A 72089-nucleotide genomic window follows, 5' to 3' on the forward strand; every position below is an offset into this window, starting at 1 on the left:
GACATTACTCACCGTGTTTTCTCCTTCTCTTGACTGGATGACAGTCCAAAGGTTGTGGTGAGTCAGGTAAGGAGAAATAATGCAGTGTGGAGTTTATGAATCTCACCTTGGACACAGGTAATTTCCAGGGAAATAGAGAACACATCAATGTACATATGTATACACACATATGTATGAATGTATATGTGTGTGTTTATACATATATGTGTAAGTATGTGTGTGTATATATATATAGAGAGAGAGAGAGAGAGAGAGAGAGTGAGTAAATATATAGGTATCTATAATAATAAAAGTATAATATGCTAATTAGACCAGATGTCCTTCCAGACGACCTTCTGGATGAAGCCGGGGCTGAGAATGAAGCCCAGGTCCCGGGTGCGAAAGGGAAGCTGGTACTGGCAGCCGGGGGAAGAAAGGCCTACTCTTGCACAAATTTTATGCATCGGGCCTCTAGTATGTGTGTGTGTGTGTGTGTGTGTGTGTGTGTGTGTGTGTGTGTGAGCAGGCTCTGGGAATTTAGGTAAATGAGAAAATGTTAGCTATCTTGAGGCATAATCAAATTTTCTTTTTTTTAAATAAAGTTTTTTTTCTTTTAATCTTGAAGAGTGTTCCTTAGGAAAGCTTCAAGGCAACATGGGTGGGTGCTGCAAAGCTAGGGTCTAATCAGAGAGGAGATGGAACTGCCTAGGTGGGGTGAGTTCACTGACAGCATGACCCCCCATGTGCACTGAAGTGCTGCTTGCAGAACAAGATTAGACACTAAGCTCGAATGGGAACACTCACATCTGGCCTCACAGGTCTAGGGGAGACATCACAGGATGTTGGGGACAGATCTCCCAGGTCACCTGGGTGACATTGGGAAAGTTAATCAAACGTTTTGGCTTCAATATTCTCATCTAATAAACAGGGGTGGGTTGGGGAAGTTATTAAGATCTTTCTGGATTTCAATTTCTGCAATTTAACTAACTTCAGTTTGGTTACCTAAAACCTCTTTCAAAGAAATATGTGCTTCATGGGACAGCTGAGGGAGGTTCAGGAAAAATGTAAAGAAATTTAAATTCTTCCTGGACACTTCAAAAATTAAACTTAATTTAAGCCAGGATATAAGTAACCATTGAAAAAAAATCTCACAAGCAAAAATTTGGTAACTTGTATACAATATAGATATTAGATTTAGAAATATTCTTCTTAAACAAAGGAAACCAGTGTATAGAGTGCCTTCTTTGCCTTAAAAAAAACAACACCACCAAGATTAGAGTAAGGGGCAATTAAACAAAATGTAAGATCTGATTTTATTGCTCAAATCCAAGTAAATTCCTTCTTGGTATGGATTCCTGGGCCCCAGCCTAGACTTACTGAATCAGATCCTCTTGGGTTGAGGCCTTGAAGTCTGCATTTCAGAGTTCTCGGGACAGTTCTGCTGTGTCATGCTCTGCGCTTGGAACGCCCCGCGGAGCAAAGATGTCTATGTGCTGTGCCTCTGATGAGCTAATTGCTGGCCTGGGAGCAGCACTTAGTGTTTTAATGAGCATCCTAGAGACGTGCGCGGGGCCAGCGGGGAAGATGGTGTTGATTCCAGGCACGTATGAATTCTATTTGCTTGCATTTGCTGTGTCTGTAAAATTCTAACTTTCCATTTTCAATACAGAGGGTTGTGGTGTTGACACCTCTCATGTCCACACCCCACCTGGCCTGATACCACATAGATCCTTTGGTTTGTATTTCTGAACAAAATGTCTGCCCTGAGCTCCATCGCTCTGGGCCTGGTGAGCTGAGTGAGGTCAGGACACTTGTTCTTAACCTACGTAGAGAGCAGGCCTGGAGCAAGCCCCAGGCAATAGGTCTCCGTTTCCATTCTAGTCTGGGCCTTCCATATCTAGAACTGAAGTGCTTTCTTGAGCAAAAGGAATCCAAAGACTCAAAAGGTTCAACATTAATGGTTCATACATTCCTGGATTATAGCCTTTTCACTCTTTTCACTGTCAATCTCCTCCCCCTTATGAAAGCCTCATTTTTGTCTGCTGCACTTGTCAGAAGGGGATATAAAAGAAAGAAGGGGATTCAGCTGTTTCTTCTATGCCAAGAAAGAGCACTAGCCTGCCTCCTTTCAGCTGTTTAGCATCTCAAACAAATTTCTTTCCATCTTCATTATTCAAGTCACTTAAATACTAATTTGGCTTCATGTTGCTGCTACTCAAATCATTATGGCCTCCTTGATAATTTTCAGGAATCCTGCCCTGAAGCATTTGGCAAAGAGTGACCAGAAAATTGGGTCCACTGATGAGGTGGTTCCTAGCTTGTGTTTCAGGCTCTTTGAGAAACAGAGATAGCCAGTTACCTTGTAGTGAGGATTACAGGAAGGAGGCATGTAGGAATAAGAAATGTCATGGGCATAGGAAAATGTTTAGGAACTAGGAAGTTATTGAGGATGCAATAGGCTTCAATGACAGGATTATTTTGTTGCTCTCTGGCATTCCAAGTCTATGAGTCTCATCTAGAGTTTTGTAATATCAAATATGATGACGCAGTTACTCTGTGTATGATTCAAGATCAAACTTCCCCAGAGAGCATCTGCCTAGGTTGGCTTTTGTGCTAGCTCACCTCAGTCTGCTACAATTGGGCTTCCTCTGAGTTAGGTGCCCACCTATGGTCCAGTCAGCTGTGGCCAGGGAGCACTGGATGGACGTGAGGGTGAGGAGTACTTCATATGAAACACAGCCACTGTCTTAGTTTGGGTTCCCTAGAAGCAGAACCTGAGGATTAGTGTGAAAGTGATTTATCAGAAAATTTTCCCTGGAAAACTAGGAGAGAAATGAAGTGGGATCTAGAAGGGAACTCGAGAGAAGCAGGAATATGCTAACAAGCAAACTCCCCAGGAAGGCAACTTGGGTTCAGTGCTATAGGAGGACCTCTGGAGAAGGGAAGGGTATGTCACACCTCAGAGTTGTCCCCATCAGGGCCAGGGAACTGGGGTATACACGCCCTGAACTCATTGGTATTTGGTTAAATGTTGGCCTGAAACACAAATTCCCAGACACTTCGAGCTTTCCTTACGTAGCGGCAGTGTCCTGTGGCATGTGAAGGCAGTGCTTCCTGGAGGTGTGCAGTCCGCTATTGGGAGGAAAAGCACGCTGGGAGTCTGAGCTGAAGAAGTGGTCCAAGGACCTGAGGGGTGTGGGTTGGGCGCTGACAGCACCTGCTTCAGCCACCTAAAAGAGTAGTTAGCAAGGCTTCCTTCACCAGGCGCTGAGGACGTGGCTGATGCCATAACTGAATAGCCTTATCTTCATTGCCTGCCAGTGACAACAACACATCGACTTGGAAACTTAAGCTCTGGTTGTAAACAGTGCAGTCAGTTACCTAGTACCTTTGTCTACAGTGTGGTATCTTTGGAAATGGCCAACTGAAGCTAGAATAAATCAAAGGCCAACACAAAGCAGGCTAAGTTAACACCAGCCAGTCTCAGCTATTTCCAAGTTATAAAGAAGAGAGAAACTATTTTAAACAATGTCAACAAAAATAAATTAACTTTCTTATTAAACCACTGAGAAATCTCATTTTAAATATCTTATAAAAATATAGCACATCTACCTATATTCAAGTCCATTTTTACTTCCACAGACTCTCAGCCCTTCAAAGAGCTACGTGATTTCCCTTGTAAGCTGTAAACCAAGCTTTCCCTGTCCTGGCTGGCTGTGCTGTTCCTTCCTGGAACTCCCAGGAGACTGGCTCCCTTTCTGTGGGCTCTTGCTGTGCTGGGACCAGCATCACAGGTGCATTGCCCGTCCCACCAGGGGATAATTTCTTTAAGGATGGGAACAGGGCCCCACTCACAGTGTTGTACACATTTAGCAGCTGGCTCTCAGGGAAAACATATATGTCTATGTTTACCAATATGATGTCACTGAACTTAAAGTTGGGAAGGCATGCCATCATGATGTAGTACTCCCACCTTAAATATGCAACATATGAAAATAAACTCAAGAGGATAAAAAAAAACAGTAGAATGTTGTAAAAAATTACAGAGTGATGATTTTGAGTACTTATTACCATTGTTTGAATACAATTTATTTAATTATACATTTATATAATTTATTTGCAATAGTGACTGGGTTTAACAACCAGCTTGCAGAATTCCTGCAAATGTAACAATGGGCTCTTGCAAACCACTAAAACTAGTTCTAGCACACCACTGCCAGTCACCTGTCAGTACTCACTGCCTTGTAAGCTGAGGGGTAAACAATGTTCAGTGATTACAAGAGTGATCTGAGTCTAGCACATGGAAATGCTGGTGCTCTGACTCTGACATGTTCTATTTCATTGATAAAATCCTAACATTCTCCCAGTGGTAGCTGAGCCTAGAAGCGATTTCTCTTAACAAATAAAGGTCCCATTGGCTTATTTGTATGAAATATCGTGTAACTCTGATAAAAATCAGCCTACTCAGATCCGTTAGTCTTTCTCTGCTTGTACCATTCACATTCCTTAACCTTTTGCACTCGGATGTCGAGTATGACTCGACACGGTTAACATCGAGATTAAAATTACTCTTTGAATGTATCAATAATTTGAAATATAAAAAAATACAAATAAATAAGTTTGTATGAAAAGAAACTCCAGTTTTTTATTCTACTGCCGCGCTTTGTAAAATCTGGGGTATTTAAAAAATGAAATCCCGAGTAGAATAAAGGAATCGAGAAAAAAGCAAGTGAGTGCAAAGGGTTAATAATGCATGGTCTGCAGAATCTTAGCAAGAATATCACAAAATGTCCTCAGATCCTAAAATGTCAGATCTTTTAAGTAGTCTTGATATATTCTCCTGTTTTTTATACATAGTATGAAGTATAATCCATTACTTGATACTATCCACAACCCAACATTTACCTTTGTATGACTATTAACAACATTAAACCAACCCTCTTGCCCCCGCCATGAGTATCCTATTTGTGTCTTTGTTTGTCTCTTCCTTTAGTGTCAGTATCTTTCTACAGCACTCAATATGAATCATTTTTTATTTTGGTAATGATTCATTGATGACATTGGACTGTCAATAAATACCAGAAACTTCTATAGAAACTTTATGATTAAATTCTAGAGGAGCCTTGGGTCATATAAGAAAAGCTTTGAGGTCATAAAGAGCAATTAATTGTCTAGCCATCTCAACTGCTGTGATGATTGCTGATTACTTACACCAAGCATGTCAAACTCAAAGGCTAACATGGGCCAAATAAACAAGGTTTAAGTTTATGTGGGCCGCAAAAAAAAAGAACTTCAATTTTCATAGAAATGTAGGTTCATTTCGATAGAGATATGCTGAATACAAAGGGCTGAAATAAATGAGTGCTCGTTAACATAAAAAATAGAACATTTTAATAAAAATTAATATTTTTTTTCTTGAACATTAACCCTTTGCACTCGCTTGCTTTTTTCTCGATTCCTTTATTCTACTCGGGATTTCATTTTTTAAATACCCCAGATTTTACAAAGCGCAGCAGTAGAATAAAAAACTGGAGTTTCTTTTCATACAAACTTATTTATTTGGATTTTTTTTATATTTCAAATTATTGATACATTCAAAGAGTAATTTTAATCTCTATCATTTTTCATGGTGTGATATTTTTTGAAACATTCACCCACATGAAGACTGGTTTACATTCTCATGTTTCGCAAATATAAATCGTCTCTCTTCTTCCTCCTTTGATTTTTCTGTTAGAACAAACAACACAATCTTTGTGTTTTTTGTTAGGGTGAGGTGTGATTATGTGGAGCTTTCCATCTAAACGTTGCTCTAAGTTAGTGGATAATAATCTACCCCTGAAAGTTAGTGTACCATCTCTGAATTCTCCAACAAGATCATGTACTAGTTTCCTAATCAATTTCACATGCGTTATCGGTTTTTCATTTTTTATTTTTTGGCATCAGTTGAGACGGCATTTACATTTTACTTGTCCTTTCATGCTAATGAAAACAAGAAAAGATACTGGAAAAATAGACAAAAATCCCCCTTCCCCCCCGCCCCCCCGCGGTGAAACTACGTGTCAAGTGTGGCTCGATATACGAGCTGCTACCGATGCCAACTGTGTCGAGTCACACTCGACATCCGAGTGCAAAAGGTTAACTTACCAGACACTGAATAACTGCACAAATTAATAAGCATCACACAAATAAACCTATTTTTCTTGTTCTCCGAAAGCAAAATATTTCCTGTTGCGCACACCAAACGAGTCAGTCTAAGACTAATGACGTGGCAATTGGCTGCTAAAATATTCACTGCTAGTATTAGTGGAGAGAAATGAGGCGCATAAGGCGTGTAAGGGAAATGAATGCAACACAGTTATAGTCATCAGTCATTAGCAAACATTGTAGTTCGTTATTAATAATTATGTATAACAGGATATTGTAAAAATTAAGTTACGAAATTTTTATTAAAATGTTTCTTACATACTGTTATATTGGTTGGGCTGCAAAAATATTCGTTGTGGGTCACGAGTTTGACATGCTTGACTTACACCATAATGCTCTTCACCTGATAACCCCAGTCTTGGTATTTTCCCCTTGAGTTTTATTTCTTTTGAGGAGAAAGAGAAACAATCCCCCTGCTAACCCCTGTAGAAGTAGGGGCCATCCTATTTACACGGGCTGAGTACTCTTAGCATTTCCAGAATTACTCACAATTGAGCATCCAAATTTTAATCTACTTTCTGGGAAGAACTTCATTGAAAAGTCTGATTTAATTTCTCCCCTACAGTCCAATGAAGCACCATTATCCCTATTTTAAGCAGAGACCCAATTGACCTGGGATGATTTGGGGATTTACCCAATATCATATCACCAGGAAGTGCCAGCAAGGGAAGTTGGTCCCTCTTTCTCCAAGAGCTAATATAGTTTTTCATTCATTTACTCAACAAACATGTGCTAGAGGTACACCATAGACCAAGCTTGATGGTAGGTGGTAAGATGAAAAGGAGAATGTACAAGTAGGATGTAGAACTGTGGATGGGGGGGAAAGACCATGGGCTTTGGGGTCAGACAGACTTAGGTTGTACTCCAGCTCTCTAACCTCCTAGCTAATGTTACCTTGGTCAAGTGACTCAACCTGTAAGTACCTGTAAAGGGGAATCATTTTATCAACCGTGTGGGGTTATTGTGAGAGTCATAGATGAGGTGTATGAAGCTGGGACGGAGCAAGTATTTAAAAATGGTTCCTGCTACTAAGGCTGGAATAACCTTGTCCTTGCTCTTGTAGGGCTCACAATCTATTGGGGGGTGGGGGACAACCTGTGAAAACATATGGCAATGAAGTAATGGCTCTGATGGAAAGAGAACAGGAGAGCACTGTGGAAGCCCATCCTTTCCCACTGATTAGGAGGCTACAAGCAAAAATGCAACCTTGAGGGTGTCTTTAGGCCTCTAGAATCACAGCTCCTGACCTGTTAAACAAGGGAGCTTTAACCCTTTGCACTCACTTGCTTTTTTCTCGATTCCTTTATTCTAATGCTAACCGTGTCGAGTCACACTCCACATCCAAGTGCAAAAGGTTAAGACAATAGCTCGCCTTGATGGAGTCTGTGCACTTTGGCTCTCTGGAGGTACTCCCACAAGGTGTGCCCTGCAATTTTAGGCTATAAATGTCTATTCAATTAAAAGACCTGACAGTGATACACACCCCAATAAACACGTAGCCTAGTAACAGAGCAAAACAACAGTGACAGTTATCACCTTCCGGTTATAAATGATAAAATTCTCAGCGAATGAATCACATATTCAATGAAGTTTCTGTACATCTGGTCTATTTGGATCCCATGCCCAGTTATATATTGACCTTGCTGTTTCCCAAAATACTGATTTCTAACACAGCCCTCAAGGAAAATGATATCATTGATATGGATGGTGCAAATTGAAATAAAATCTGTTTCTAAGTGATTTCCAACAATAATGACAAAGAATACATTTCAAGAACTCACATTATCCCCAAATTTAGACTGCAAAGATTTCTATTGCCTCTCTCACCTTGACAATGCAAATGTTTCCAATTTCCTTGTATAAATAGCCATAAAAATGAAATGATGGAATTAAGAGAATTTAGAAGAAACAAGCAGATGAGAGACAGTTGGTGATAAAAGCAACATTTTACATTTTCATTCCTAATCATTCCCACTCACACTCCTATATTCCTCTTTCACCTTTATGTCTCCTTTTCCCTTCTTCGTTTAGTTTTCCACGAGCCACCCTTTAACACACAATCCTCCCCTACCCCCCACATTCCTAGACAGGTTACTTAGAAGGGGAACCATCATCAAATCACAACTGAATTAGATTTTTTTAAAAAATATATTTTATTGATTTTTTACAGAGAGGAAGGGAGAGGGATAGAGAGCTAGAAACATCGATGAGAGAGAAACATCGATCAGCTGCCTCCTGCACACCCCCTACTGGGGATGTGCCCGCAACCAAGGTACATGCCCTTGACCGGAATCGAACCCGGGACCTTTCAGTCCGCAGGCCGACACTCTACCCACTGAGCCAAACCAGTTTCGGCAGATTTTTTAATTGAATACACAAATAAATCACTTATTTTGATATGGGTTTGGAGAATGTCTGCGATTAGCTAGACATGGATATCAATTTTTCTGTCTTTCACTGACACATATTTTAGGACACATTTTATTCTAAACCAGGGCTTTCCGAATGTGTTCAGTGTGAATGTTAACAAGTGTTCCAAGTTTTAAAAACTGAGGTTGAATCCTGTGGGAAAATGCAACTGGTACATTAAAGACTCAGAATTCTTGTGTTAAAGAAACCCATTGAACTTTGCACCAGGATCCACAAATGTATTTGATATAGAACTATTATTGTTTGATTGATTAGATATAGCCTCTTTAATGGCCCAGGGAATACATTTGGAAAAACACCCACCAAAGGCAGGCAGCGTTCTTTTTCCCGTGCTAAAGGGCCGAGGAGAGGGTTCTCTGACTCCCTCTCAGCCCCCAAGGGCTGCTGCTCTGTGTGGAAACAGGCTGAAGCCGGCTACTTGCTGACTTCCTCAGCCACACTCATGGTGACAAGCTTCCCACACATTTCTGCTCGGCCTTTTAAAATCTTGTAGACCATTAAAGGGTTTCACAGAGCTGAGCCACTGTCAGCCTTCTGAGCCCCTGCTCTGTGGTCCCATTGGACTTTGTGCTGAAAACAAACCTCTTCAAGGATGCCAGTCCCAGAACCTTGAGGAGGTTGTGCCTAAATTCTCTTGGACCAGCCATTGTACCTGCCCTGTGGGCCCCTCATCCTCCCTTCTTGAGGATGTCTAGACTATTTAGGCTGCCTTATCGAGGTGTTGTCCCCACGAAAGTTGACTTGAAAGGCTCCCAGCAGGGGACCTCTGCCCCAGTGCCAGCTTGCTCTGCTGCCACCAGGCTGAGATGAAGTAACTGAACAGGCCATCAGCGTGGACTGCCATGGAGTGGGCAGAAGGACCTTTCTCACGGGAGCATTGAGGAGGTGAAGGAGTCACGGATGTGAGGGTAGTGCCTGGCTCACGTTATCACTCTAAGCTCCTTCTTTGTGGTTGGTGGCATGTTTCTGAGTGATGACTTGTTTCCCTTTTATTTGCATAGCAAAGAGGTGAAAACCATAGCAGGTAAAGCCAGGCAGACCTGGTTCCAAACCTGGCTTTTCCTTTTGCTGTCTGTGAGGCCTTGGGCACACTCCCCGACCTCTCTCCAAACCTCTTTTACCTCATCTAGAACAATAATAGTCTGTCCCATACTGGGACTAGGAAGGATCAACTGGGTGATGTAGGTAAAGCCCTAGCATGATATATGGTGTATGGCACAGAGTTAATGAAATATTAGCTATGATTTGTATTATTGCAGTGCAATAGCGGTGTGTGTGTGTGTGTGTGTGTGTGTGTGTGTGTGTGTGTGTAGATACAAGGAGTTTACAGTCTATGAGTAATGCTAAAACATTAGTAAATAAATATAGCATCAAATAGATTATATGATACATGTGATACAAACTAACACAGGGAAGGAGAGATTCGCTTTGACAAGCAAAATCAGTAATGCTTTGGAAAAGCATTAGCCCTTGACATGAAAGAGTAAGTAGCATTTATACAGGCAAAGATGGGAGGGAGAGAACTATAGACTGAGAGATGAGTCTGAGCAAACCATAGATACAGAGAAATGACAGCACATTCTTGGGGCCACTGGGGGTTGGGGGTTGGACCCAAGCTCTGTGCCCCCATGTTTCTTATCCTGGAGTGAGTGGGAGGGCCAAAAAGCCAGACTGGGACACAGAGGGCCTTGGATGCCAACCTAAGGGGTTCAGACTTTGTTTTACAAACTCTGAGGAACCAGCAAAGGTTTGTGAGCAGGATAATCATGTGTTAAGTATATCTCTGGACCGTTTGCTTCCGAGTGAATGCAGATACCTTGTCTGGTTGGCATCAATTTGGTGGATTTTCCTGCTCTGCCCCTGGGGCCATGGCTCCCACTTCTGCTTTTGCTCTAGCACATGGTGGAGGACCACATGGAACAAGTACATAACAAACATACATGGAGTTACTGTCAGAACCTCTGTGTTTTATGAACATTGGAGCAACCATGTAAGTGCTTGGGGAGTTTCTCTCACCATTCACATCAGTTTGGAATCAGAAACCATCTGACTTTCAATCCTTCAGTAAAACCATGAGCTCAATTATGGGCGAGGTCTTTTGCCCCGTAGAAGTTGTTAGAGGCATGGATACATCCTTTCCAGTGCCAGGTAACTGCTGAGGACTCAATGGTGAGCGAGAGTCCTGGTTCCTCCCCTCCTGACAGTTATATTCTGGAAGGAAACTCAGATGTTAGTTAAATAATTGTACAAATGAACTAACAGAAAAGTGTGATAAATGCCATGAAGGAAAGGAGCTGGGGAGTATAGCAGGGTGATATAATTGAGCAGGGGGATTGCTTTTAGGACAGGGACATTTGAGGGGGAAAGGGGTCCAGGAAAAAGCATATGCCAAGGCCCTGAGGTAGGAAACAGCATGGCACACTGGAAAACCTGAGCAAAGGCCAGTGTGGCCAGCACACAGCGAGGGAGGAAGCGAGAGGTGTGGTCTGAGGTCAGGGGCAATAGGAAGGATGCAATCTCCCATGGTACTGGCCATAGTAAGGTGTGTAGGTTTTATGATAAATGCAAGGGGAAGCTGTGACATCATCTTACATTGAAAAAAAGTTCACTTTGGCTGGCATAGTGGGGCAAGATTAGAAACTAGAATCCCAGTTCTATAATTTCACCTGTTTATTTTTAATGCACAAATTGAATAAATTTGATATTCAATTAGAAATGATACTGGGCATTTTGATGTGTGCAAAAGCACAAATATTGTGTGTGTCATTTTCAAGGAGTTTGCAGAAAATTAAATCTATTTTAGACCAGATGCAGGCCTTTGGCTGGTAGTATTTACTGTGTCTATAGCCTACAGACATCAGCAAGGCCCATCTAGAATTCTAAAAATTAATGCAAAAGTCAACACTCTATGCATGAGGAAAAAGTAAAAATAAAAATAACTCGGGGTAAAATGATTTTTTGACCAGAAATAGAAAGAATTGCTCGTAAGAAACAAAGAAAAACAAAAGGGCAAGGTTGGCAGTGCCCTGGGCAGGGCCTGGGGTCAGGGTCTGGGGCTTGTCTTGCCCAGTGCTGTGGCCAGGCCAAGGAGTGGCTTCTGGTCAGCGGATGGTGTCTCCATTGTCAGAGGTGCCATGTTGCTTATGCAAACCCTTTGCAGGGTCATTTCAGCTTCTCTACTTCGGGTTTCTCTGGGTTCAGTTAGCTTGACTTAGCCTCTAACAAACCTGGAAAACACACAGAATTAAGTTTCTGGTTGGCAGAGCTGAGGCCCTCAGCCCGTAGTTACTTCCCTTGTGTCTGTTAGGGGGTGGCCAGACTGCCCCATCCTGGCAGCAAGTCCCCAGCATCAGCCTTCCGTGGGCCTTCACAGGACCTGCCAGGCACACCAAGAGGAACTAACTGAGGGCCTTGTCCTCTTTAGCAGTAAGTGGAGCACAGGACTCTGCTCCTCCCTCCTTCCGACTGTGCCTGGAAGGCTGCCTTGAATTGGACAGATCTGAGTTTTAGTACTAGCTCTGCCACTTAGTGCTTGGGTGACCTTGCCTAAGTCCATGGGCTTCTCTAAGCTTGAGTGTCCTCGATCAAATGTAAACTACACGCCTGTAAGGAGGTTGCAAGGATGACTAGTGATGGAAGACATGGCCCAGCGCCTCGCTGGAATAGAATGGACTAGTGTTTACAGAAATATTTGCTCAAGAGAGAGGGAAAGCCTCTAATCTTTTCCTTAGAGTGAGGAAGGAGGGGAGGAGCACCAGATAATGGCATCATGGGAGATCTGCCAGACAGAAGACAGGAGTAAATGTGGGGTCTTGTCAGCATCCTGCGCCTTAAATGGGCCACCAAGCTTGCGCAGCTAGAAGAGTCCGAATCAGGTACCAGAGAACAGGCATCACCAGCCATCTCTCTGGGGTTGTCCTTCACCCCTTTCACCTCCAGGTTAAGGCAGGGCTTCCCAGAGCCATGGTTACTAAGCGCGACAGCGTCCATGGTAACCTGTTACTCCAGCTTCTGTCGCCCGCCTCTCCACCCACTGGCCAATCGGCTCCTGGCGAGCCGACGGGGGCGGACGCTGACTGGTCCTTGGGCTCTGACGTCACGGCAAAGCGGTGCTAAGGCCGAGTCGGTGGGGTTTGCGCCTCCCAGGACCTTAGGTGGTGGGTCTGCGACCCTTCTCGCTCCCGCCCCTCACCTGGCACCTGCGACAGGTGAGTGGTCTCGCTGGCTCCTCGCTGGGGCGACCTCTCTAGAGGTCCCTTCCTCAAACAGGATTCTGACCTCAGAATCCGAGGCGAGGTCATGGAAACCCTGGAATTCCTACCCCCCTTCACTTCTCTACTCCCCCCGCCCCCCTTCCCCAAATAAAACCACACCCACCCACAGGCAGCCTATCCAGCCTCCACCCCCACGCCTTCCTGATCTAAGTTTCTGAGGCTTTTGAAGGATTGAGAAGTAAAGGCAGAACCCGGAGAAGGGGCATCCGAACCCCCGGCCCTCTGCTGACTCCTAAATTTTCTTACACCTCCTAGCAGTGCTGTGCGTTGTCACTGTGCTGTTTGTGTCCCCAGACACTGCTCCTTGTGCCTCCTGCTTCTTCAGCCGGGCGCAGCCAAGGGGAGGGCAGGACAGATTCGGCCCAGACTGGTGTCGCCTCCCGCGCTGCCACTTCTGTGGGGCTCTGGCTGGGAAGCTCTCACTTGTATTTCGAATTTAGACCAAGCCCCTTTATGTTTTTCCCCGGGATGCTTACCGTGTTCTGGACCAATAAGCATTGTCTACATGGGTAAAAGTACTCGCTTGGTCATTGTGAAAAAAGCAAGGGGATACTTTCACTAATAGGCAAAGTGTTTTGAAGTATCTGATAAAATATTCTTTGTCTGACCTAGAGTAAAATATTTCACAAAATAGAGTGTTCAAGCATCCATGTACCCATGCCTCGTTTAAAACAACAGCCATAAAACTGTTACTGGCACAGATGAGGCCTCGTATGTTCCCTTGGGAATCCTGTTCCCTCTCTCCTTTCCCACCTCTACCCCAGTACCAGCATTTAGTGTTTAAGTTTACATAGTGATATCAGGCTATACATGCTCTAAGTCATCCACGCTGTGAAAAGTTTTGTATGACTTTATCACATATTATGCATGCGTACCCCAGTCGATGGTCTTTTTCAGGTTGTTTCCTTTGAAAACTTTCTAGAAAGATATTCTTGTGCATTCTAATTGTGAACATACTTAAGTTTCTCTAGGTAGATGTCAGAACGTTGAATTGCAGCATCATAAGAAATGTGCTGTTTCAACTTTATGAGATACTGACATGTAGTTCTCTAATGTAGAGCAATTTACACTTCCAACATCAATAAAGGAGTCCTATCGGACTTTGAGGATTTTTTTTTTGCAAGGTGGGGGAGAGAAAGAGATTATTCAACTTTTTCTGCATTCTTATTTAATATATGCATAAAGATAAATTACTTAAACATTGAAGTCTGATAAAATGTCTTCTTCGGATTCTGGTACTTATTAATATATTGGGTCAGTGTTTTATTTCTGCTCCATTTTAAAACTGTGTGTATTCATGTATATGACCAAAAGAACCAAGCTTGTATGTGATCATTTCACGTTGTCACTCATCTGGGGCAGAGTGTGGGATGAGTCCTGGAAACCCTCTGCAGCTGGCCTGTCTTCTGCAGAAAATGATCTATAGATTGTTATACCTTAAAATATTTATGATGTCAAAGTACTGCCTAAATTTGCTAATGAAATCTGTTTAGCCAACTAGAGGCTACCTTTTGGATTGTAAATCAAGTTTTCTAGTACTTAAAATCTCTGTGTGATTGATTATATTTTACCATGTTAATATTTATGAGACTATTATAGTATTTTCTAGTGTGTAAATAATTATTGACCCCACATAAAATGAACACAGCCAAACATTGTATTTGACTTAGCAGCATATGTCTCATATCTTATGCTTTTGGTCATGACAAAAAGTGTAATTAAAAGAACAGTTGCATGATTTAGGGAATGGATTTTTCTGAAGCTATTTTCATTTATTCCCCCAAAGAATGTGTTCAGTTTACTTGGAAATATGAGATATCTATATATATAAAAGCCTAATATGCTAAGTGTTTGACTGTTCGACCGTTCAACCAGTCGCTATGATGCGCACTGACCACCAGGGGCAGACACTCCAACTGGTTGGTTAGCTTGCTGCTGTGGTCCAGCCGCTGGGGACTGGGCAAGACAGGCCAGACACACCCTGGAGCCCTCCCCATCCCCGATCCCCAATCATGCACCAGTGGGGTCCCTCTGCCTGGCCTTCACCCTCTTGCAATCTGGGACCTCTCAGAGGATGTCAGAGAGCCAGTTTCCACCCAATCCCTGCAGGCCAGGCTGAGAGACCCAACCAGTGCACAAACCCGTGCACTGGGCCTCTAGTTTATAATAACAGTTAATGATCTTAATATGTGTCACACTCTCCTAGGAAGTGACTGAGATAGAATTTAGAGAATAATTTAAACATTGGAAAAGGCAAAGTGTAAAAGTACACATAGGCTTTTAAAAACAGAGGTATTGTTTCTTCCTTAAAAGTACGGTAGAAATCATCAGTGAACTCATCCGGGCCTAAAGATTTCTTTGATGAAAGAATTTAAACTATAGATTCAATTCTTTAATTACTATGAAACTATTCAGGACATCTGTTTCTTCTTTAGTTTAAAAGTGTTTGTCTTGAAAGAAATTTGTCCATTTCATCTATGTTGTCAAATTTCTTGGCATAACGTTGTTAGTAATATTGCTTCATTAACTTTGTAATGTTTTCAGGGTCTATAGTAATATCTCCTCTTTTATTCCTTATATTAATAATTTGTCCTCTTTTGTGTCCTCTTTTTCTTTATCTTGATCAACCCAGAAATAGATTTATCAATTTTACTGTTAGGATTCTATTGCCCTCCCCCAATTTGCCCTTTATTGATTTTTCTTTCTTTATTATTTCCTTCCTTCTAGTTGAGATTTACTGTTTTCTTTTCTAGCTATTAAAAATGAAAGAATAGATTATTGTTTTTAGCTCATTCTTATTTTCTGATATAAGCATTTAAAGCTATGAACTTGCCTCTCAACACTATTTTAGCTGCATTTCACAATTTGATACGCTGTGTTTCCATTCTCATTCAGTTCAAAATATTTTCCAATTTCCCATGTGATTTATTCATTGGCCCAGAGGATATTGAAAAGTGTGTTGTTTAATTTCCTGCTATTTGAGGATTTTCCAAATACCTTACCATTACTGATTTCTAACAGTAATGGTCAGAGAAAATACTCTGCATGATTTCAATATTTTAAATTTATTTAGACTTGTTTTATGGTTCAGAATATCATCTACTTGGTGCATGTTCTTTGTGCAGTTGGAAATATTGTGTAAGACTATATCAAGAAATAGTCTTTAATTAATGTTAAAACTTCATAACCTGATGTTTTGGATGGTGTGTCCTATATATATAATAGATCCATTTAATTGTGGTGTTCAAATATCCTATCACCAACTCCTTTCTATTTGTTCTGCTACTGACAGATGAGTGTTGAACGATCCACCTAGGACTGTGGATTTGTCCCTCTTTAGTTCTGCTAGTTATGCTTCATGTGTTTAAAATTCTGATAACGGTTAAATAGACATTTAAGATAATTCATTTGTTATCTCCCTGATTAATTCACTTATCCTATTTCTCTCTTCATCTTTGATAATATTTCTTGTTCTAAAATCTACTTGGTTTGATAGTAATATAACCACTTCACTATTCTTTTTATTAGTGTTTACATAGCATATATTTTTCTATACTTTGGTTTTTAACTTATCTGTATTTTGTATTTTTCACTACACAGCATACAGTTTAATATTGCTTTTTAAAATTCAGTTTAAAAATCTTTGCCTTTTAATTTGATTGTTAAACGATTTATTGTAAATGTCAGTATCAATACAATTGGGTTCCTGTCTATCATCTTGCTGTTTGTTTTCTCTTTGTCTTATTTTTATCTCTCTTATCTTGAATTAATTATATGTCTTTTGTACGTCTTCCCTGTTTTCCCCTCCACTGTTGGCTTATTAGCGTTAACTCTGTTTTATTTTTTTCTTAGAGATTGCTCAAGGTCAGCAGTTCAAAAACATTTTGGTCTTAGAACCCCTTTATACTCAAATGACTTCATTCTGGACCTCAAAGAGCTTTAGTTTAAATGGATTATATCTCTTGATGTTTATTATATTAGACATTTAAAAATTAAAAACATTAATTCTTTAGAAAAATAACCATTAAAACCCATTGTACAGTAATATAAATTTCAGTTTTTTATTTAAAAATCTGTTTTCTGAAACAAAATAATTAGTGATAAGAGTGACATTATTTTACATTTTTGGCAAAGTTTTAAAATTTCTTAGTGGCTGGGTCCTGCACTCAGTCTGATGTGATGTATCACGTCACATCTGGAAAACTTGTAAATTTGTGAGAGAATGAGTGAAGAAGGCAAATGGTATCTAAGTGTTTACTATGCAAATACAGGGTGTCCCAAAAAATGTATACACACTTTAACAGCTGATAGCTCAATTGATGTTTTTTTTTTTGTTGTTTTTTTTTTCAGATTTAACTCATTAGAATTAAAGATGGCAGCCAAAGTCTGTCTAATTTTGGGGGGTACCCTGTAGTTTTGACCTTGTCATCCCTGAAGGTTTTAGACAAGCCCATAAATTCCTGGCTTACATCCTAAGAACTGTCATCCTAAAGCTTGTAATATGCATTTTTAACTTATTGCAGTATATACTTAAGTTCCACTGCTTCATTTAAGTTATAAAATAAGACCCTTACAATAATACATTCCACTTTAGCCCTCCCATCATTTGTGCTATTATTACCATATAATTTACTTCTAATTTCTAAATAGACTGTACAAAAAATTATTATTTTTTACTTTAAACAGCCATCTTTTATGGAAATTTAAAAGTTAAAAAAATTTATATTAGAACACATGCTTACCATTCCTGACACTTCATTTGTTTGTTTAGATCCAAATTTCCATCTGGTATAATTTCCTTTTGCCTGAAGAATTTCCTGTAACAATTCTTTTAGAGCAGTTTGGCTGCTGATGAATTCTCTTGGCTTTTGTTTTTATGAAAAAAAATTATTTCACCTTTATTTTTGAAGAATATTTTCACCAGATGCAGGATTCTAGACTTATACTTTCTTCCAGCTTTTAAAGATGTTTGATTGTCTCGCACAGTTTCTGACCAGAATTCTGCACTAATTCTTATTTTTGTTCCTTTGACTCTGATTTAAAGTTTTTCCCTTTGTTGTGGATTTTTAGCAATTTGGTTATGATGAGTTTTGAGGAGATATAGTGGTGGTGACAGTGCATGTGGGCATGCGCACACAGGTGTGTATTTATCTTCTTGAATTGTGTGGAGCTTCTTAGATCTAGGCATTTGTAGTTTTCGTTAAATTTGAGAAATATGCAGCCATTGTTTCAAAGATTTTGTTTTCCTCCCTTCTCTTTAAGACACTCCAAGTACATGCTGTTAGACCATTTGGACATTGTACCATAGATTGCTGAGGCTCTTTTTATTTTATTTTTTTAGTTTAAAAAGTCTTATTTGGCTTGGTTAGTTTGAAGCTCACTAATCTTTACTTCTCCTGTATCTAATATGCTGTCAATCCCACGTAGTGAAATTATGGTGTGGCACATCCAGAAGGAACTTGAGGTCCAACATGTAACTGACCAGTGGAGAAAGGGATTCTGCTAGGCTCTTTGTCATTCACAGATGTAGATGTCCACTTTTCTTTTTCCTGTTTTCCCCTGGAAACGTAACTTTCACTGGGTCTTATACCCGATTTCCCAATGATATCACCTATATCTCCATCACTCTCACTCGAATAAACAATTGTGCATCTTCGTTTTGCCTTTATGAATTCAATGTCACTGTCACTGTCAGTACCTTCAGCCAGATCTTTGGGCAAAGCAAGGGACTTTTTTCCTTTCTGTAGTTCCACTAGGACCAGCGATTTGTTCATCATCTCCACTCGCATCCTCGGAGAACTCACTTTCGTCACTATTACATTTTTCACTTTTTTCTTCATTTTCGAAGTAAAATTCATCATCGCTGCTTTCTATGTCTTTGGAAAACTTATCCATCCTGAGGAGGGGAAATTGACTCAGAACGTGAGACTGCTAGGGGGCAAACCAATCATCCAACTAAACCCTGTGTCATGACAACATGTGTGATATGCTAATAGAAACCTAAACAAACCTAGGAGATGAAAAGATAAGGCAGGTTCTTTCCCAAGGGAAGATGATGCAAGCTCAAAAAGGCATGATGCAATGACTCATGCCTTGGACCCTCCTACTCAAGATTGCTGCCTATGCAAAAGATAAGCTTAGGTGGTGGCATCAGTTGAGACGGCTTTTACATTTTACTTGTCCTTTCATGCTAATGAAAACAAGAAAAGTTACTGGAAAAATAGACAAAAATCCCCCTTCCCCCTGCGGTGAAACTACATGTCGAGTGTGGCTCGACATACGAGCTGCTACCGATGCTAACACTCGACATCTGAGTGCAAAAGGTTAAGTTTGCTAGAGTGAGTTTTCAATAGCTGCATTCTAGAGATAGTTCAGCCCCGACTCTAATGTGTGACCTCTCTGGGTCTCCATGGACTCTCCACTCTGACTGGTGCAAGTCTCTCCACTCTCTGTGGGCTCTAGAAATTGTTCAGCTGACAGTCTGCCATCCTTTCTCGCCAAGGTCTGTGGAATGTCCCTGATGTACTGGCAGCCTATCAAGCAGCCAAGACTCACTGCGTAGATTGGAGCTCTTCCTCTGCACAGCCTGCGTTATTCCAGGACCTGCTTCACAGCTTTGAGCTATTTCAGTGCCCCCAGTTCTGATCTGATCTCCTCAGCTCACGAATGCTGCCAGGCCCTGTGTTTCCTGTCAGAGGGCTTACCTTACCTGTTTCTCTTCTTTCAGGGATCAGAGTCCTGTTAGGATTTTTGTCCAATATTGGAAAACGATTTCATGTATTTTGTCTAGTTTTTATATGTAAGAGGCTAGGTCTAGTTTTTATTTCTCTATCCTGGTTGGAGACTGAGTCTATTTTGAGTTTTTGAGTATTTCTTAGGCAATGACACTCTCAATATGTTTTATCAATAATGACCCCAAATACAAGGCATTGCTACGCTGTTGTCTTTTGTTCAGTCTTCCTGAATGACATGCGAGATGGCTGGCTGAATCTTGAACTTCAGCGTGGCTGTGGATTGTTGTCTCCGTGTGAAACTTACTGCCATATATAAGGAGCTCTCCATCTGTGAGCTTTAAACAGCTGAGCTTTATGCTTCAGATTCCAGGTTCTAAATTATATCTCATCCCTAAGGAACCTCTGCATCTTCACATATCATCCCTTGGAGAAATGACCATGGGTCAATATTTGACAAAGATAGGTCCCTCAACATAATAGGTGTTGTGTAAATACATGTGGTAATCCTGCACTTGGAAACCCCTGGCCGAAGGATCAAATGAGACATTCTCTAATAGAGCCTTTACTGTTGAGAATTAAGAAAAGTCACGTGAAGCTTCTTGCTGAAAGAAAACTACTGGATTATTTCTAGATTTGACTTGGGGAAGGGGTTAGAACTAAGAACAGCCTAAGGTTTACTTTGAGGATGCTAAGGTCTCAAGTTACTTTGAATTTGTTGTTTCAAAAGGCAGTGTTTAAGTTTCATACTTAAGTGAAGAACTGCGAGTGATTATTAAGGTTTTATTTGACCATCATGCTCTAAGCATGGCCAGTATATGTGTGGGGGCTAAGGGAAGGAAGAATTGAGGGAAAGTCAGGGATCTAAGGTCAGGTGGGACCTGACAGTGGGCATCTATTTCATCACATGTGGTACAAGTGGATTTTTATCTGACCACAACTTTACAGATAGATTATTTTGTGGTTTGGATACCAAAGGCTTCAAGACATAGCTATTTGAAAAATTGAATGATTTTTATTCTGAGAAGGCTATGGAATTGAATCTGATTTGATTTTTCCTTTTCAGTAAATGGGTCCATAGACATTAACCCAAACAGAATGATATTTAGATGCTGAAAAATATGTCATAATCTATGATAACCTTCACTTTCTGGACTAAGGATGACCCAAATTTTCAGACAATAAAATACTTTCAACTGGTAAAAAAGATGAAGTAGATCTGTATGTTCTAGTGGGAGAAGTCTAAAACATAGATGCATGTTATAGAATAATACTTATAATGATTAAGATAATTTATGTATTAAAAATCTCTGTGCATATGAATAAATGGTGTATGTATGCAGGTTTAAAAACAATACATATGTTGTCATATGAAGAGGAAAAATCTTGAGAGATACAACTATTAATAAACTATCCATGGTGTCGACTTCTGAGTTCAGTTTTGGGAGGAGGATGGATATTTACCTTTTATTTTATATATTCCTCTGTATTAGGAATTTTAGAAGTTGGCATTTATTGAGCATTTACTATATGCCCAGAACTGTGCTAAGCATTCCACATACTTAGCATTGTCTTACTCAATCCTCAAACCTCAGTGGCTTCCCTAGAATGTTCATATTGTAAATGCTTACAGGTGCCGAGTTGTCAGGAAGGGGATCTAGCGTTTGCCTACCAAGCACATCATTGTAAACTAGATTGTGTGAGGGATGCTGCCAAGCAACACCTTGCTGCTAATACCCCTCATAACAATCCAAAGAAGTACTATTATTCCCAATTGAAAGATGATGCAACTGAGGCACAAAGAGGTTAAGTAATTTGCCCAATGTCACATGGCTCGTAAGTAGAAGAGCCAAGATTTGAACCCCTATCTGTTGAAATGTGTAGTTTAGGCTCTTAATTTGAATTTGTTGTAAGACAATATTCCTTCTTGTAACTTGAAAATATTTTAAAAATTCAAATAGCCAATCTAAAAATGTGATTTTTAATATATTTGGAGACAGAAATGAAAAAAATGTTGGAATATATTATCATTGGTAAAGGTGGGTATCAAAGTAAAACAAATATGTATTAGGAAGCACTGCTACTAATACTAAGTCAGATGTGGCCTTTTATTTGTAAATTTTCACCAAAGATTAAATTATGTGACTGTCTATTTTTACCTTTTCCCCCTTTTAAACAGGAGAGATTTACAAGTAGTGTTTGAGCATCATGGAGTTTTTAGGCTCAACTTTAACGGCAACTTATGCCCACCCTAGACCAACACCAACCAACTTTCTACCAGCCATCAGTACCGTGACATCAAGCTATAGGGACCGCTTCCCGCACTACAATTTGACCCATAGCTTGAGTCTTCCTTGGAGACCAAGCACATACTACAAAGTAGCTGCTGACTCACCAACCTTGGGCCCCTACTGCACCAGATCTCAGAAGGTGTCTGAGAGCACCATGCTCCCCTTTGTTTCCAATAGAACCACTCTCTTCACACGGTACACTCCTGATGATTGGTATAGGTCCAATTTAACCAACTATCAAGAATCCAACACTTCCCGACATAATTCAGAGAGTCTAAGAGTAGATACATCTCGCTTGATTCAAGACAAATATCAACAAACAAGAAAAACCCAGGCAGATTCCACTCAAAATTTGGGAGAACGAGTCAATGACATAGGATTTTGGAAATCTGAAATAATTCATGAGCTGGATTCAATGATTGGAGAGACAAATGAACTAACTGATGTTAAGAAAAAATTGGAGAGGGCTTTGATGGAGACAGAAGCCCCTCTTCAGGTAAATATAAGATCTTATGATTAATGACTCCGTTGTTACAATTATAATCCACTGGTTGAATTTCTGAGGTTATTTATTGGTTGAATTGTGTTTTATTTCACCTGTAGAAGTCAGCCCCTATCAATAAATTTGTAACTGATGCCAGTAATATTAAAACAATTGCTATTTTTACACATTATACACAATAATCATATAAGCAGAAAGAATTCTGAATGTAAAGCAAAGGAGGCTAATTAATGAGACACCTTGGAACACACAATATATTTAAAAGATGGGAAGATGAAATTTTCATCTTGGTCATCCTGGATTAATATAAACAACATTTGGGGGAAAAATACACCCATAAAACCAACTATTTGTTTAGTCTGGGTTGTGAAATGCCTGTGTATACAGTATAATTCCATTTCCTGGCACAAGGAATTGATCAAATGAGACCTTCTTTATATATATCTATAATAATAAAAGGGTAATATGCTAATTAAACCAGATGTCCTTCTGGATGTCATTCCAGACGTCCTTCCTGACAAAGCCAGGGCCAGAGGGAAGCCAGCCCAGGTCTTGGGTGCCTGTGGGTGGCCTGAGAGAAGCCAGCCCAAGTCCCGGGTGCTGGAGGGAAGCCGGTGCCAGCAGCCAGGGGACGGAAGGCCTACTCTTGCACGAATTTTCATGCATTGGGCCTCATATATATATATGATTTCAGAGAGAAAGGGAGAGGGAGAGATAGAAACATCAATGATGAGAGAGAATCATTGATCAGCTGCCTCCTTCACGCCCCCTACTGGGGATCAAGCCTGCAACCCAGGCATGTGCCCTGACCAGGAATTGAAGTGTGACCTTCTGGTTCACAGGTTGATGCTCAACCATGGAGCCACACCAGTCGGGCCAAACGAGATCTTCTTAGGAAATGGAATAGTTTGGTTGAATAGAGAAATGGGACTGAGGTTAAGCCAGTTGGGGGCATGGAGGCCACATTACAGTTGGTTACTGGCCTCTGACCAGGCTTCTGAGTGGATTCAAATTGCCTCCAACCTTCTGAGTGTGTGAGGGCCATCCAACCTCATTCTGTACACCATCACTGAAAGAAGACATTCTGTGTGTGTGTGTGTGTGTGTGTGTGTGAGCAAAGCTCATTCCATTTTTCTTCATATTTGTGTGACTTATTTGCCACATGATAAGCATTTGCCATAGTTTATTGTTACATCTGGAGTGGCTGATGTAACCACTACAGATGTAACAATCAAGTATCAAGGAGCTGATGTCTAGTGGGTTGAAGAATTTGTTGGAGACCCCTGCACACTGTTACTCTTTTTGTGCCCCCTCTCCATTAAAAACAAGCACATACAAATACATGCAACCCACCAGAAATTTTAAGAGAGGTTGATAGACACTACTGATGTCATTTAAAGTAACTCATCATGAATTGTTTTTTGGGGATTAGAAACCCTTTTGTACTTTCTCTGTGCTCCACTCAGTGTGAGGATTTCTGATCTATTCTATGCCCTACCACATCCAACCGCACTTACTTTAAATTATCCTGACAAGTGCTCCTTTCAGAGATGACTGCTTTCAATGAGATGGTTCTCACTTGAATTAATTTTTTTCTTCAATTTTTGTCCAGAAGTTTTTGATTATTTATTATCAACATAGTATCAGAAGGCCCTGATTAAAATTAGTTAGTCTTGTAAACTGATCCCACTCAAAAGAGAAAATATAGATTGCCAACTCATGGAAAAAATGTTAAAAATTCATAAAAATGCTAATTAAATCAATGAAGTAACCATCTTTGGCCTATAAAATTAACAAAAAATCGATAACACCTAGGATTGGCAAAGTTCAGAAAGTGGACACTTTCATATATTGCTGGTAGGACTGTGGAAAGAAGAAACTTCCTGGAAAATTATTTAGTAATACACATTAAAATAATCAGAGTTCCTGTCAACTCATTAATCATCTTCTAGCAAATGTAAATTGCACTATTAAAAAATTAAAGATTCACTCAAAGATTTTATTCAATGATATTATATCTGGACAAGGGGGCCATTGCAGGAATATTCCTGCAAGAACAGTGCTTCCGGCAAGCTTCCCTCCCACCACTGCTACCTCTCCCACCCCACCACCTCTCCCACTGCGGGGGGTGGGGTAGGGCGGGGCGGGCAGGGTGGCTGCTGCTCGCCCCGCCCGCCTGTCCCACCCCACCCACCGCCGCCTGTGCTTTTCCTCCAGCAGCCACCTTGCTTTCCACTTCCCCTCCCTCTTCCTTCTATGCTGTCTTCAGTCTTCACTCCTCCCTCCCTCAGCATATGCAAATTAACCACCATCTTTGTTGGGTTAATTTGCATACTCAGTCTGATTGGCTGTGGGCATAGCGAAGGTACGGTCAATTAGCATTTTTCTCTTTTATTAGTGTAGATTATAATGTTCATACTATTATATTTAAAATAATTTAAAATTTAACATTATAAAGTAACTATGTATCTTGATATAGTCTTTGAAAAGTATTTTAGCAATTATGTAATGTTCTTTCATACTTAATTTATGGTTAGCAATCTAAGCTATTTTCCATTGGTGCCATTAATATACTTTGTCTCCAAGATTATTTTATGAATAAGGCCTATCATTTAATGTCAACTCTAAAAAGCATAATATAACATTATAAGGACACTATAATCTCTGTTTTGTTAAAAACAAAACAGTGATAGAAGTATGGCTAAATCATCTTCTATTTGTATTTTTCTCTTTAATGGATAAGACCATTTTATTTTTATAATTGCCTTTTTAAAATTAATCACTTGGATTTTGGCTACACAAATATTTTGGTGTCTTTAAAGACAATCATTTGTTTTTTTCCTTACTTTTCTTATAAAAATATTTGGAGATAATATAAATAATACCTTGAAGACTCAGGTTATTCTGTAGAAGAAATTAACACCTAGTTATTTTCTCAGATTGCTAATTTGTGGAGATCAAGTTAATGCTATCTGCTTCATTTTGTCAACTCACCAAATTAGGAAAAATTTCAAACTACAATTCAAGAGCTAACACTTTACCTTCTAATTAGAACAAGGGATTTACTTAGTTGTCATGGTTGGTTTCACCCTACATTTCCAACAAAATGGCTTGAAAAGTTGGTATTGGGAGTGTTTGTTGACTTGTGTTAGAAGCAGGTCAATAGACACTCAGGTCACTGGTGCTAGTCAGTTTGTGTTAGAGGTTTTCCTACTCTGTGTATCTGCAGGTAGCTCGAGAATGTCTGTTTCATCGAGAGAAGAGAATGGGCATCGACCTAGTTCATGATGAAGTAGAAACAGAGCTGCTGACGGTAAATATGGGAGAAATGCTTCAACCAGAAACTTAGCTGCCAACGTGCATTTAATATTAAAACATAAGTGATGTTACATATAGCCACTTATAAATAAGAAATTATAACATCAAGTGTTTATAGCATTTAGAAAACAACATTTTCAGGCTATAAAAGTAATAGATATTTATTTAGAGAATTTGAAATATATAGAAAAGGATAAAGAAAAAAAAATCACCTGAATCTGACTTACACAGAAATCACTATTAATTTGGGGGTAGTTAAGCTTTCTTTTTATTAATCATAGTTAGATACCACCCAACTTAAAGACACACAGACATGTCTTCAGGATTAGAAATATACAGTATATATGAATTTGATTAGTGATTTTTTTTATAGATCAGTGCTCAGTGGTGATTATTATTAAATATACATGTGGGAAGGCAGCACTGTTTTTTAAAATATCATTTTTAGAGCAGTTTTAGGTTCACAGCAAAATTGAGAGGAAGGCACATATAATCCCTATAGTCACACATGCATAGCAGCCTCAGTTACCAATACCCCCCACCAGAATGGTACATTTGTTATAACTGATGAACCTACATGGACACATCATCTTCACCCAAAGTCCATAGTTTACCCATAGGGTTCACTCTTGGTGTTGTAAATCCTATGGGATTGGACAAATGTACATGCATCCTCCATTATGGAATCATACGAAGTATTTTCACTGCCCTAAGAATTCTCTGTGCTCTGCTGATTCACATCCCCAACCCCAATAGTGATTTATTCATTTAAAATTTTGTATTGATTATTATTTCCACACATCATTATATATGCTTTAATACATTGTTTTAATGGTTACATCATGTTCCACTACCATTTTTTAAAAAAATCAATGCTCTCTCTTTTAATAATTATGTTGTTTCCCTTCCTCCTCCTCCTTCCCCTCCTCCTCCTCCTCCTTCTTCTTCCTCTTCCTCTTCCTCTTCTTCTCTTTATCCTCCTTGTTCTTCTATTTTAATAACACTGCAGTGTACAAATATATTATTGACAACTACATGTATTTTTATTATTTCCTTAGAATACATTTCAAAAAATGTAACTGGTGTGTCAAAGGGTATAGGCATTCAGCAAGCTTTTGGTATATAGCCAAATTGCCATCAGAATCTTATTGTTATATCTGCACTCCAATTTATTTCTCCTACTATGCTCTCTTCCACCTTACACCAATTCAATATTACTTCTAAGTCATACTGACCTTCATTTCCTAGGCTTGCTCCCACAGATCTCTGCCATTCCTTAAGATCAGCCATTATATGCCTGGGCCCTTCCTAATTTCTCTCTCTCTCTCTCTCTCTCTCTCTCTCTCTCTCTCTCTCTCTCTCCCTCTTTTCCTTCTCAGCCATATCCTCTATTAAGCATTAGTTCTATATCCCTAAGTACCAGTCAAACATATTTACACTGGTGACTCAGCTTTTGGTTCAGATTCATCAAGCCTGAAAGTGAGCTTTTCTTCTGTCTTGATGCCTTCTGCTTTCTGCTTTCTATTAATGGTACCTAGGTTCTCCCATTACCATGGCATGTCTTGCTGACTCCCATAACCTCTGTAATCACTTTCCAGCTCCTGTACATTGTTCCTCTGCTTTGTTTCTCACCTCTCTCTTTTCTACTTCATTCTTCCTACCATTGTTCTAATCATCCTTTCCTCCTTCATAGCTATTAAATGTAAAATCTGTAAATACCTTGTTGTCACTGAGATGCAGTAAATTATAAATCACTTCTAACAGTTTGACTTCATGAGTTTGCCCACAAACATACTATAACATTTCTAAGAAATTTCATTTGAAACTAGGCTACTTTAGTGTTTCCATAATTCTAGCTCTAAAAGCTGCACCCCATGAAAGCTTTTAAAATATCAGTGATTAGGTCCAACTTCCAGAAATTCTGATTCAAATCTGGAGTGGGGACTAGGCATTGATATTTAAAAATATTCCCCAAATAATGTTAATTAACATCCAGAGTTAAGAAGCACTTTTTTAAAACTACAAAATAGTATCAATAGAAATTAATAGCTAAATAAATTATCACATTATGTTCATATACTGGAAGGCTTAAATAGTGCTAAGATGGTAGTACTTCCTAAAATGATCTGTAGATTCAACACAATTCTTTTCAAAATCCCCAGCTGACTTCTTTGTAAAAATTGACAAGCACATCCTAAAATTTACACCAAACTTCAAAGGATGCAGAATAGTCAAAATAATATTGAAAAAGAAGAAAGTTGGAGAACTTTTTGGTTTCAAAACTTACTACAATGCTACAATACAAGGATAGATATATAGATCAATGGAATAGCATTTGATAATCCAGAAATAAACACACATTTATGATCAATTAATCTTTAGTCTGGGTGCCAAGACTATTCAAATGGGAAAGGGCTATTTTCTTCAACAAATGATGCTTAGACAGTTGGATATCTACATACAAAGGACTGAAGTTGGCCCCCTACCTCACACCATATAAAAAAAGTTGAGTCAAAATGGATGAAAAACATAAATTTAAGAGCTAAAACTATAAAACTCTAAGAAGAAAACATAGGCATAAATATTTATGACATTCATAAAAATGCTAATTATGAATAGGCAGTAGTTTCTTAAATATTATACCAAAAGCACAAACAATGTAAGAAACAAATACATACACTTGGACATCATCAAAATGAAAAATTTTGATGATTCAAAGAACATCATTAACAAAATGAGAAGACAATCACAGAATGGAAGAAGACATTTTTTGCAAATCATACATCCGATAAGGGACTTGTATCTAGAAAAAAAAACACCTCTTACAACAAAAACAAACAATCAAAAAGCCCAGTTCAAAAGTGGGCAAAGGGAGTTCTTCAAAACTCCAAAGAGGGTGTAAAAATGGCTAATAAGCATAAAAAAATGCTCAACAATATTAGTCATCATGGAAATTCAAATAAAACCACAATAAAATATCACTTCACACCCATTAGGATTGCTAAAATAAAAAATAGCAAGTGTTGGTGAGAATGTGGGGAAATTAGAACCCTCATACAATGCTGGTGGGGATGTAAAATGATGTAGCTGATTTGGAAGATGGTTAAACAGAGTTATCATATGATTCAGTAATTCTACACCTTTGTATTTACCCAAGAGAAAAGGAAGTATATGGCCACACAAAAGCTTGTACATGAATGTTCATAGCAGCATTATTCATCACAGCCATTTAGAAACAGCTAAATGCCCATCAGCTGATGAATAATAAATAAAATGTGGTATCTCTATACAATAGAATGCTATTCAGCCATAAAAAGGAATAGAGTGCTGCTGCATTCTACTACATGAATGATCCTTGAACAGGTTCTACTGTGTGAAGGAAGCCTGTGGCCAAGGATCACACACTGCATGATTCCATTGATATGAAATGTCCAGATTAGGGAACTCTACAGAGACTGACAGTAGATTAGTGTCTGCCCAGGAGAAGGCGGTTTAGGGATTGGAAACTGGGGATTGCAGCTAAGGGGTATGTTGTTTCTTTGGTGGATAATGAACATGTTTTAAAAATTGGTTCTGGTGATAGTTATGCAACTCTGTGAATAAAAACCATTGAATTGTACATGAATTCTGTTGTATGTGAACAATATCTCAATAAAACTAATTTTTTAGAAAAAAAAAAACACAAGTAGCACTACTTTAGAGGCAAATATTTCCAGGTCAGTGCCAGACACTGCTTTACCTCAAAACACCAGTGTCTGTGATTAGACTAATGGTTCATCAACTGAGGTCTGTGATTAGACTAATGGTTCATCACCCTGACCAAGTAGTTCAAGCAGTGACTGTATCTTGTAACCTACTCAAGGAAATGGTATTAGCATACCTTATTTTTACCAAAACAGGTCTCAGTTTGTTTGTTTTTAAATAACTAAGAGTGAATATTATTTAAAAAAAGGAAGTAGCTTTAAAAGGCTTGCTTTTGAAAAATGTGAGTAGAATGAAATATTTTCTCATGAATTCTGTTGATTCTTTCAGTCAGTGGTTTTCACCAAATTCTTACAAAGTGGCTTCTCTGGGGAACTAATCAGGACATTATATTAATGGAACTCCTAGATCAAGCTAACTTCTTGGACTTTGAAGCAAAATGAACATTTGAGTGCAGATTAATGAGTAAATCAACTTTGGGGACAGTCTCAACGGGTTTCGGTTTTAGACATTTAGACCTTCCTGCCTCCAACCCTCTGACATTTACCATATGGCATTATTTAAATTCATATATAAAAATTATTTTTGAAGTATTTTTTATAATAATAGTCTCATTAAAAGTTTGTGTGTTTTTTTTTCACTAAAAGTCCCAGGAATGCCCACCACGTGCATTGTGTACACAGAATATAAAAGCTCATTAGGGTTTTGGGTTTTAAGTGGAATTTTTAAAGCATGACTCAGTGCATCTTTTGACAACACCCACCTCAATGAAATAGCTACACACACACACACACACACACACACACACACAGCCATAAAGAGGAAGACCACCAACACTAAAAACTGAGACTGACGCACAGGCTGCTGTGAGAATGTGAGAAGTCTTTGCTACCTGTAAGGGCAGAGGAACCTTGTTAACATGTGTTAGGAATTTTCATTTACTTCATTAATTTAGAATATTAAAGAATCAGACAGTAATAACTGAAATAACTCTAGGGATATTCAATATTTTTATGTTACATAATTAAACAATTAAAGATAAGACTATATAGTTGAGTAATAATTAACATTGGAATTGAAGGACTTTATAACCAAATTAGCAAGGCAGAAATGAAAAGGAGCTATTTAATTATTTGATAGTTTAACATCATAGAAATCATAAATGTCTATGTATCAAAAACACCATGCACAAAATATAAAGGCAAAGGCCAAACTGTAAAAAACACACCTATATATTTAACACACACACAGAAACACACACACACATACACACACACACACATATGTATATATGGCATATTTGATGGGAAAAGATTGACTTTTACATATAAGAACACATAAGTTAATTTTAAAAACAACGGAAAAAGTGGACAAGCACAAAAGAAGAAAGCGAAATGGTGAACAAATGCATAGTCATAGCATTAACCCACACATTTGGGCAGGTGTGCGTTTTGGGGGGTCCTATCACATTGGCAGAGATTTAGAGGAGTCATAATGGCTACTTGGTGTGGGAGCTGAGGAACCACACACCCACTTATGGTTGTAAATGGGCACAGCTTTTCTGAAAGGCAATTTGGCTGCACTTGTCAAAACCCGGAAAAAAGGTTACCCTTTGGCGATGTCTAAACATTTATTAAAGTTGTTCATCACAGCATTGTTTAATGTCATGGGGAAATGTTCAAGTTTAAAATTAAAAAGCAAGCCACAAAACAGTGTGTATAGTATGATCACTCTTCACTTGTAACAATTTTGTGCACTTTTTAAATATCATCTTGGTACTATTTTGAGTTTCTAGATCTTCTAATGTGAATGTCAGAGGAAACCAAATGTTTATTTTAAAAACTCTGTTACAACACCTATTATATATAATGTATACATAATAGCAGCATCAAAATCCCACACGTGAGGTCAAGCAGAGCGGCAGGCCTACGGAGCACAGTGGGCCAGTGGGGCAGGAAGGCTGGGACCAAAGAGCTGGGCATGTTGGAGGGTACATGATGGCCAGAGACAAGCCCCTTTTTGACGGCCTTTCCCCTCCCTGATTTACTGTCTTGGAAGAATAGTTAATATTCACTTTGCACATCACCAGAATTTTGTTTGTTTAGAACCATAGATGTAAAAAACTTTGAAATCTTACCCCTGTCCCAGCTTGTTCCATGATACGATTTCTTATAGCCCTATAAATAATGAATTTCAGCCTGATATTTAGATCACAATGTTATTGGGGCATATATGTAAATAGTGGATATAAAGTTGTTTACTTGTTTAACCAGAAACACAATTTTCCTTTATCGATGTTTTGTTATATTGTTGACTTTGAATGCAATGCTCAATAACAAAAAACATTAATGTGTGTGTTTTTCAATTGAGTAGGAAGTTGATGATATTCTGTGTTGTCAAGAAAGGATGAAGCTGCATTTGGATAAGGCTGTGGCCCAACTTGCGTAAGAGCTTTACCTCATACAATGTAAAACCTATAACCTCTCATACAATGTAAGATCTATTATGACACTATACTTCTATACCTTCCATTCAGATTTCTCTTAGCTTCTTATATAAAAACTAGAGGCCCAGTGCATGAAATTCATGCATGGAGGGAGGTGTCCCTCAGCCCAGCCTTCACCCTCTCCAATCTGGGACATCCCTCTCACAATCCAGGACTGCTGACTCCCAACTGCTCACCTGCCTGCCTGCCTGATTGCCCCTAACCACTTCTGCCTGCCAGCCTGATCACCCCCTAACCACCCCCCTGACAGCCTGATTGATGCCTAACTGTTCCCCTGCCAATCCGATTGCCCCTAACTGCCCTACCCTGCTGGCCTGGTCACCCCCAACTGCCCTCCCCTGCAGGCCTGGTCCTCTCCAATTGCCCTCCCCTTCAGGCCTGGTCCCCCCCCCAACTGTCCTCCCCTGCAGGCATGGTCCCCCCTGACCCCCAATTACCCTCCTCCGCTGGCCCTGTCACCCCCAACTGCCCTCCCCTGCCAGCATCTTGTGGCAGCCATCTTGTGTCCACATGGAGGCAGCCATCTTTGACCCTCTTGTGTATTGGAGTGATGGTCAATTTGCATATTATTTTATTAGATAGGATTTCTTATATATGGATACACAAACACACACATACGTGCTCACACATGTTTTTATTTGGAGATTAAAATGAGTACTTGGAATACTTGCTTTACATTTTTATTTAAAAAATAATTTGAGATTTCATAGAAAGTATTTCTGTCTTAACTTGGAGTATGGCTAAGATTTCTTTTAACTCAAAAGACTGTTACTCTTTGATGAGAGAGTGACTTGTGGGTGTGCAGCCCCCAACAGTTGGAAGAGAGATGAACTGTGGTTCACTTTCATGTTTACTCCTTAAGGACATGGCCTTCCCTGATTTCCTGGCAGAAATGTTCCTTCCTGCTCTGATCGCATCATCTCAAAACTCATTACGATCATTGCTTAGCAATTGAATAGTAATTAATATTGGAATGAAGGACTTTTTAATCAACATGCATTACATCTCAACATTCATTCTTCGTTGCATTGTAACTGTTCATCCACCTTATTCTCTGCCAGACATGCATTCCTCTTTTCTCTGCAAGGGTGGATAAGTAGAAGATGTGAGAAGGGGGATAAGTAATCAGAGGAGGGGCTTGAGTAGTGATAATAACTGTCAACATAGAATGTGCTGGCTGGGCTGCTGCCTGATATGAATAGACAGATCGGTGTTCATTTGGTTATGGTCACAGAAAGAAGTTGGATTCTGCGTATACTAATGTTGTCAAGGATTCTGCGTGACATCCTCAGAGTAGTGAGCCTTGTAGCGTGTTGGTACTTCTTACTTAGCTTGCCCAGCCTGCCCATCAAGACAGCTGTATAGGTGGGGGAGGCTCAGGTGTCTGAGATGTCTCTTGAACACTTACTAGAAAGAGTCTGATTTGGAAATTGGTGACACTAGGTATGATAGTAATTAAGGATGACTCACTGCTTGTGGTTTAACTATACAATTTACTTAAGCTGTAGATACCCGGCAGTAGAGTTCCAATATCAACTACTGGGTTCTGCTCCCTAGGAATTTCAGAATCACAGTTTTGTGAGGTCCAAAGAATTGCTTCTGTGTTTTTCTCCTGGCCCAGTTCCTCGTCCCCGTTTTCTTTCATAATCCACATCCTGCTGCCGGCTTCTGGGTCCCTTGCCCTTCTTGGCCCAGATTGTGCTGCCCTAGACAGCACATTCTCCGCAATCTCCGTTACCGAGGATCCCCGGCGGCCCTGGTCCAGCCTGTGTGAGAAGTTCCATTTCTGCATGTGCACTTGCTTGGCCTCCTTGTTGGCAAGCCTTTAAAGATCTAGGCGAGATGCCCACCTCACTTCCTGGGACGGCTTCCTCAGCATCTGGGGGCCCGAGCCTCAGATATGGCCACTAGGCTGGGTCCACCCAAGGGGATGGAAGGAGGAAAGGAGCAGTGAAGCACTTAGCTTGGATCTTCGCTGGAAATGGAATCTCATTGGGCACCAACATGGCAGCCAAGATTTCCCATCTTGGGCTAGCAGTAGGCTGGTGGGGTGCTGCGCCCAGGACTTTCCTTAGCTCTAGAGAGCTGGAGAGATTCTGAGGTCAGGTCAGGGGAGGAAGGCTGGGGGTCATCCTCGTCTGGGACAACAAATGAGAAAGGCCTTCTAATCCTCGAGTTTCAACCAACAACCTGAGGGAAGAGGCCAAACCCAGAGTAGCAAGGGGAGATGCTACTAATGTGAATATCAGAGGAAACCAAATGTTTAGGCCGTGCTGTCCTTGGTCCTCCACACATGTGTACTGTTGCAGAATCCACAGAATGCAGGTGTCTTGCCTGCTGCTACCCTCGGTTCCACTTCACAAATAACAATCAAAAAAGAGATCCAAAAGGTCAAGTCACTTACCCAAAGGCACAGGCTCAGTGGAAGGGATGCTGCAGCTAGACCCAGCCCATTCAATTCCGCGCAGGCTTTATTGAGTGACAGCTACATGCTAAGACAATTTTTGGAATACGGAAATGATTAAGAGCACCTAGTTGTTCTGCTTTTTCAAATACTGTCTATATGCTAGTGGCTCCCAACTTTTTCTTACTAGTCTAGAACTTTCTCCCAAATTCCAACAACCTACTTGGTTCCTGCACTTAGATGTTCAGTGGACACCCAAGCTCAGCGTGTTGGCTGCATTCTGTCCTGTCCTGAGCTCCTCCCCGACAGCCTAGCCTGCCCTAGTTGACAGAATTTGCTCTTTCAAGCACTGAACTTCAGCTCTTTGTTCTCACTGATGTTCAGTCTCCTAGGAAATTCTCTTGGTCCCATCTTTAAAACACATCCAGGATCTGAGCACTTCTCACCTCCTTCACTGCTACCCCTCGGTCCAAGCCACCCCATCTCACCTGGGTAACTGCTCCGTCTGCTCCTGAGTCTCCCTGCCCCCTTGCAGCTATTCCCAGCCCAGCACCAGAAGGCTCCTCTGAATTGTAATTCCGTGATCTCTCGCTTCCTCAGGAGGAAAGCCCGATGCCTCTGGTGTCCCGAGGCTCTGCTCGATCTGGTTCCCCCAGCGTGCCTTTGCTCACACGCCGCCTCCTCAAGGAGTCCTACCCGATGGCCCTATTTAACACCCCCACTCATGCTCCTGGCCCACTTTCCTGCTAACAAACCACAGGACTTGCTTATTCGTCATGAGCATTGCCTGTCTCCTCCCAGCAGGATGCAGGCTCCTCCAAGGAGGAGATGTTTTGTCACATTCTGGTTGTGCAGAACAGTGTCTGCCATGTGGGAGCACTGGCTGCTATTTGTTGAATGAACTCCTCCATGAGTGAAGACATGGCTGCCAGTCTCCGACGCCCGCCCCCCACCAACCCCCCCTGCCCGGGCCTGTCTTTGGTAGTGAGTGCCAGGACTCCTTTCTGCTGGCAGGGCAGGAAACCACCATCTCAGAGCTCACCGCCTCCTCCAGGAGGGTGGCTGCTGAAGCACGCCGGCCTGGGAGCCCACCCATCCGACTCTTCCAAGCACTGACTCCTGCCCTGGAGGTTGATTTTGACCCTTGATTTCTATCTCCTGGACAACTCCTCAGGCCTCACAGGACCACAAACTGAGGCACCTGCAGGCCCACAGGCAGCTGTAACGGCCTCACACTTCTCATCAGAGCACGGCGGAGGAGGGGGTTGTGGGAGGAGTTGAGGAGGGAGACAGACAGGGCAGCGCACGTGTGGACAGGTTCCTCTAAGCCAGGGTCCTCTCTGGAACCATTTGTATTTTAGAAGATGGGCTCCAGTCCTAGGGCTCCAGATGCTTGACCCCTGTCTATCTGCACATCTTCTCTCCCAGCCGAGGGAGGGGCCTGATGGGCAGGGTTCTAATTACTCACGTGCATGGCCATGTCCAGGGAAGGCTCCTCATAATGGAAAAGTTGGACACGGTGTGAAAAAGGAGGGACCTGGAAAGCAGGAGAGGGTGGGTCTCAGCAGAGAGGGCAGCTCCTCTCCCTCTTAGAAAATCGCTCCCCGACTTTGAAGCTCCGTGTCCTCCTCTGTGTTACAGAGCGAACAGAGCCTCCCAGCACGAGCTGGAGAAGGACCTGCATGACAAGCAGGTGGCACACCGGATCGACGACAAGTGCCACCACCTGCGGAACACCTCGGAGGGTGTCAGCTACTTTCGCGGAGTGGAGAGGGTGGACGCGACGTAAGTGGGGCACACACCCCTTCATGATTTTGATGTTATTTACTGTGTTCACTCTCCTTTCAAAGGGATGCAGCCGGCCGGTTAAAACGGGAGCCGTGGGGAGGCGTGGGAAGGGGGAACGGCCACACCTGCGCTGGGCAAGTGTCCAGTCCAGTCGCTGCGTGTTCGCAGTCGGGCCTTGGCGCTTGCATCCTGTATTCTTTTGGAAAGGAGTGTTTCTTCTTCAGATTCCTGCCTGTGGAAGGAACACTTCCTGATGTAGGAAGCCTAGAAAACACAGCTAAACGTAAAGGAAAGTGCCGCCTGTGTCCGATGCCCGGGACACAGTGGGGTGCGAGTTGAAAACAGCTTACTGTACTGTTTTTATTACCACTGATGGTTGAACGTGGTCTGTCCGTGGTTGCTTTGCCGGGCCCTGGCATGCAATCTTGGGTTCATGGTCTTCTCCAGTCATTCCCTTTTAAAATAATCAACTTGGTTGAGGTGAAATTCACCTACAATCAATGTATTCAGTGTAAGTGTACATTTTGATGAATTTTGACAGGATTCTATGCCTGTGTGACCATGACCATAGTTTAGATAAAGAATACTTCCATTGCCCTAGCTGGTTTGACTCAGTGGATAAAGCGTCATCGGCTTTTGGACTGAAGAGTCCCAGGTTCTATTCCCGTCAAGGGCACATGCCCTGGCTGTGGGCTCAATCCCCAGTAGGGGGCTTGCAGGAGGCAGCTGATCAATGATTCTCTCTCATCATTGATGTTTCTATCTCTCTCTCCCTCTCCCTTCCTCTCTGAAATCAATATAAAAATATATATTTAAAAATATTTCCATCACCCCTAAAAGTTCCCTTGTGCTCTTTCCCACACTCATGCCCCCTCTCCTTATAAAGTGAACCCCTATTGGGTTCTCTCCTGTGGGCCGGTCACCCCAAAGCAGCCCCTCTCCTAGCGCCCCCGGGGATCAGCAGCACCAGCTCTGACTGTTAGGGTCAGTGCTGTGACTCAGATTCAGGCTCTGTGTTCTAAGGGGTCCCCATGCAGTGCCTCTGCCTTGGCTAGACGTGAGGAAGAAGTGTTTTCCTCTGCTCCCCCAGGGCTGTGTGGGCTGGGCTGGAACCACTCACCCTGACCACATAGCCCTCTGTACAGGGCGTCTATGTGTGGCATGAACTCTTAGCCACCTCCTGTAGAATGACAGAGTATGGAGTAGATAGGGTGTCATTTAGGGTCACTGGGGCCTGAGCTAAAACCTCTAGCCAACAGTAAGAGTCTCATTTGATATTTTATCACACCAACAAGTAAATAAATGTCACCCATGAACCTACTATCCAGAGGTGCCCAATGTTAACAATTAATCATCAGTCCTTCAAATACATTCCCATGCATGTGGACATCGAGTTATGCTTTTAAATAATGGTATTTCATACATGCTGCTTGAGTAGCATGCCTGAGTAGTCAGCTCATGATATATCCAAAACATTGTTTGTGGAAATAGTCTTCTGCAACATGAGCTTGCATGCTATAAGGGTTATTTTTTTAAATGTACCATAATTCATTCAGTTTTACCTTGAAGCATCAGGCTGTTTCCAGAGTTCTAGGGATTGGCATAACTATTGCTGAAAATGGCCCTCGCATATACATCTTTGGGAGCATTTTTCCTTGGGGTAAGTTTATACACTGTTCGCTTGATCAGCACCCATTCGCCTTGGAACGGCAAACGGTTAGCACGGCCCCTGTGCGGGGACCTGAGAACATGCATGACCCGTCTGCATTTTCAGCTCTGGGGATGCCGTGTAGGACAGAGTGACATAGTTGATACTGTATGTATATGTGAAAGCTGCTAAGACTTCAAATCTTCAGTTCTCATCACAAGAAATGTGTAATTATGTATGTGATGGATATTAACGATACTCAGTGTGCTCATCATTTTGCTATATATACATGTATCAAATCAATATGTTGCATGCCTAAAACCAATACAATATTACATGTCAATTATATCTCAATAAAAATATTTCTAGAAATGACCTTTCTGGGTTATACGCATTCAAAATTATCTCATGCACATGGACTTTTTACCCTCCTCCGTGGTTGCACCAGTTCAGCGTTCCTACCTGCAGAAGATGAGTTTCTCTCCACAGATCACCAGAAAAATCATTATTCTCTTCACTCTTTGCTTTTTGATAAGAGGTTTATTAATTAATATGTTGTTGTTTTCCTTACTTCTTTGGTTATTCCTGATGTGGAATATTTTTATATACTAAGCGCATGTGACACATTTGTAATAAACCTACTACCCTTATACTCCACCAATCCTCTTTTTCTCCCCAAAACTAGTAAAGGAGTCAGTTTGTGGTTTGGATTTATAGAAAATGACTAGCAGTAAAATAAGGAGCAATTAAGAAAAATGTAAATTAAGCTTTGCTCTGATGGTTGCGTTTGGGGCACTAGAGCCAGGATCAGTGTACGGGTTCTCTGGATGATTGCCAGTTCATCACTCTCACTGTTGTCTGGCTCTCCTTCCTTTGTCCAGGGTCTCAGTGCCCGAGTCATGGGCCAAATTCACAGATGACAACCTTCTTCGCTCTCAGAGTGAACGAGCAGCCTCAGCCAAACTAAGAGACGACATTCAAAACCTCTTGGTCGTGACTGCAAATGAGATGTGGAATCAGTTCAACAAAGTAAACTTGGCCTTCACTAATCGCATTGCTGAGACTGCGGACGCTAAGAACAAGATTCAGGTTCATTTAGCAAAGGTAAGTCAATCCCCGGCCGAGCTGATGGGCATTGCAGGGGCTCTGGGTCCAGGGTGCTCACCACCCTGAGATCAGCCAGGAGGCACACGCCTCCTGGCCCTACAGACGAAGAGAAATTAAAAACAGTACAAAGTGCACCATTTATTTTAGCAAGGCAGGCAGGTGTCAGATTGAAATTGGAATCCACAGGCTTTGGGAACACAAAGAATGCACTATGTAATAAAAGCTTCCTAGTATTTTTAACAGAAACAAAAATATTATTAAAGCTTAATGAATCACTGTATGTAACTAGGAAGTGAACTTATTATTAGAACATACGGTAGGAATGTTTTCTGTTGAATTATTTCAGGCACTTGTTTTTTCTGGAATACAAAAGCAAATACTGGAAATTATTAGGTGGTTCAAAGTGTTTCTGATATTGAGCTTTTTAAGTGCTCTAAGTATAAGAGTTTTACAAGGACAATAAAATGAAGGGCTCCATCAGAATTCATATGTTTCAAGATAATCAGGGAGCTCGCCTTTGCTTGGCGTCAGTCTCGGAGCCCTTGTTGTGTCTGTGGCTTATGCTGCATCTGCTGTCAGTTCTTTTTTTAAGAACCTTACAAGTCATCATGTCACTGGGAGTGATGTTAGCCCCTTGAGGGCCCCATGGTCTCAGGACACAGTGAGGTGTCCTTCCTCCTCGGGGTGCTTTCTTTGGGTAACACACACTTACTGAGTCAGAAAGTGTGCTGCCGACTGTGAAGGGCAGACGGAGTATAAAATGTAGTTTTTGTGCCCAGACTGTAGACATGTATGGAAAGGTAAGAAGCCATTTAAAGGCCTTTTAGAAGACTGATGTGATGGAGTCCCTTAGTTCCCCAAACTGTACTTACTCCGGTGTTAGTTTGCTGCGGCTGCCAAACAAGGCACAGCAGGGATTCACTGTCTCACAGTCTGGAGGCTGGAAGTCCAGCTGTCGGTAGGGTGGTTGCCTCAGGCCTCTCTCCTTGGCTTGTAGATGGTCGTTGTCTCCCTGTGTCCTCACGTGGTCTTCCCTCTGCATGTGTCTGTGTCCTAATCTCCTCTTCTCATAAGGACACCAGGCACATTGGATTAGAACTTAACAAGTTCTAACCCAAGCTTTTACTTAGTCATGTCTCCAGATACAATCAAAGCCTGAGGTACGAGGGGTTAGGATTTTAACAAATGAATTTGGGGGAGGGTGGCGGAGAGGGTAGAATTCAGCTTATCAAAGCTACATTCAAGGCAGGCACTTGAGGGTATACAAGCGTGAATGACATGACCTTGCCATCTTGTAGCTCACAGTGAGATAAGACATATACATAGAAACCGATGAGTTGCATCAGAAAGGTGCAGAATGAAGCCCTCGGGGCTACAGAGACAATGTGTTTAGCAGAAGCAGCAGTTGTGTGAGAGGCAGGAGCTCCGGAGCAGGGCCTTGGTGCAGGAACAGGGCAGAGGTTGCTGGCGCACGGGGGGTCAAAGATTAGGGGACAGATTTAAGAGTTCCTGGGGTACACAAGCCCTGAATCTGTGCGATCACGTGAGAGCTCGGCAGGGGATAGGAGAAAGGGTGTAGGAGAGAATGGTCTGAGGACAGTACCTTGCACTGAAAGTGAGCAGGGAGAGTTAGAACGGCAAGAAATTAGGACAGCAGTTGGCCAGAGAAACTGTGCCGGGTGAGGGATTCAAGGGGAGGGGGCCATCAGAAAGGCCCATCGCTGGCTTTGAGGGCACAGTCTCATGAGGGCAGCTCGGCCAGAGACAGTTCCATGGCCACTGAGTAGGGTGAGCGGGAAGTGCAGGCAGGGCGTGAGCACGTGGCAGTGAGCCTGGGGAGACGGCGCCGCTGGGAGCACCCCCTGGGACTGGGTGAGTGTGGTGGTAGACAGACAGAGTTAAAGGAATTGGGTGATACTTGAGTGTGCCTCAGGCCGAAGGAACGGGTAGGGGAAGTGGGAGAGTGGTGGGAAGGGGCTGTGGAGAAGTGGGAGTGCAGAGGTCTGCGCTGGAGGCGAAGGGAGGGTTTTCAGAGCTTAGGGGCGGGGGGTGGGGGGGGGGTGGGGGGGGTGGGGAGGGGCTCACTCCACAGAGGAGACCCAGGGAGAGGGCCAGGTTTACGCGGTGTGGGGGAGGGGGGCCTCTTTAAGAATAAAGGATATAAAGTCAGGACTACAAAACTGCCAGTGACCCCCCCTTGCAACTGAGATTCCCTGAAGCTAGACCTCGATTTACTTCAAGACAAATCCCCACCAGCAGGAAGACATCCCTGTGAGGTTAGTGAGCAGGGAGAGCAGAAGAGAAGGGGCGAGGACCAAGTGAGGTGAGGAGGAAGTTAGGGCCACTCAAACCTCACGGCCTCACTTTCCTCAGTTACAACTGGTGATCTGGCAAAAACATTTTAGAAACTGGTGATCTGGGGAAAAGGAGCTCTGATTTATAGCACTTGCCCATCTGATGTAAATTACCAGATGTCCCCCAAATCGGGAGTCAGGAAGACGGGTGCAGGAAGAGAGAGAGCTGCCCCAGCCCAGGCTCCCTGGGGCTGGGGCTCAGGCTGGGACTGGGGCTGGGACTGGAGGGGGCGGGTGTGCTCAGGGAACCCACCTCCTCATCCCAGGAGGCAGGTGGGCCACCCTCCATGGACAGGCAGGAGGAAGAGCGGGGTGGGTGGCTCGCACAGCTCGGCATCGGGCATTCGCTCCTCTCTCTGCAGACACTGCAGGAGATTTTCCAGACGGAAATGACCATAGAATCCATCCGGAAGGCCATCAAGGACAAGTCTGCCTTCCTGAAGGTGGCCCAGACCAGGCTGGACGAGCGGACGAGGAGACCGAACATCGAGCTCTGCAGAGACAGGGCCCAGCTGCGGTGAGCGGGGAGGGGGCACCCCTGCAGGGAAAGCGGGCCCTTTGGGACAGTGCACCAGCCTGCCGGGCTCCGTGTTCTTCAGGAATGCGCTGTCTGCGACACACCGCGCACCTCACGAGAAAGCACAGTGATGCTCCTTGCCGGGCCCTGTAAGTGTTGATAATGGGAGCTGGCGTCCCATGCCCACGGCGTTCGTTCACGGAGTTTGATAGAAGTTGTTAAGATGCATAGCATGTGAATGCACTTAATGCCACTGAACTGTACACTTAGAAGTAATGGAGATGGTACATTCTGTATGTATTTTACCATAGTTTTCTTAAACAAGGAAAAGACATCAACATTACACACACAAAAAGTGATAAACAGCCCTAACCGGTTTGGCTCAGTGGACAGAGCATCAGCCTGCGAACTGAAAGGTCCCAGGTTCAATTCCGGTCAAGGGCACGTACCTTGGTTGCAGGCACATTCCCGGTAGGAGGTGCGCAGGAAGCAGCTGATGTTTCTCTCTCATCGATGTTTCTAACTCTCTATCCCTCTCTCTTCCTCTCTGTAAAAAATCAATAAAATATGTGTGTGTGTGTGTGTGTGTGTGTGTGTGTGTGTGTGTTTAAAGTGATAAACAGTTGGCCTCATTCAGAGGCCAAGGTGGATTTGGGGCTCCTCAGCTTCTGGAGTTGTCTGGCGTGTCCACAACACCTCGCTATGCATGGCAGAGTGCGCTGGTTTGCTGTGTATTTATTCTAAGTGCCTGAGACTTGTCAGAAAAGGGACCTGCATCACAATTCCACTGACCCCTTCTCTCTGCTCTGCCCCTTTGCTCTCTTTGGCCTCTTCTGGTGGTTAATACATCTGCTCTTGTCATTAAGAGCATCCTCATGACACCCTGAAACCCCTAAAGCAGGGGTCCTCAAACTTTTTAAACAGGGGCCAGTTCACTGTCCCTCAGACCGTTGGAGGGCGGGACTATAGTTTAAAAAAAAAAAAAACTATGAACAAATTCCTATGCACACTGCACATATCTTATTTTGAAGTAAAAAAACAAAACGGCAAAAACACCCGCATGTGGCCCGCGGGCCGTAGTTTGAGGACGCCTGCCCTAAAGGGTTTTTAGGGTCATTTCAGCTTGTTCTGTTTTCAGTAAAAATTGAGACCAGCTGGTCTTCATCAATATGTCTCCCCACCACACACACACACACATACACACACACACACACACACACACACACACACGGCAAAAGGAATCTGACACCACCGTTTATCTACTAAACACTGCATGTATTTTATTACCATTTTAACTTTGAAGACTCCTTTTAGAGTAATTGGCCAGGCCCTCTCCCCCCCTAATTCTGGCTTTATTTCTAATTTCCAAATGCCTGCTTCTGCCTTTTCTGTCTGGATTTCATTGTTGCTGTTCTTAGGTCATAAGTGCTTCTTTGCAGAGGCAGAGCCACTGCAGGGGCAGAGGGGGAGCCCTGAAATCCAGACCTGTTTCTGGGGAGAGGTGCCAGCAGTTGTTGTCCCTGGCCCAGGACAGAATCCCCATGTCATCACACAGGCTTTATCAAAGGGGCAAAACGACCCTAAGCTTCACCAAAGAGACAGTGGGTTTTCTGGAGGGAAAGGAAAAAGTGATCGTGGGGCTGACGATGATGAAAGTAACAATACAGATGGTGATGGAGGCAGTAATAGCAGCTGCACCACCAGTGATCTCATTCTGCGCTGGCCCCTGTCCTGAGCACTTCACCTCCGTCATTCATTATCTTCAGGTTACAAATCAGGAAAGTGCAGCAGAAGGGGGTTGAGTGACTTGGTCCATGTGGCACCTGGTGGTACAAGGAGAGCCGCAGTGTGAATCCAAACAAGCTGCTTGCTTTTGCTCCCCCAGCTTCCGCACTGCGGAGTTTTCACCGTCCCCTGTCACGTAGCTGATCTCCTCTGAATGTAATGCCCATGTGGGTGAGTCGGCAACGCAGGTCCTGCATCCTCATCTCTCTCCCGAGGATGAGAGGAGGATGGGACCCAGAGCCAAGGAGAGGTTGTCCCTGCAGCACACACAGCCTGGGGGTCTGTGTGGGATGCTCAGAAGCATGCGTTAGAAGGCATGCAGACAGATTACTGCCTTTCTCCCAGGGGAGCTGTTGTCTGAGGCCATAGCCACAGAGTTCAGCCAGCTACATGTTTCTCAAAGGGAGTTCCCTGGAACCCCTCTGGTCCAGAGCCCATTATTTAGGGCAGGCTGCGCTCCCTCCAGAAGCCAGGTGGGCCCGATGGCCAGTGTGCAGTGTCTGCGCTCTGGGAGAGCACACTCATCTGGCCAGTGAGGGCTGGGGCACAGATTGTGGCTGCATGCAGCTCTGATGAAGAGAAGCCGAGGGGAAGTTTCATGCTCTGAGAAACTTTCCCGCGTCCTCACATGTGGCGGTAGGATTCAGACTGTGAGCACCAGCCGGGCGCTCTCGGAAGGGTTTGGAGTGGTGGGCTGGCCCGACAAACAACGGGGCATTCACAGCGCTGAATGGCGTTCCCTCTTTTCCTCCCTCACAGCCACACAGAGCTGCTTTCCCTGACTTCCTGTCGACTTTGTAGTGTGTCTACTTCCCTTGCTCCTTCACTGGCTTCGGGACAAAACCTGCTTTTGTTTCCATAAAGATTTCTTGTTAAAATAGCATTGCCAAAAATATGGTCCCGGAGTAACAACAGCGGAATTTAGGATTATTATTGGGGGAGGGGAGTACTTTTCCTCTTCCACTGATCATTCTGAAGGCAGCCCTTTGGCCCGCCAGAAGAAGGAAAAATAAGCCCACAAACTCAAAGGAGTGAGGACTGAGAAAAATGGCTGTTTTCATTTCAAGACTTTTATTTTCATTTAAAATGTTCTAAATGGGTTCTTTCAAAAGTAATTGTAAACATTCTTGGCATCGTTGGCGGCAGGCCAGACCAGGCTCTGCTTCACTTAAATAATCTTGATGCATTTTTTTAACTATGGTCACTTTATTTGTGTTTGAATGCAAATGTTTTTCAATTCTGTAATTCCCCCAAAATGAGAGGTTTCTGCAGGACAGCTCCCTGTGATCCACAACCAGGAGCCAGAGTGAAGTGTGGGTGAGGGAGGGGATGTGTTCCTGATGGTGCAGGTGGAGGGAGGGGCCTCCTGCCATCTGGGCTCACACAGCAATGGGACACAGGGTGTTAACTGCTACTTTCTATGTGTCTTAAATTCCTTAAAAACAAACACACAAAAAAAACCCCTGGTATTTTAATGTGTATATTTTCAAAAGTTCCCTCAGATAGATCTTCCACTAGACTATTGTTTGGCTGCGAGGAGTAAATATTCATATATCTTCCTGTTCCTTGGGGTTCACGGTTCCTTTTGAAGGCAGAGGCAGGGCAGGGCGCAGGGGCGGTGGAGACGAGAAGCAGGCCCAGTGTGACCATACCCAGCCCCGGGCATGGAGCCCATCGCCGCATGTGCAGCAGCCTTCAGGGAGGCCTGCTTCTCTCCTGGTGCTATTTTATACCCCGGGGTCCTCACCAAAGACTTAGTTTCAATCCAACATGATCTAAACAACAACTAAACATGCTTTATATCTGTTCTCTGGCTCTGTGTTTAGCAATCCCAGACTGGAAGAAACTTAGCCCTGAAGTTTCCATTCCATCCCTCCCCATTGAGAGTAAGAAAACAGGCTCAGGGTCTAAGGTGAAAGAAGATGCGTGGCGTGGATATTTCTCATGGCTTATTGCTGCTTCTATGAGCCTGGGGCGAGGCGGGGGGTGGGGGCGGGGGGCTTTGCAGTGTCCTTCCTCTTCTCAGGCTGCCTGCAGATGGATGGGAAGCTGCACCTCCAGGCCCCTCCAGGCCCCCTCCAGGCCCCTCCAGGCCCCTCCAGGCCCCTCCAGGCCCCTCCAGGCTCCCTCCAGGCCCCCTTTAGCCACCCCCCCAGGCCCCTCCAGGCTTCCTCTAGGCTCCCTCCAGCACAGTATCCATCACTTGGGGTCTGGTTCTTGTTCTTAAAAGACCCTGTGGACTTGGACCTCTGGGTAATGCCCCACCTCCCATGGTGACCTTCCTAACTTGGGACATTGAAGTTGGTCCTCATCCAACAAGCATGTTTTGCATGCCTGTCAACTGCTGGAGGGGCTGCTGGATTCAGCCTCAAGCAAGATCGGCTCAGGGCGCTGGTGCTCCTGGGACACTCACACTGTGGATGTGAGGAAGAAGTCTGTTCCTCTGGGCTTTGAGGACGGCATGCATTAGCAGATGGGAGCAGGTGGTTGGTGGTTAAAGTGCTGGGCTGAGGGGATGGGAAGGGTGAAGGCGCTGAGGTCAGGGACAGCAAGCACGTCCCAGGGCATGCCAACAGAGCACAGGGGAGGACTCTGTAGTACATGTGAGACAGAATAATAGGACTATGACTGAGGGATGGGCTATCAGGAAGAGGGCCGGTCACGATCATCAGAGGGTTTTGGTTTCAACATTCTCAGGATGACATTGCCATTGCCTGGGATGGGACGCACAGGTGGCCCGGGTGCTGGGAGCCCACCTGCTCCATGCCCTGCATAGACCTGGGTCAGCCACATCCTAGCATGGCCAACAGGAAGGGTGAGCCCAGCACAAGGGCGTGGTGGGACCCTCCAGGAGTTTGTGAAAAGGTCATGGTGGATGGTTGTGCTGTCCAAGTGAGAGGTGGTGCTCCCAGTTGTATAGGTCAGCTGAGTCACGTCAGAAACCTCTCTGAAGGTCAAAGAGAGGTCAAGTCCCTCAAAATTGTGTTTCCTTTTTGAAAAAGATTTATTGTTTTCTTTCTGCTTTTAAGAATAGTATTAGCTCATGATAGAAATACCAGAAAATGAAATAAGAAATAAAAACCATCCTTAATTCTTCATGCCATCGAGGAATAAGCAATGTTAGCTATTTGTCATATTTACCACCAAACACAAGAACAAAACTGGGATCTTTCTGCATGTAAGATTTCACATCCTGACCCAGCCAGCATCGTGCTGTGGGCTTCCTTCCCCACGGCAAGCACAAGGTGGTGGTAGTTCTTGTGATAAGCATTGCTTGCATACTATTTTGTCATCTGGCTATAGCATATGTTATTATTAGACATTAATGTTTTTCCTCTCATTTTGTCATACTCTACTACTCAATACAAGATAACACTGTGAAGAAATTAGTTCGTTATACTTTTATGTCACACTTTTCACCTTGCTGACTTTTTTTTCTCCAAAAGTTGTTTTTTTTTGTGTGTGTGTGGTTATTCTGATTTTAAAATAAATTCAAATAGTACAGATCTATATAGAATACAAAATGAGGCTCCCTCTCCTGGCCTCTCCACCCTCTCACCCCCAACCTCAACAACAACTGTGATTTGTGCAACTCCTTAAATAAGATTACACTTCTCCCTGTAGGAAAGGAGTGCATGATGGATTTTGAGTAAAAAATAGTTGCTTTGGTGCCATTTTAATAATCATAACAGGCTGTGAGAGCCCGCATGGGGCCTGGCACTATACTGGCCCTGTGACAGGTTGCCAGATTTTGCAAATTAAAACAGGACAGCCAGTTAAATTTGAATTTCAGATAAATAATGATTAATTTTTCAGTATATATATACCCCAAATATTGCATGCAACAACCTAAAAATACTTATGCTAAGTAAAAATACTTACACTAAGTATTCGTTAGCCTTAAAAAGGAAGGGAATTCAGACACCTGCTGCCACATGGACTGACCCCGAGGACACTACGCCAAGTGAAATAAGCCAGTCACAGAAGACAAACACTGTGGCTCCACACGCATGAGGTCCCTACAATGGTCAGATTCATAGAGACAGAGGGCAGGAAGGTGGCTGCCAGGGGTCGGGGGAGGAGAATGGGGAGTTCGTGTTGAATGGAGACAGAGTTTCCATTTTGCAAGATGGAGAGGGATCTGTGAGTAGATAGTGGTGATGGTTGCATAGTTAAAAATACTCAAGATGGTAAAATTTTTGTTATGTGTATTTTATCACAATTAGGAAATACTTATAATTAAAAATTACACATGCATCTGAAATTCAGATTTAACTGGGCATCCTGTTTATTATGAGGCAACCCTACACTTTGGGGATTACAGATAGAAATGAGGTGGTCTCACCGAAAGGGGTCCAGTGCATTGAGGCCAATATCCTGGTCTCTGCTTCTGTCCTTTTCTCATAGGGAGCTCAGAGACCTAGTTCTTCATATGGCCACCGAGGCTCTCCACTTCCTCTTAGCTTCCTGTTGTGTGCAGCTATAAACACACGTGGCCGAGGGCCCCTGGAAGGCAGTTCACCAGTCCTCTGGGCCTAATTTCCTCGTCTCTAACATAAGGAAGCTAGGCCCAATGACCTTTCACATTGATTTTCCAGTTGCAAATTTCTGGGAAGATATTAAATTGCCTTGGTATAATGATTATAATATGGTCTGAATATTTTTTCTATGATCACAAAAGCTTTTTCTGTCTGTAGGGATGTCCACATCCCTTTTGTTCATTGTCACTGCCCTCTTTATATTACTATATTTTAATTAATCTCATATACCTCCAGTCCACTGATAAATGAACCCCAAAATGAAGAAAACGTTAACTTTGAATAACTGATTAAAATTTGGTGAATTTGAAGTTGTGTTTTCAACTGAACAAAGTCAAGCAGGGAAGCAGCGTGGTAATTAATAGCAGTGGGTGGGAATTTTATGAAAAACCTAAGGTCCTGGTACCTCAGTTTCCTCATCTGTAAAATGGTAATAACTATAGTATCTACTTCAGAATGTTGTTATCAGGATTAAATGGTCTGATCATGTAAAGTACTTAGGATAGAATATGTATTTACTACATAGTAGCATTTAATATGTACTATCCTATCTAATAAAAGAGTAATATGCAAATTTACCATCACTCCAAGACACAAGATGGCCACCACCATGTGGTCAAAGATGGCTGCCTCCATGTGGACACAAGATGGCCGCCACAAGATGGCCTGCAGGGGAGGGCAGTTGTGGGCAGTTAGGGGTGACCAGGTCAGCAGAGGAGGGCAGTTGGGGGTGACCAGGCCGGCAGAGGAGGGCAGTTGGGGGAGACAAGGCTTGTAGGGGAGGGCAGTTGGGGGAGACGAGGCCTGCAGGGGAGGGCAGTTGTGGGTGATCAGGCCAGCAGGGAGGGCAGTTATGGGTGACTGGGCCAGCAGAGGAGGGCAGTTGGGGGAGACCAGGTCAGCAGGGGAGGACAGTTGGGGGGCACCAGGACTGCAAGGGAGGGCAGTTGGGGTGGGCCAGGCCTGCAGGGGAGGGCAGTTGGGGGGGACCAGGCCTGCAGGGGAGGGCAGTTGGAGGTGATCAGGCCAGCAGGGAGGGCTATTAGGGGTGACTGGGCCAGCAGAGGAGGACAGTTGGGGGGGGACCAGGCCTTCAGGGGAGGACAGTTGGGGGGGGACCAGGCCTTCAGGGGAGGACAGTTGTGGGGGACCAGGCCTGCAGGGGAGAGCTGTTGGGGGAGTACCAGGCCGGCAGGGGAGGACATTTGGTGGGGGGAACCCAGGTCTGCAGGGGAGGGCAGTTAGGGATTACCAGGCCAGCAGGGGAGGGCAGTTTGGGGCAATCGGACTGGCAGGGGAACAGTTAGGCGTTGATCAGGCTGACAGGGGAGTGGTTAGGGGGTAATCTGGCTGGCAGGCATTAGCAGTTAGGGGCAATCAGGCAGAGGCAGGCGAGCAGTTGGGAGCCAGCAGTCCTGGATTGTGAGAGGGATGTCCGACCGCTCTTCATGTACTGGAGGGGGGGCAGTCCCTCAGCCCAGCCTACACCGTCTTGCAGTCCAGGACCCCTTGCTCCTTACCATCTGCCTGCTCGCTGCTCCTTAGCACTATCGTGGAGATGGGAGAGGTTCCCGCCACAGCCGCTGCACTCACCAGCCATGAGCCTGGCTTCTGGCTGAGTGGCGCACCCACTGTGGGAGCACACTGACCACCAGGGGGCAGCTCCTGTGTTGAGCGTGTGCCCCCTGGTGGTCAGTGCACATAATAGCGACCGGTCATTCGATGTTCAGTCAATTTGCATATTAGCCTTTTATTACATAGGATTATCTTTTTATAATCTGTTTCCTATTTTTCTCTTGAGTGATTACATGGTTATCTCCCTTGGATATTATTGGCCAAATCAGTGGGTAGAGGAGCTCTTAATTGCTCTTCAGGAAGAGAAATACTTTCTAAATGTAAACACAGTGGAAGAAATCAGAAAGGAAAAAAGAGATCTGGCTTAGTAAAAACTGAGCTCTTGCCTGGCCAGCATAACTCAGTGGCTGAGCATTGACCTATGATCCAGGAGGTCACAGTTCAATTCCCAGTCAGGGCACATGCCCAGGTTGTGGGCTCGATCCCCAGTGTGGGGGTGCAGGAGGAAGCCAATCAATGGTTCTCTCTCATCATTGATGTTTCTATCTATCTCTCTCCCTTTCTCTCTGAAATCAATAAAAATATATTAAAAAAAACAACAATAAAAAAAAAAAACCTGAGCTCTTACATAGAACAAAAACATCACAAAATTAAAAGGCAAAAAACAAATTGGGGAAACATTTGCCATAAGCATAGCAGACAAAAAAATCAATGTGTTTGATACTGAAAAAGCTCTTTGCAAATGAATAAGATAAATAGAAATATCTCAGTGGAAAAAGGAGCACAAGACAGAGAATTCACAGAAAAAATGCAAAATGACCAACAGACATTTAGGAAAGGTTCACAAATAAAGAAATAAAAATTAAAACAATATCAATTCATAGCACTTGAGTAAATGCTAGATTTTTCCGTGAAGTAAAAAAACAAAGTTTCCTTTTTGTTTTAATGAGAAATGTGTCATGTCTTTTCTATCATTGCAACCTAATTGGAACTGCAGTTTGTTTCACAGTTTATGTAGCTAATTTTATACATTATTTTCATGTTCTATTAAGTTTTCGACATTCACAAGTATATTTACTCTGGAACTTTGAAGCATTATCTTGGGGTGTTTAAAAGTTTAGTCTCTGTGTGTGTGTGTGTGTGTGTGTGTGTGTGTGTGTGTGTGTGTAAAATTTGCTGTTGTCCCCAACATACGCTTAGTTTGCCTTTGGGGTTCTGGGTGTAGTGAATGGGTGTGGCCCTGGCCCCACACCAGTCTTGCTTCCTATTTGCAGTCTTGCAATATGAAGTAGTTGTGATGCCCGTGTGTCCCAAGTGCCTCTGGGGACTCCATCTGAGCCCAGCAGCAGCCACACCTCCAATAGGAATTCACTGACCATGCACGTCCTTAATCCAGCTAATAATCACTGTTGGGAATGTGACCCCTGCTAATCTAATCGGGTGCTTCTTCTCTCCCACAGCCTTGTCAACGAGGTGTATGAGGTGGATGACACCATCCAGACCCTGCAGAAGCGCCTGAGGGAGGCCGAGGACACCCTGCAGTCTCTGGTCCACACCAAAGCCACCCTAGAGCACGACCTGGCTGTCAAAGCCAATTCTCTGTACATCGACCAGGAGAAGTGCATGGGGATGCGCAAGAGCTTCCCCAACACCCTCCGGCTGGTGGGCTTCTGCTAGGGATGCCGCCGGGAGCCGCTTCTTTACTCCTGGGAAAGTAGCAGCAGAGCTGTGGAGCCTGAGCTGATCCATTCACTTATTAAAGGATTGCATTGATGGAATGTACAGTCTCCTGTCTTGGAAAAGCCTTTGGTTTGCATCCAAACCTTAATTTCCTACTTACTGGGCTTCTGGGCTAAGGAAGGGTAGAGGGAAATACAATCCATCTAATAGAGAAGGTAAAAACTTATTTGTATTGCTCTTTTTATTCGTTGTATAACATGAGTGGGTTGGAAGGGAAAAATTGATTTTCTCTGGGAGGGAGGAGCAGGAATCATAAATGGTGGGTTCTGAGTAATGCCGCAAAGGCAACATGAAGAGAAGGCAAGGCCTCTGATGTGTGGTAGTTGGGGCAGTTTGAGCAAAATCAGAGGTGGAAAACCATAGAGTGCATTTGGAGCGATCGTAGTAGAGCTGTTCGGTTCATAAGGCCGGGTGTATAGGAAGGAATGCAACAGGCATGATGCCTGGGACAGTGGGGGCCTTCAGCCCCTGGTGGAGGCGTGGGGGGAACTGATGCTGGACATCTGCGAGCAGGGAGAGGGCTTATGGAAGCCATGACTGAGCAATGGAAGTTCCATCTGGACAGGTGGCAGCGGAAACAAAGCAGAAATGCAAGCATATTGAAACAAATCACAGGACCTGGGAACTTTCCAGGTGGAGGGAGTGCTGAGGGACCAGCCTGACCCTGAGGCCTTAACCCTGGGTGGGCTTGAATTCCAGGAAGATCTACAGTCTCTCTCTCTCAGGGTGTTTAATACATGCACACAAAACTCCCGAAAAGCACTTGCTATCACAATACCCCAAATAATCACTGATGTGTCCAACATTCTATTGTGTATGCTTTCAATCATTTTTCTATGACTGTGTATGTATATAATAGTTATTTGCAAAAATAGATCATTGTAATGTTTATATTTGTTTATAAATATGTATTATTATAATACTTACACCTAAATATATAATTAATAACATATTTGGGATCACACTGCTGATTTGTAATCTCCCTTTCCCTATTCAAGTATTATGTGTTTCCATTGCATTAGCTCTTAATATACAACCTGATTTTTCAAAACCTTTTTTTTATCTCTAAAAACACTAAATATTGCTTATTTCAGTGGAAAGTTCAGAAAATACAGTAAGCAAATTAAGAAAATAGAAACCTTCCAAATTTCTGAACTAACTAGAAGTGTTGATATGCACAGATTTTATTTCTGTGTTTTTTGTACATGTTTTTCTCTCAAAAATGGAATCGTTCTTAGAAAAGTAGCCAGCGCTCATAAAGCACTAGATGTCAGGTCGTTTCAGAGCCTTCCTCACCTCAACACACTTGTGCTGTTTGTTCTTGTTAATGTATACCCTTTCCATGTATTTAAACATCTTTTCACAACTTCATTTTAATGGCTTTTTAATATTGCATTGTCCTGAGGTTCTAGGGTGTTCTATAACCAATTTCCCATTACTGGATATTTATAGCATGCCTTGCTCTTGATTAACAATGTAGCCATGATTTATTCTAGATATCTGCAAACATCTTTAATATTTTTCTTAAGGTCAGTTCACAGGTATGGAGTCATTAGATCAGGAGTTATACCCATTCTAAAAGGCTTTTCCACTGTGTTGTCAAGCTGCCCACCTGAGAGTGTACCTTCTCTGCCCTCGGGCCAGGGTCCCGAGAAGGCTTGTCTGTCCCAGAAGCCTTTCGATCTTGCTTTACCGTTTATGTATGAAGATGGTCTTGATGCTCGAACATCTCATCCTTTGGAAGCTAGTGTAGAAGGTTGTTCACTGGGCTCTTGAATTTCTTTTGCCCACGGCTTGTTCTTGTGATTTGCCTGACACCCCTAGTATTTATCTTTTGTTCACTTAAGTTTTAGTTCCCTGTATCTCAGTCATGACATTTTCGTCATAGATATTGAGCACATGCTTTACATGCCACTTGCCTTTTCATTTTGTTTATGGTTTTTGGTGTAGAAAATAAAAGGTGTAAATGTTTCCTTCATGATTTAGCCTCTGGAGTTACACCAGGAAAGCTCTTCCTCTTCCCAAAATCCTTTCTTATAGCTTCTGCTAATTCTTTTAAGGATGTCTTAACTTCCATTAACCATGCAGAATTCAATTTGATATGATGTAGAGTGCATGTCAGCTTTGAAGCCCTCCGTCTAGAAACTCTGAAATTAGAAGATGAGATTACCAGAGAGAAAAGGTTTCTCTCTTTCCCCCTTAGATTTCTCACTACTTGTATGCACACCACGCCCCCCCGCTCCCCCCCGCCGACCTATTAGCATCTCTCTCCCTGTGCCTGTGTTCTCCTTGCGCTCAGCCCTAACCACTGCCCATTAAACCTATCTCCTTCTTTGTCTGTTTCTTAGTTTTTCAGGCCTTGGTTAGTCAACTTCACAAAATATCTCAAAGTGCTAGTAGAGTTGACAAAAACATGATAAGCCTCTACTAGAGTTATTTTTGTGGTCTCAGTAGATCATTTTAGGAATAAAATTGTAGGTTTTGTCATTCTCTCTTAGCTTCTAATGGAAACAAAGATGTCAGTGCCACTAAAACACTTAGCAATTAGAACGGAGTGCTGATGGTTCTCATTTTTAGACAACAGTAAGAGTAAACATAAAGAGCACATGTCTCTTTGTTATATGTTAATCTTTGTTATATGGAAAATCTGCTGACTTTTTCCATGGGTTGTAATTTTGTTATCTTTTTTGAGGAATATATGCTGGTGGAGTCTTTTTTATTTACACATATGTTCCCGGCATTACAAGAATGTCATGGGAAGAAAACACAGTTCAAACATAGAAAAAGTCTAGTTTTCCTGTTATTTTGGTAAACGGTGGGCAAGGCTAAACTCCACAAATAAACATCTGGTTTCTGGTATAAAATGTTGCAGCTACTTGGTGAGAGCAAGTGTTCTAATGCTGAAGTCCGCGAGCAGCCAAGACTCACAGAGTGGAATCCTGTCTAAGACCCGCAGGACTGCAAATATCAACATGTGATCTGGCTTTCTAGAGGCAGGCAGATCTATCTTTAATACTGTGTGGCCTCCAGAAGGGCTGCTGGAATGTCCAAGGCTTCCACCTACCCAAGCACCATTCCAATTTAGAAGTGTGCGGAACTGCACCTAAATAGCCAAGTCACCTATAATTTTAGTAATTTCCATTTGTGTCTCTGGAGAGTGTTGTCATAAACACCTCAACTGGCACTTTTGAATCCTGAGTTCACACTGTAAATAGCTGAGGTGGGGTCTGGTTTTAGGTTATAATTTTTGTCTTGAAAACAGGAATGGTTTCCTTCTGTGCAGGACTGACCCAAAACACCAGGAGGAAGTGAAGTTGCTGCTCTATGTTGTGCCCAAATGTTCCCTGTCAGTTTCCACTCTTTAAGCTCTGGCCCTTCACCTGTTCCAGGCAGCGCTGGTTCCACCATTGGTGTGCTGCCAACACCAGCCTTCTAGGCAGAGTGCTCTCACAGTATTTTCTGAATCCTATACTAGTATACATAAGTTCATGGGGAAAAGAAACAATACTTAATCTCTTCACCAGGGGTGCAAGATCTATTTCACCTTGAAGACCAGCTCTTGACCTTGGTAGTGCTTCTTTGGAGTGTTGGGAAGAATTCTGAGGCCATATGTGAGCTCAGACTGGTAAGAATCTAGAATCCCATAGGATAGTTTTACGTGCAGGGGGTCCAGGATGGAGAAGTGGACCTGCTCCAAACATCCCTTAGTCCTTCAGCTCAGGTCTTCATCTTTCACCATCAAGAAGACCTTGCTATTTTGCTAGGAGCTGACAGGAAATGCTTTCTGCTACCAGATGGTTTTGTTTAGCAAGGACCTTCCAAAGTGCTAACCATGACCCAAACAACAGTTCTGGGGGCTTTCTGGTAGAATAAGGAGGGGCTTCTTGGGGAGGAAAGCCTTTCACTACTATTCTAAATTATATTTCATTGTGTATGAGTAAGGCTGTGGGAGCTGTAAGAATTGCTTTTCTTTCTCAACTAGAGGCCTGGTGCACGAAATTCGTGCATGGGAAGGTGTATGTTCCTCAGCCCAGCCTGCACCCTCTAAAATCTGGGACCCCTCAAGGGATGTCCGACTGCCTGTTTAGGCCCGATCCCTAAACGGGCAGTTGGACATCCCTCTCACAATCCAGGACTGATGGCTCCTAACCACTCGCCTGCCTGCCTGCCTGATTGCCCCTATCCACTTCTGCCTGCCAGACTGATCACCCCCTAACCACTCCCCTGCCAGCCTGATCAAGACCTAACTGTTTTCCTGCTGGGCCAATTACCCCTAACTACTCTCCCCTGCAGGCCTGGTGGCCCCCAACTGCCCTCCCCTGCAGGCCTGGTCACCCCTAACTGTCCTCCTGTGCCAGCCTGGTCACCTTTAACAGCCCTCCCCTGCCAGCCCCCAACTGCTCTCCCCTGCGGGCCTGGTTGCCCCCAACTGCCCTTCCCTGCAGGCCTGGTTTCCCCCAACTGCCCTTCCCTGCAGGCCTGACCGCCCCCAACTGCCCTTCCTTGCAGGCCTGGTCCCTCCCAACTGTCCTCCCCTGCTGGCCTGATCGCCCACAACTGCCCTCCCCTGCTGGCCATCTTGTGGCAGCCATCTTGTGTTCACATGGGGGCGGCCACCTTTGACCACATGGCCATATTATGTGTTGGAGTGATGGTCAATTTGCATATTGCCTCTTTATTATATAGGATTATTTGTTTTCTTCCTGTAAGGTGAAGTGAAATCATTGGACTGAGTTTCAAAGTTCACATGTTAGGTATTTTAGTCCTGTGGTCATATTGATGGATTTAGATTTGAGGGCAGAAGCATTTAATAAACTTTTAATTTTGGAAAATTTGTATAAAATTAAAAAAATTAAAACATGAGTGAGATCCAGATTCTGGGCCATTGATCACATCTTGAGATTAATATATATAATGATAATGACAGTTAATGATGGCTGAGCAGAGAAACTTTACATATATTATTTCATAATCACAGCCATTCTCTAGGGTGCATACATTTAATTATTTATATTTTAAAAATGAGGAAATTGAAGGTTAAAAGAAGTAAAATAGCCCTGGCTGGTGTGACTCAGTTGGTTGGGCATCATCCTTTGCACCAGTAAATTGCTGGTTCGATTCCTGGTCAAGGGCACATACCCAAGTTATGGGTTCGATCCTTGGTAAGGTGTGTGCAGGAAGCAGCCGATTGATGTTGCACTCTCACATTGATGTTTCTCTCTCCCTCTAAAAATCAATAAAATATTTTTAAGAAGAAATATTCTTTTAAACAAAAAGAAGTAAAATAATCCAATCAAATCACTAGTAAGTCTTAAGAGTCAGGTGCTGAACTCAGGTGCACTCCAAACTTTCATTATTTCTTCCTAAGAGTGAATTTGACATTCTCAAAGGTTGTGGGTTTTTTTTTTAAAGAAAATTATTTTAAAACTAATGTCTGATTTTTGTCAACATATTCATCAAGGTGTGATATTTTGAAAAATTAATCTCATCAGCACAATAATTTCATTCTAGTATTGCAAAGTCCTAACTCTAAACTTCTTTGAGTCTATCTTTAAGTAATTTAAGAATAATATCTGAGTGTATCTGTTTTGTCAGAAGAAAAACTTTCCAACAATTTAATAGAAGGTACTTAATTCTAGAAAGCAAGTAATTGTTTTTTATTCAACCTTTTCTAGCATCCCACTGGTCGTTGACACTGATGAATTGCGGGGTTGACCTCTTTGTGCCTGGGTCTCCTGCAGCATATTTCTCCCAAAAAGCATTCAGCCCCATATGAAAGGTGTTTGTGTTTAGTGACGACCTGCAGTGGCATTTTGGCACTAGTTAACCAGAATAGGTTCTTTCCCGTATGTGTGCATTTTAGGTTGTCATCTGCGCTGGAGTTATAACTACAAAAATAGCTAATTTCTGTGAAGAGTGAACCAGTGAACTTTTCTGTCAAAGAAAGAAGCTCACCACCATCTCAGTTTCTGCCATTTTGATATGACCTTTAGACTCTCAGGGGGCTGCCACCGTAGGCTCTGTCTTACCTCTCCCCTTCCTCTGAATGAGCCAATTGTGCAATAATGTGAACCCGAGCTCTGAGCTCTGAACAATTAGTGTCAAAGTGAGGAGCAGGGCAGACTGTCAGGGAATAAAACCCAAATGGACTTCCCATTCAGTGTGCTTTGCCCATGATTTTCAGCTGGCATGCACCCTTCTGCAGAAGTACTAGTAACCTTCTGTAGAAGTACTAGTAAATCTGCCTTGCCGATCCAGTTTCCAGTGTTTGTCTCATTCCCACAATACCATTGACAGGCATTTCTAACAATTTGGGGGCTCATGAACAGGATTTTGCTGCTGGAGAGAGTCATTTGTACCCCCTTCCTAGAGGAGATGCACCCTACCATCTCGTTATGGTGGGCTCTGGGAGAGGGAAACCTACAACACTACAAGCCAACGACAGACTCCAGATCGAAGTTCAATCGGCAATGCAGGGGGGAAGGGCCCAGAAAAGGAAACCGGGCAACCGGGCGACTCTATGCATAGACCAAGGTACAGAAAACCTTCTGAGGGAAGTAGGTAGGGCCTTGGTGGTCAGGACATCCTGGAGGTTGTGTGTATGTGTGTGTGTGAATGAGATGCATCCCAGATGGGAAGCGAGTGAGGAGTTCTGATCTTCAGTTCTGTTCTCCCATGAGGGAAGCAGCCAGAGAGGGACTAAGCGGATCTTGAGGAGTGCAAGAAATCTCCAGTATGGGGGATTGTGCATGAACAGACATAAGGAACTTTCTGAGGATGGGAAGCAAAAATTCTAGGCCTAGGGAATACATTCCCCAAATGGTCCATTGGGAGAATGCTGAGGTTCTGGGGAGGGGCAGTCCCCAAGCCAGGGACAAGATTCAAAGATCAAAAGAGAAAGCACTCTGGGCCAGACTCCGAGGACCCATTGGGCCAAGGAATATTAAAATTACATATTGCCACCAATAGTTGGTCTGACATCTCAAGAAAACTGCAAAAGTTAGAGAACTGGAAGGTTAGAAGTGTAGAAGAGCTGTTAAAAGGGGCTCAGAAGGTCTGTGTATGTAGAGATGAGAGACAGAAAAACAGAAAGCTAAGATAATGCTCACAACTGTAAAATTATAAAACTTAGCAGCCATGCACATGACCCAGAGAAGGGCTGACCCTGAGGGCCAGAAACAGAGACCACTACAGTATGGACATCCCAAAAGAATGGGAGCATATGAGTCACAGAGAGAAAAAGGAAGGGACCCCTCACTGAGCCTGTAGATTCCAAGGCCAGCATTCTCACTCTTTCTCAAAGAACAGTTTCTTTACTTAACAGTCCTGACACTATGAGAAGCTGAACTCATTATCACCCAAACCTTAGCATGTTATCTCTCAGGAAAAATGTGGCAATTTAAAATCTAAGCGGCTGGGGGCCTGGAAGCGGCAAGTCCTAGAACAGGATGCAGAGCCTGCTCCCTCTCCCTCTCCACCTTTTCTCCAGCCTCATAAGCCTGGTTGGTAACTTGATAGCTTTGGAGCATTCCTGGGTTAAATGATAAACATCTAAATATTTCAACAAGTTGTAAGTTCACCTGATTTTAGCTTATTTTTTTTTTAATCATGCAAAGTCCACAGCTTTATTAGGGTTTACGTTCTGTGCTGTACATTCTATGGGTTTGGACAAATGTATAACAACAGGTATCCCCATTGTAGTATCACACAAAATAGTGTCACTGTCCTAAAACTTCTCTGTGCTCCACAGATTCTTTCCTCCCTCCTCACCTCTGGTAACCACTGATCTTTTTACTGCCTCCATAATTTTGCCTTTTCAAGATATCATAGAGTTGAAATCATATAATATCTTGGCTTTTTACCCTGGCTTCACTTATTCATATGCATTTAAGTTTCCTCCATGTCTTTTCATGGTTTAATAGCTCATTTCCTTTTAGCACTGAATAATATTCTGTTGTCTGGATGTACCACAGTTTATTTACTCATTCACCTACTGAAGGACATCTTGGTTACTTCCAAGTTTTGGAATGTTTGCTACAAACATTCTCATGCAGGCTTTTGTGTGGACATAAGTTTTCAACCCCTTTGGGTAAATGCCAGGTGGCACAATTGGTATGGTAAGACTATGTTTACCTTGTAAGAAACCAGTCCACTCTCTTCCAAAGTGACTCAGTGACCCTTTTTTGGCCAAGGTCAACTGTAGTACTTGCATTTCTACCAGCAGTGAGTGAGTTCCTGTTCCTCTGGGACCACGTCAGCACTTGGTGTCACCAGTGTTTGGGATTTGGGCCCTTCTAATAGGTGTGTAGTGGTATCTCGTTGTTTTAATTTGCAATTCCCGAATGACATAGGATGTGGAGCATCTTTTAAGATGCTTATTTGTCATCTGTATGTCTTCTTTGGTGAGGTGTCTGCTCAGGTCTTTTGCCCATTTTTTAATAGGGTTGTTTAGTGTTGAGTTTTACAATACTATGTTTTTAAGGGTACACTATGGATTCATAGAATGTCATGGATGGGAGCACATCAGAAACCATGCAGTCGACCACCCTTGTTTTAGAGATGTGAAAAATCAGGCCCAGAGAAACTCCAATGGGGCAAAGCTGGAACCAGAGCCCAGGAGTTCAGTGCTCCTTCACTGAGTACATGCCATTGGGTAATTTCCTTTAAGAGCAGTTAACTCCCCAGGGACAGGTGTCACACCTGACCATTTGTCTGTCCCTCCCCCACACCATCCTGGCACACATTTAGCGAATGTGTGTGGGAGAGAGGGAGGAATGCCTGTCCTCTGGCCTCCAGGCACCCTTTCCAAAGGGAGGCTCCTCTGACTTCTCTAATCTTGGAAGCACTGGGCTCTCTGAGTCTCAGACGTTGTGACCTGTGGTTAAGAGAGAGCATGTGGCCCTGCCGCTCCGCCTGTCCACTCAGCACCACAAGCTCAGGGCTCCTGGAAGCCTTATGAGTCTGTATTTGGGAGGAGGGTGGGGGATGAAGATGTACTAAGGATAATTGTCCTCCCAGAGTAGCTGCTGGACTGATTTTAGCTTTTGTTACAGAAAAGTAGATTTGGAAATGTTAATGTAATGTCTTGGATTGAACCTGTGTTCCTTAAAAGTAAGCGTGTTCATCTAAGCAAAGGTCAATCTAAGAAATACTGGCTGTTTACTTTTTAGTTATCATTGGAAAATTAAAGTTTCTCTAATTAAATTGGAAGGATATTGTATGGTTTTGATAATAGAGGACTTGAGGCATGGGCATGCATTTTGAAGGGGAAAAAAGTAAGTTAAAGTTGTAAGAATATTTGTGAAAGTTATAGGTTTGTAGAAAGAGAAGTTAAAAGGAAGTTATATAAATGACACATGCTAGTAAGCTGGGATAAGTACAATAGGGAAACTGAGATGGTTAAACAAAGTAAATCCCGTTCCCTAAACCAAGGACACTTAAGAGTAAATGATTTGCATTTTGCCTTTCTAATCAAAGGACAAATAGTTTATATCAACCTACTCAGGGAGACAGATAGCAAAAATCCAATTAGTGTCATTTTCTGGCCATACCCATGTACAAATGAAATTAAACTTTTTTCTTGATCTAGAATTGACTTTAGGTGATTCCAATTGGCCCTGGAATGCTTTGAGATCTTCACAATAGAGACTAGGGACCAATTTCTTAAGAACTATGTATTGGGTATCTTTTCTACTTTAATGTCTCTCAGGTTAGAAGTGCTCCTGGCTCAAAGCCCTCCTCTTGAGTTTCCAGTTCATCACAATCAACCAGGAGGCTATGTTCATTCTAATAGAGACTTGAAAGGGAAGCAAGTTGGAACCCTCCTGGGAAGGACCCTACCTTCTTTTGTGTACCACAGAGGCAGAGCGAGGTTGGACCCATCACACATGAGTGAAGGGCGGACACACCTTAACTTGCACAGTCATACCAGGACATATCCCCTTGAAATTAATGCTAAAAAATGTGAGCTGTCTTAATAACCATCATGTACTGGGTTCTATTTGCCTTAGGACTCTGGAAAATTGCAAGGGCTTGCAATGTGGGCTGGGGAAATATGTACAATCTGGATCATGCTTATCCAGTTAAATTATTGGTTTTGGATAACTTGAATGACTTGGATATTTCAGCCTTTAGGCCAAAAAGATTGGCTAGGACTAGATTCAGGAGTCGGTGTCATAGGACAAGATCCCCTAGGCCTCTGCCACCACCCATGAAAACAGAAGTAAGATATAAGGAAAAGAATGCCTGGGTGGAATGGATTAACTATTCTGTATGTGCCCTAAATAAAAGTGACTGTTACGCTTGTGCAGCAGAAAGGTTAGAGGCTCAAATGGTCCCATTTCCATTCGGATGGACCTCACACAGTAACGGGATGGAAGGTGTGCTTGCCCTGTATCAGGAGGAAACCGCCTGGGGAAATGCTTCCTATAAGACTCTCTCCCTTTGTTCCTACACAACAGAGGTAAAGAGCAAGGACCCCCAAAATGATCTGGCCCCTGTTCTCTGACATAAACTATACATACCTCCTGCCTCTCAAGGTAGAGGGGAAACAGTACTCGGACTTTATGGGAAATGTATTGGATGCGTAAATGGCCTCATATCCTCAGAAGCTGCACTGTCGATACCCGTGCTGATGTCTGGTGAAGTTATGGGGGACCCTGACTTGTGGCCTTGCTCAGCAATTGGAGCAGAACTTGCACTCTGATACAATTGGCTATCCCTTTTATTTTGGCACATTGTAAACTTTTTTCAACAGATGGACAGACGAGGAAGAAGAGAGGGAGAGTTCAGCGGGCTCCTTTGATCCTCATATATACACAGAGCCCATTGGGGTTCCAGGAGGAGTCCCTAATGAATTTAAAGCTAGGAATCAGATAGCAGCAGGATTTGAGTCAGTATTTTTCTGGCAGTCAACTATTAATAAGAATGTAGATTGGATAAACTATTATAATCAGCAGAGGTTTGTCAATTATACCAGAGATGCTTTCAAGGGAATAGCTGAGCAATTAGATGCAACCAACAGGATGACTTGGGATAAGAGAGAATTTAGAACTAGGTACATCCCTTTTTTACTTTGGTTTAGAGTCTCTTCATTTCATCATGTGGATTTTAAGACCCTTTAATTCTTTGCTCATATGGAGCTCAGGATACAAGAGAATGCTGCAGTAATGAATACTAAGCACTGTGGAGTGGCAGTGTTAGGGAATGTGGAAAGGAGTCTAATTATAAAATCTAGAGATGAGGAGTCGATGAAAACCCCAAATCAATAACACAGAGCTAACTAGTGAGAATTTCAAGAGTCATTTGAGACCCTGTTGCTTGGTACTAAATATCAGTAATTACTTCCCTAAAGAATAGAAGTTTGGAGATATGATCATTGTTCAGCCTTCAAGAAGTGGAGGATGAAATTTAAACCTTAGGAAGGGGAAAGCTCAGAGGCTCAGGAATGAAACCCAAAGACCCACCAGTGGTGAGATAATGACCACCTCTGTTGCTCGGTCTCATGACAGATGAGTGTCCTCCCGCTAGACTAAAGGCTTATAGGGTATTAAATGGTTCCTAGCGTCACTGCTAAAGCTGAGGAAACAGACTCTTGGCTGACTTTCCTGAGTAACTCCCAAACCACATTGCTAAACTAGGCCACCAAGGAAGAGGCCTTTCATCAGGAAGGAAAACTTCCCACCGACCGGGAAGCCACCACTACAGCTACCCCTCCAGAACTATGCCACTCTGTTGGGATGACAAAGTTGATTTTGCTAAATCAGGAAGCAGTATTCATAGTTACCAACACCAGGAACATGACCTCTGTCGTCTGCAGGGGCAAAATTCACACCTCACATCCTTCTTCCCTTCCCATATAGCTGTGTTCCAAAGTCAAGTCTCACACCATTAGTCTGATTAGTGAAACACAAATTACATCCAGATCTGAGCTGCAAGACAGGCTGGGAAATGTAGTTTTTAAAGAGCTTTAGCCACTGGAGTAGGGCATACTTTCAGAGGTTTGAGTAGATATTAAGGGAGGCAAACCCACCACCCCAACTAGAATTATGCCAAGATGGGGTGTGCCAAGTAAAATTGTTTAGTCTGAACCAAGTGAGCATTGTGAGGAGTTTGGATGTGTTTTTAAAGAGAGTTCAGTTCAAAAATTAAAAATTATAAATTCCTTCAAAATTTATAATGGTTTTGAATGACTGCAATTGTTAACGACAAAAAAGATTATCAGCCCTATTCCTTAGAAAGGAAACCTCTGACATGGCTGGACATATGGAAGTGAATAGTTTGACTTTGTTTTCATTTGAGAGGCTCAACATTATGACATAATTATTGGTAGGAGTCTTGTCCCTGCTTCACAGAAGAGAACACTGAGGAGTAAGCACCCCCGCCGCCCCCCGCGGCATGCTGCTGAGCTATATGCCAAATCGCCGCTTGATTTGTTTCCAGTCTACCTCTGTGAGAAGTATTTTGAAGGCGGCCAAATAACTAGTTTCCATGGGAAATAATTTTAGCATGAATTAGGCTAAGATAGAGCTATTGATAAAATGTAAAATAAGTTTGAGACCAAAAAAACAAAAAACAAAAACAAAAAAACCGACAAGGCAAAATGTGGAAATGAGATAGCCACATATAGGTTTGCATGTGGGGCAAACCTATAACCAGGAAAGAATCCAGGACAGAACACCCTTTCATGCAAGAACAGGTGCCCCTGGGAACCTGGTGTGGCAGTCATCAGTGCTGTGCGTCAGTGATTTCCATCTTCCTCAGGCCTGGCTCTGGGTGATGACACATCCAGGCCACTAGCTCTGGACAACGAGGTACAAGCAGGAGGCATGGGAGTCTCTTTAGGTTTGAGTATTTCATAGCCAGCATGAGACTCTCCAAAATTCTCTTCCTTTCGACATGACTTATTAGTCAGGGTTCTCCGGAGAAACAGAACCAGTCTGTGTGTGTATACATTACTGACTACATGTAATAAGAGCTGGCTCCCATAATTACAGTGGCCGAGAAGTGCCATGACCTGCCACCTGCAAGGGGAGAGCCAGGGCAGCCGGGGTGGGGTTCAGCCCTGGTGCCAAGGCCTGAGAAGCAGGCGCACTGGCGTCCAGGGGACGGAGAAGTTGGATGTCCCGGCTCCAGCAAGGAGAGCACTTTGTTCTTCCTCTGGTTTCTTGTCCTAGTCAGGCCTGTCCATACTGAATGATGCCCCCGGCACTGGTGAGGGCGATCTTCATGCATCTACCAATTTAAATACTAATCTCTTCCAGAAACATCCACACAGGCACACCCAGAAAGCTGTTTTACCAGCCGCCAAGCTGACATATACAATTAACCATCGCACATGACAACCTTTGAGATAACCTTTGAGATACTCCTTGAGCAACTACACCAAAACCGAACTTCGCTGCTGACCCACCGCAGCCACGTTCCATGTGTAAGAAACTGTGCAGCTCAAAGCCATGCCACTTCTGCACTGTCTGTTACTGCGGCCGTGCCCAGCCTGCGGTGCACCTGCACCGGGACCAGCTGGAGGCAGAGGCTCCTGGGGTTGGGCCAGTCTCCACGGTGAAATCCAGCTCCTGACTCCCCACATGAGCAGGGTGCTGCCTAAGCCAGGGGCCTGCGCCCCCCATCGCTGGAAGCAGCAGCAGACCTCGTCTGCACTCACTCAGGATGGAAGAGGGGCATGGCAAGGCCTCCCATGCACCGGAGCGGCCAGCCCAGAGTGCAGGCATTTCTGAGTCTACGGAACAGCCGAACAACCCCAGACCCTTTAGGGTCAAAACTCCCAAAGGCTCTGGAGCCAGGTGGCAAACTTGAATACCTACAGGGCAGCCAGGACACATAAGGAAAGACTGTTTACTAGTAAGTCTCCTACTGTAACTTGGCTGTGAGGAAGACAACAGGGCAGTCATGGGGATAAACGGCGGCGGGAATTCCACTCTGTGCTGGGGAAACGGAGTGTTGGCACCTGGATAATGCAGAGTGTGCCTGTGGAACAGAAGGGGCCACTGTGTGCTCTGGCCAGTTGTAGCCGAACAGGATTTGGTCCTGCGTGGCTGGAGCTGCTGTGCCTGCTGCTGCGGTCATTTAAATAAACCCTGGGAGAGTCAACAGGCTTCAGCTCGGGGAGATGAGAGAGGGCAAGACTGAAATAATGCTAAATCCTCAGATGATAACTTTACAAAGCAGCTTGATAACGAGGATAATGGTGGGGCTGGAACTCGCCTCCAGACAGGGAAGCGAGGTTTATTATATTCAGGCTGTAAATGATGCTGTTGATGACCATGTTGGGCCTGAGATGCTAACCCCTGAAATGCAAGAACACACCAATAGAGACAGGTACCATTAAGCAGTTTTAATTCACTGCTCTCGTGCATAGTTTCACAGATGATTCAGGAGAACTAAGATCTAGAAACTGACTTTTGAAGCACATGGTTGTTAGAAATCAACCAGACTGAACCTGGAGCACAGACACATTCATCCACGTGTACACAGCAGCAGGATAATGTACCTTAACTCTCTTCGTGAGAAATAAAAAAAGCCTGATGCTCTCTGCTGTTAAGTTTGAGGTGGCAACAGGACAGCTACAAGGCGAGGCACATGTGGGCAACATGGCACTGAAGGACTGACTTCGTACAAACCCCAGACTCGTCATTTTGAAGGACGTGGTGGCACCTGTCCTTGCATGAATTTCTGGAAGGCTGCATGGTTAGCGTATAATTTGAGATGCAGAAACACCAAATAAAAATTTGAAAACCAAATTGGTGTTACTGAAATCACACTGGCTCTGTAAACAGATCAAAGCCACTACAAAAAAATTAAACCAGCCAACAAAATCAATGCAGTGATGGGAAGCTCAGGAAAGTCGGTTATGTGACAGATACAGTCAAGACGGCTGTCCGCTTTTTACATCTAAATTATGTAAATATACATATACAGGCTAGGACAGCCTCATTTTTAAGGGTCTGTTTAAATTTTTATGATCACTTCAATGAAGTAAAGAACCTATATGTCATATTTTCATGTAACTTAAAATTATATAACACAGGAATGCATTTTTTCTTTTAAAATAATGCAGCATTACAGATAAGGCTAATTCTCCTTTGACCTCTCCTCCCCCCAGTCTGGCCTCTCCCTCCTCAGAGGTGAGTACTCAGTGGTTTGAGAAATGCTCATGTCTTTGGTTGGAAAGTCGGTTTTGTTTGACCTTTGGGAGCCATGATTATGTCCTTCAAAGCAGGAGTTAAAAAAATACACATAGGACTTTAAGGGAGTAAGTATGTTATGTAACCAATAAAAAAATCCGTAAACAAAATATAAACAAGTGATTCCATTGCCAAGCGAGAAGAATATACCAAGACCCAAAACGGATGGCAGGACGGTTCAACCATAAGTAACCAAGGCTTGGCTTTATTCTTCTGCATCTCTGCTGGCTGTGTGGTTGAATTCCAGATGAAGGGCAGAACAGGGTGAAGGATGTGAAACTGCTAGGAACTGGGATTTGGGCTGGGAACTGTACTAGGGCCTCCTCCAGGGTCATCTCTCTCCTGCCCCACCAGCCAATTCTCTGAAGAAATAGAATATAGAAAATTGCAGTTCACTCATCCATTCACTTACCTGATACACAGAATTTTCTTGAGTGCCTTCCATCTGGTAGTGCTGTTTTTGATGCTGGACTTATGATGATGAACCGGACAGACTTGGTCTCCACCCTCGCGGGTTACGGTCCAGTAGATTAGACTTACAGTCAAATAATCACACAAAGCACTAAATTAATTATGGAAATGTAGGACATGGATTAGACCTTGGAAGGCTTTCTTGAAGTTGTCGCATTTGAAGCAACTATCCGAAAAAGTAAGAAATCAATACATGCAATGTGTGTGTGGGCGGGGAGCCGCCAAAGGTGTTCTAGGTTGAGAGACTCACATTTTAAAAGTCTAAGACTTTGAGGAGCTTCACAGGGTGGGGGGAAAGTAGGTTTACAGTTGGTCGTATGGAAAATAATAATTAATAAATAGTAATACAAGAATAAACTCAACTGTAAGCTTACTTTTGCCCTCCCTGTAAGTAGAAGTTATGTTGGATTGGATAGGGCTGGTCTCACCCTGAGAGACCTGTGCAGTCACTCAGGCCCCTGGGTTCAGAAGGCTCATGCTGGGTTTAGTGCTCTATGGTCACCACCTTTTTGTTGTTTTGTGTTTGTTTTTCTTTGTGTGTGTGTGTGTGTGTGTGTGTGTGTGTGTGTTTGTTAATCCTCACCCCAGGATATTTTTCCATTGACTTTTAGAGAGACTGGAAGGAAGGATAGAGACAGAGAGAAACATCGATGTGAGCCTGCAACTGAGGTATGTGTCCTAGGCTGGAATCGAACCCTGGATCCTTCAATCAACTGGCTGACACTCTATCCACTGAGCCAAACTAGCTAGGGCTATGGTCACCATCTTTAAATTCTTCACCATTTTGAACAAGGAACCCTGTATTTTTATTTTACACTGGACTCTTCAAAATATATAGGCAGTCATGGGGAGTTTGATTTTGTCCTGTAGCACTGGAGGCTTTTAGGCAAGGAAAGACACAATCTTATTCCTGCAGGACCACTCTGGTGAGATGTAAAGAACAGAAAGGTGGACATTATCATTGCCCTTTAGAAATGTATAGTACAGCTTGCAAAACCAAATAAGCCCAAAGGGTATTATTAAAAGTAACATGTTACAGAAATATATTGAAGAGGACTCTGGGAAATTGAGGGCGGGGCGGGGGGTCATCTAATGACATCTCCTGGTTGGGAAAAGCTATAATCTCTTACTCAGTTTCTTTAATCTCTGTTTTCTCTGAGTTAATACCAATTCCCTTTGCTTCTTCAACTCAAGGCTCGATTTCTTAAATCAATTAAGAAGCGAAGCTTAAAGATCTGAAAACCACCGTGTCGCTTTTGAAGCCTCAGAATAACTTTTGGAATTGCCTCATTTCTTTGGCTTAATGCTAGAGCCTCCCACGGCAGGTGGGGGCTACTTTGCCTTCTTCCTTCCTATTATTGAATAAGCACAGACAACTCCCAGACGATTATGATGAGGTTTTTCAGTTGTTTGTCTGAATCTCCACTAATCTAATTCCTCAGATACTCTGGCATGCATCCCAGAGTCACTTGGCTGTCTCTTCTGCTTAATGTGGCCGTGTGTCTGTGGTCAGTGAAGTTTCTGTTCTAGGCATTTCCCATAAGCACCATTTTGTGCCATTGCTGCCAGTCACACCATTCTTGTTGGTGTTTTACCTGTGGGCACTGTCCAGGGGGACTTTCTGCAGTGATGGAAACACTCCATATCTTCTCTGTCGAAAATGCTAGCAACCAGCCACAGGTGGCTACTGAGCACTGTCTAGGGCTCCATGAAAGTGTTGGCCGCTGAAGCTCAGGAAAGTTACTTAGTTGTCCAATGGCACAGAGCCAGGACCGGCCTCATCTAGATGTAAACCCAGCTCTTCTGGCTCTCAGTGATCCTTTCCCTGGGTTATAAATGGGGAGTCCCAGAGAACTTTTATTTTCAAAGTTTTATGGAGCACCTGTTAAGTATAATGAGTATTTGGGGGGGGGGGTGCCAAGAAATAAAATAGGGTAAGAAAGGGTGAGCAATAAGAACATTACTTTATTGACCTCCAAGAGCAGAGGAGATGGGAGCTCTTGTGGACCTCCTAGAGCACCAAGGAAGGAACGAGGGACCCCGTGTTCCCTGCAGGAATCTACAGGTGTCCCCACTACTGCTGCACAGAGGAGTCGAGTTCTGCCTCTGTGCTCTGCAAGCGCTTGAGCTCTGCAGGTTTGCTGGTGCCTGACACACACAGGCTGGCAGATCTCACCGGCCACGCCACTCCACGGTCCTTGGGTTTGGTGAGAATGAGGCTAAGCAGCTTGCCTGAGCCACACAGCTAATAAGAGACTGAGTCCAGATTGAAGTCCAGATCCCTTTGACCTGAACATTAACTAGGGCAGCATCGGGGCAGATGCTGCAAGGTTTGTGCACTGACTGTGGTGTGTTGAGTGCCAGGCTCAGAAATTTGGATTTGACCCACTGGCAGCAGGAGGCCGGCATGGGCTTCTCAGTGGAAGTACTGAGGAAGGAGGGAGGAGGAAGACTGAGCTAGTGGTGGTGTGAGAGTGGATAGAAGGGAGGGCTTCAGGAGAAACCACGCTTCAAAGGCAACCCAGAGGCTCCTATCTCTCACACCCAGAAGCAGTCTCAGAGGCGCCAGGGACAAGGCAGCATTGGAATGCGCCCCCATTTTATTTCCTGGCATCCCCACCATGCTCACTACACTTCACAGTTGCTCTGGAAGCCCCCAGAAAGGTGACCGGCTCATTTTTAAGTCGGGAAGATGTGAACTGATGGTAGACTGAGTTGTGAAAATGTGCAGCTGGTGCTTCATGAATGTGAGCCCGTGACCTGAACCAAACAGGCTGAGCCACTTCATGCTTTTTGGATCTGGGGGAGAGCAAAGTCAAGCAGTTTGTGGAGGGACCCTGTCCATGTGCATGAGAGAAGTGTTAGGGGAGGAGGTAGAGAAGTTGCCCCCATAAAAGTCAGAGGCGGTCCAGGCCAGGGCAGTGGCGGGGAGGATGCGTGTGAGTCCTGGCGTCTGCTGGCTGGTGTGGCATCAGCAAGGAGGCAGAAGGTCAGAAATAGACTTGGAGGACTGGAGGAGGCTGCTGAGCACCTTTCACTGTTCTCTGTGGGGAGCACAGTGCAGCCAGATAGCACCGGAGCTGAGGGAAGAGGAACCGCTTTAGGGCCGCAGGGCTGAGCAGGGGCAAAAGGAGGACAGAAATGCAGCCAGGGAAACACAAGAAAGAGCTGATGCTCCTTCTAGGATCTTCTGCATAGAAAAAACATGCTTACGTTTGTAAGCCCGGGCAAAAACCCAATGGGAAGAGTGAGAAATGAAACATCCTGGAAGATTCTTACTGCATGTATTATCTTCTAGTGATAGATCAATGATTTGATAACAATTTATTGCAAGGCAAGACCTCTCAATATCCTTAAAAATATCATTCAGACATTCTTACTTGTTTATTATTATTTCAGAATCAATATTTTTAAACCATAGTAATTAAAACTGGGATAGGCAGCCCTAGCCGGGTTTGCTCAGTGGTTAGAATGTTGGCCCTCAAACTGAAGGGTCTCGGGTTTGATTCAGGTTAAGGGCATGCACCTCAGTTGAAGGCTTGACCCCCAGCCCCAGTGCAGACACACATGCTGGAGACAACCAATCAATGTGTCTCTCTCACATCAATGTTTCTCTCTCTCTGTCTCTCCCCCTTCCTCTCTTCCACTCTTTCTAAAAGTCAATGGAAGAATATCCTCAAGTGTGGATTAACAAAACAAACAACACAAAAAAACTGGGCTAGGCAGACAGATCAATAAACTAGAAAATCCAAAATTAGTCCCACATGTATATGTGAATCTAATAAAATCAATGCTTCATAATAATTGAAGAAAGGATGGGTTATTCAGTAATTGGCTATTTGCAAAAAAAAAAAATTAAAGTGTACGCCCTACCAAGTTTGGCTCAGTGGAGAGAGCCTTGGCCTGCGGAATGAAGGGTCCCAGGTTTGATTCTGGACAAGGACATGTGCCCGGGTTGCAGGCTCAATCCCCAATAGGGGGCATGCAGGAAGCAATCAATTAATGATTCTCTCTCATCATTGATGTTCCTAACTCTCTCTCCCTCTCTCTTCCTCTCTGAAATCAATAAAAAGCATATCTAAAAAAAAAAAAAAAGGGCCCTAACCGGTTTGGCTCAGTGGATAGAGCATCGGCTTGTGGACTCAAGGGTCCCGGGTTCGATTCCAGTCAGGGGCATGTACCTTGGTTGCAGGCACATACCAAGTAGGGAGTGTGCAGGAGGCAGCTGATCGATGTTTCTCTCTCATCGATGTTTCTAACTCTCTAGCCCTCTCCCTTCCTCTCTGTAAAAAAAACCAATAAAATATATTATAAAGAAAGAAAGAAAGAAAAAATAAAAAATAAAAAAGGGCAACTGCTGAATGTCAGCTAAAAATCAATTAAAAAATTAAAGTGTAATTTTATGTAATTCTTGGTAATTATAGATTACTTAAAAACATGAATGTACAAAAAATGTAGGACATTTTATAATAATAGAAATATATAAAAAGCACAAAATTCTAACTCACAGTTATTGGTCAATGAAACTGGATGCAAATTCTAGGTGGCTCTATCAGAAAGCATCTGATGGAGAACTAAGTAGCTGTAAGAAGCCCTCCCGTACTCTCTGTACCAACTAAAACATCAATTAAATGTATAATATTAAACTCAAAAGCTGGGAGGTAATGGTTACTAATGCATTTTTAGGTTGAATTAAGATTTGGAATTTTAAAAATTTTTTGGAATCATTTGGTTGCAGTTTTAAAATACTGTCTACTCAATAACATGTCATCTATTTCTTCCTATAGTAATTGAAAAAAATCATCAAATATCAGGAAGGATCTGAATTCTTGATGGTTAACTCATTTGCACCATTTCCATCTCTTTAAGAAGCTTCATAAATTGCCAAATATATGGTTAGATATTCCACATAGCACATGGGCAAATCACTGATATCAATGAAATGGCCTTAATTGATATTATCATTGCCATGAAGTAATGTTTAAAAAAAACCTCATTTCTATTTCAAATACTCATTTGAGT

General features: G+C 43.0%; 1 protein-coding gene across 1 annotated transcript; it reads left to right on the forward strand.

The window, feature by feature from the left end:
- Positions 1–12772: 12772 nt before the first annotated feature.
- On the forward strand, positions 12773–51431 carry TEKT3 (tektin 3). Its single transcript, XM_008157447.2, has 8 exons — positions 12773–12821; positions 21798–22405; positions 25641–25724; positions 31805–31875; positions 35983–36126; positions 38659–38881; positions 41601–41755; positions 51114–51431. Exons 2-8 carry the CDS (start codon positions 21827–21829, stop codon positions 51328–51330), a joined length of 1473 nt encoding a protein of 490 aa, XP_008155669.1. The 5' UTR covers positions 12773–12821; positions 21798–21826; the 3' UTR covers positions 51331–51431.
- The last annotated feature ends 20658 nt before the right edge of the window (positions 51432–72089 follow it).

The sequence above is a fragment of the Eptesicus fuscus genome, chromosome 20 (genome assembly GCF_027574615.1).
Source record: "Eptesicus fuscus isolate TK198812 chromosome 20, DD_ASM_mEF_20220401, whole genome shotgun sequence".
Taxonomy (NCBI): Eukaryota; Metazoa; Chordata; class Mammalia; order Chiroptera; family Vespertilionidae; genus Eptesicus; species Eptesicus fuscus.

Bases quoted from the DNA above. Each gene is read 5' to 3' on its own strand.
- TEKT3 (XM_008157447.2), top strand. From the start codon at position 21,827: ATGGAGTTTTTAGGCTCAACTTTAACGGCAACTTATGCCCACCCTAGA. The intron at 31,876-35,982 runs GTAAGAGCTTTA...TCTGTGTTACAG, and splicing joins AAGGCTGTGGCCCAACTTGC to AGCGAACAGAGCCTCCCAGC. The intron at 36,127-38,658 runs GTAAGTGGGGCA...TCCTTTGTCCAG, and splicing joins GTGGAGAGGGTGGACGCGAC to GGTCTCAGTGCCCGAGTCAT.